Raw genomic sequence first — 72,089 nt, 5'->3', positions numbered from 1 at the left:
CGAGACACTGTCATATTTGTACCACTAAATAATGAGATAAAGCACCTAATGAGGGCGACACAATTATTTCTTCATTTAAACAGGGAACTACGAAACTTGTGATTACACCAAACATACTGAGCCCACCAGCGCCATACTGCAACAATCTAAGTGGTAGAGGTACTCTCAGTGGCATTAATTCAGCAAACTCGATTTCACCATTGATTTTAATGGGGGACTCTATCGGTGAGGGAAATGGCAGAGCAGTACAAAAGTCTCAGGAAATTATGGAGGGAGTGGCATAAGTAACTTAAGCCATTACTAACGCATTATTTCCTAGGACTTTTACGCCAATAATCGGGCCGTGCCATATAGATATGCCATTACAATAGCACAAAACTCTACGAAATTCTGGGGCAATAAAGCTGATGTACTTTATGCCTCTATTTATAAAACCCAGGATCCCGTATGCTTTTTTAACTGCTTTCTCCACCTGCCCTGCCACATTTAACGATTTGTGCACATATACCCCCAGATCTCTCTGTTCCTTCACCCCTTTTTGAATTGTGCCCTTTAGTTTATATTGCCTCTCCTCATTGTTCCTACTGAAATGCATCACCTCGCATTTTTCTGCATTAAATTTCATCTGCCACATACCTACCCAGGGCACCAGTGTGTCTATATTCTCTTGAAGTCTATCTCTATCCTCCTAACTGTTCACTACCCTTCCAAGTTTTGTGTCATCTGCAAATTTTGAAATTGTGCCCTGTACACCCAAGTCCAAGTCACTAATACATATTGAGAAAAACAGTGGTCCCAGCACCGACCTCTGGGGAACACCTCTGTACACCTCCCTCCAGTCTGAAAAACAACCGTTCACCACTGCTCTCTGCTTCCTGTTACTCAGCTAATTTGGTATCCATGCTGCTACTGCCCCCTTTATTCCACGGGCTTCAATCTTGATGACAAGCCTACCATGCGGCACTTTATCAAACGCCTGCTGAAAGTCCACATACACATCAACTGCATTGCCCTCATTGACCCTCTCTGTTACCTCATCAAAAAACTCAATCAGGTTAGTTAAACACGGTTTGCCTTTAACAAATCCATGATGGCTTTCCCTAATCAATCCTCACTTGTCCAAGTGACTGCTAATCCTGTCCCGGATTATTATTTCTAAAAGTTTCCCCACCACCGAGGTTAAACCGACTGGCCTATAGTTGCTGGGTTTATCCTTACACGCTTTTTTGAACAAGGGAGTAACATTTGCAATTCTCCAGTCCTCTGGCACCACCCCCATATCTAAGGATGTTTGGAAGATTACGGCCAGTATCTCCGCAATTTCCACCCTTACTTCCCTCAGCAACCTAGGGTGCATCCAATTCGGATCGGGTGACTTATCTACCTTAAGTACAGCCAGCCTTTCTAGTACCTCTTCTTTATCAATTTTTAGCCCATCCAGTATCTCAACTACACCTTCCTCTACTGAGACTGGCAGCATCTTCTTCCTTGGTAAAGACAGATGCAAAGTCCTCATTTAGTACCTTAGCCATGCCCTCTGCCTCCATGAGTAGATCTCCTTTTTGGTCCTTAATCAGCCCCACCCCTCCTCTTATTACCCGTTTATGTGCCTATAGAAGACTTTTGGATTCCCTTTTATGTTGGCCGCCAGTCCATTCTCATACTCTGTCTTTGCCCCTCTTATTTCCTTTTTCACTTCCCCTCTGAACTTACGAATGAACAAACTCACACTTTTTCAAACCTTATTAAATAGCTTCCCTGCATCCCTGCCCAATCATGTACTCCTCTCCCACTCCTTCTGCCATTTTTTTGGGCAATAAACCACAGTATAGAATCTGATGGGTCTGTTCTACAGCTGTGCTCCCAATAGAGTTCAGCAAATCTCATCAGTCCTTTATTCCTTTCCATAAACCCTCCTGACTCAGCTGGAACATTATGATCTCATTCTATTGCTCACCTGACAAAGTGGCCACAAGGATCGGAATAACAACTGCAACCTACAAATACTGAAATTATTAATTAATAAAAACACACAGAATTTAAATCTACTGAATTGATTTGGTCCACTCCTCTTGGAGGTAGCATTAACTCTATTATTAATTGCAATTGCAATGTTAAGTAGCAAAATGAAAAAGAATCAATTTTTCTAGTCAATTAGTATTAAATTCAAACATTGATAAGAAAAATACATTGCAAGCACCTAATTGGCACTACAGTGCTGGACTAATGGACTAATTATTGAGCAACACCGTAAAAATGCATTTTCCTTGTTTTCGTTTATGCAGAACAATGTGTTATAGGAGGTACAATAATCTGAATTTTATTGATGTTTTTAAATTTACCTCAAAACTAAAATGTTCTATTATCGCAAAATTGCAGGTTTTGGGATGTGAGCATCAGTTTTCCTGCTGGTTTAGGTAGTAATGGAGTGAGCAAATGGATTAGTGGTAGTATTTGCGCCTCTGTGTTAGAAGTGAAAGGTTCAAACCCCACTCCAGACAGTCCTGGCAAATGGAGACTAGAATATCATCTCTAAACACTGGTTCACATCCAGCGGGATACTCGCGTCTAGGTGGAGTGACCGCTGGCTCAGTGGTAGTACTCCTGTCCCTGAGTCAGAAGGGTTCGATTTGGGTCCCACTCCAGACAGCCCAGTGAGCGGAGACCGGAGCATCAGCTCTGAATACTGGGTTGAGAAGAGGCACTCAAGTTAAAAACTGTGGGGAAGGCAATCGGAAACCATCTCAGCTATTTTTCCCCAGTACGTGGCTCAAGAATCTCATATGTGAGACTTGAGTTAGAACGTGACCTAGGGCAGAACACAATGGATAGACTATACAAACACTGCAAATTGCATCAACAAACTTTAATTACAGCAATTACGCACAACTGTTTCCTGATACAGCATCATAAAATTATTTTGATAAATCACATAATTTTAATTCTACAGTTGCATAAAAGAGCCCACTCATCTTAAAATATCAAGATGTTATCCTACATACAAAGCTAGTCACAATATAAATTTATTAAATAAAAGCAAACCCCATTAACGTTAAGAGGCTGATTAATATGCTAAGCATAAACAGTGGTTCTGTTTGTTTTCAGAATGCACTGTGTTTCAATGTGTAAATTAACTGAATCATGGTTGTATTTTTTTCACAACAGAGATTCACTAATTCTGTTTTGGAGTAATTGTTCAAAAGAGGAAGGAAGTCATGATGAACCTTTATAAAACACTAGTTTGGCCACAACTGGAGTATTGTGTCCAATTATGGGCACCGCATTTCAGGAAAGATGTAAAGGCCTCAGAGAGGGTGCAGAAGAGAATTGACTAGAATGATTCCAGGGATGAGGGACTTTAGTTACTTGAATAGACTGGAGAAGTTGGGGTTGTTCTCCTTGAAACAGAGAAGGTTGAGAGGAGATTTGATAGAGGTATTCAAAATCATGAGTAGTCGAGACAGGGTAGATGGAGAGAAACTGTTCCCATTGGCGGAGGGGTCAAGAACCAGAGGATATAGATTTAAGGTGATTGGCAAAAGAACCAGAGGTGACATGAGAAAAAACTTTTTTACACAGCGAGTGTTAGGATCTGAAATGCACTGCCAGAGGGAGTGGTGGAGGTAGATTCAATCATGGCCTTCAAAAGGGAACTGGATACGTACTTGAAAGGAAAAAATTTGCAGGGCTACGGTGATAGGGCGGGGGAGTGGGACTAGCTGGATTGCTCTTGCATGGGTCGACGCAGACTCGATGGACCAAATGGCCTCCTTCCATGCTGTAACCTTTCTATGATACTGTTTCTTGGCTGAAAGGTGTGTTCAACGATAAGATTGTTTCTGGAATTGGTGTGACATAACCCCAGTGAATACATTTTGAGAAATAGGTGGGTCAAGGACTTGAGGCAACCAAGTCGGGGGTTATGTTATATTTCCAGGTGGTGCAGAATAGAAATGAGTTAACAAAATAATTCTATGGCTACTTTCTTATTTGGCGAATGGAGCATACCAGAGTCAAAAGAGCTTAAGATGGAATGTGATTGAGCACCTGAACCACTGAATCATTTTTTTAATATTCTTCTTTGAAATCAAGAATCCTACCAGAAACTGTTCTGTTTGTCACGTGACAAATCTGACCTGAGGTGCCTGATCTGTGACTAACAAATCAATATGACAGCAAACACTGGATTAAGTGGTTACTTACGTTTGGAGCCTGGACAATTGCTTTCTCATTCACGCCAGTGAATTACCACAACGTTTCAATCATTTAGTTGCACCTTCTCCAGCACAAGATACAGCGGTGAATGCAGCAGCCCCACAACTTGATCTCATTTTCATGACATTGCTGGAGAGGGTGTTTCTAATAACAACAGCTACTCCTGTTCTAGTTTATATTACTTTTTTATCTTTAATTGTTATTTTTCTTTTTTCAATTTCATTTAATTTTCTCTTTTTTTATGCTTTCCTTTTTATGGCCCTTTTGTACTGACTGTAAGCACTGGATTGACATCAGTACTTGCTTTAAAGTAGTGCAAGGGGACTGTATGGAGTTATACTGCTGGCTTCACACCACTCCGTGATTAGGCAAAGCACAGCTTTTTACATGGATATTTAACAGCAAAGCTCATTGCTAGCATTGAAACGTTTTAAAAGCTCCTAGGCAGCCTGTTGGTCTGTATCTAGTACCAAGCTGAAATGATGTGAGACTACCTTTACATGATTCTCTCACACTAGTTCTGTTCTGACAAATCGGGCAGAGATCATTGAGTTATGTCTAGCCCACTCTATTCTCTGAGTGTTCATTTGTTGTTAGTGTGTGAGTTTTTGTTATTGGTGTTTTTAAATAGTCTTGTACTCATCTCCTCCTCTCTTTTTCAGACTCATTGGGCTCAATTTTAGGGGACAATTGCGGGTGCGTTGGGGGTGGGGGTGCTCCGAAAATTGCGGAAATCCCGTTCGGGTTCGCAAGCCAGCTCCAACCCGCCGACTTCCGAGTTTCCCAGGGACCCACCTGTGTGCACGCGGACGACCCAAAAACAGAAGCTGGCGAGATGACAGTTAAAGAGCCAAATGTACCTCATTGAGGTACTTAAGGCACTTTGCCTGTGACAGATGAAGTAATTGTAACGGTTTTTAACTTACCTGGGCGGCCTCTTCACCTCCCCCGATGTCCCCCCCGATGTCCCCCTCTTCACCCCCCCCCCCCCCCGATCCCCCCCTCTCCACTCCTCCCGATGTCCGCCCGATCCCCCCCTCTTCATCCCCCCCCTCTTCATCCCCCCCTCTTCATCCCCCCCTCTTCATCCCCCCCTCTTCACCTCTCCCGATGTCCCCCTCTTCACCCCCCTCCCGATCCCCCCCTCTTCACCCCTCCCGATGTCCCCCCGATCTTCCCCTCCTCCCCCCCCCCACCCACAATCTTCCATTCTCCCCCCGGATCATCCATTCTCCCCCTCCCCCCCCCGATCTTCCATTCCAGCACTGGATGATGTCTCGTTCTCTCTTTCTCTTCTCCCCCACCCCCCCGCCACGTTACAGCTCCTGACGGCAGCCAGCCTGTCAATCAGGAAACGGTAAGTTTTGTTCATGCGGATTTGCCACGAGCACCTTCACCCCCCTGCTGCCAACTCGCCACCATTGCAAATCGAGCCCATTAACTCTGCTTTAGAAATTCTCTTAGGGTTGATTCCCTGATCAGGTGCTCCCAGCATTGAGTAGTCAAGACAGGAAATCGCAGGCCTTTGACTTTTCATTATTTAATTTAAATGAATGGAAAATCAAAGTCTGTCTGCCTGCAACTCCTGCAGAAAGTGCTCTTTTGTGAATCTGCATTCTCTATAAAATAAAAGCCAATCTGATTATATATGTATCGGTGCCCCCCTCAAAGTTTTTTTAAACATAAAACAATAACAACAACTTGCATTTATATAGCACTATTAACGTAGTAAAACATCCCAAGTCTTTTCACAGGAGCGATTATCAAACAAAATTTGACACTGAGCCACATAAGCCGATATTTGGACAGGCAACCAAAAGCTTGGTCAAAGTGATAGGTTTTAAAGGGCATCTTAAAGGAGGAGAGAGAGGTGGAGAGGTTTTGGGAGGGAATTCCAGAGCTTTAGGGCCTAGGCAGCTGAAGGCACGGCCCCGAATGGTGGGGCGAAGAAAATCGGGGATGCGCAAGTGGCCAGAATTGAAGGAACGTTGAGGTCTCGGAGGGTTGTAGGGCTGGAGGAGGTTACAGAGATAGGGAGCCAATGTAGGTCAGCGAGCATAGGAGTGATGGGTGAACAATACTTGGTGCAAATTAGGATACGGGCAGCAGAGTTTTGCATGTGGTATCTTTGAAACCTTTCTACACTTAAAGCAAGTGGTTTGTTTGCACTTAAACCTGCTCAGAAACGAGTGTTTTTACTGCCATTGAGGCTTCTTGAGCAAAATATCAGTATTGGAGCTGCAAGTGCTGCTCAGTGTGCAAATTCGTAGCATTTGTTGCCTGATGTTGTGTTGTGACAAACGATTTGTCCTATCCTTGAGACAACTTTCAAAAGGAATGTTCTGCTCATAGCCTGGTTCCATTTGTCATGGGTGAATGTGGAGTTGGAATATGAAATGCATGTTCATGTGTGGGGAGAGGGAGTGGGGGATGAGAAGAGAAAGAGAGGTGGAGAGGTGACCAGTAATTGGAGCTCATAGTGTTTACTGGGGAATACTTTACAACGCGACTGACCCAGGATAAGTCATATGTTCCATATTAAAAATTGATCATTTTGGATCGTTAGCAATTTGTTCGGCAACACAGACAAAATGCTGTGAAATGTTTTGTTTGGAACTTGACTTCCCTGCAGGTATTATGACATGAGTAAGGTGGCAGCGTAAACATCGTATCTTATAGCTTGGGGATATTTGTATAATTAGGAAATGATTATGAAGTTGTGTGAAAATATCGTGTCTGAAATTCAGAACCAATGACAGCAACTTGAATAATTGCCACCCCAGCTGGTCACTTACACAACGGTCATTAATCTTTACCACTCTGTCATCTTGTCTTTGTGCACCAATACATGAAGGTATCCACTGCATAAACACATCCTGAGGGCATTTCTCCTGGTGTCCTTGTTCTCCCCATTTTAATAGCACAGTTTCAGTGCAAGGTGACTTGCATACTGCTGACCCAGTCAGAATGTTGCACTGTTTGACCCACTGGTACATCATTATATTTGAATTGGTGGCAAGGTAGCATCAAATCTGTAACTGCTATTTCAGAATTCTAAAAGCAGAATGTTTTATCTTTGCTGAATGGGGAAGCAGGTTTTTGTGGAGCACTTTACTAATGCCCTGCTAATAATGCACATTTATTAAGATGTCCCATGTTCTTTTCCATCACACCGATGCCAAGTAAACATTACAATACTGAAAATTTGACAGAAGTTGAAAGTTTGGCGTTAGTAACATGATCCTTTAGAGACGCTGATCTTACACCACCAGTGCTGCACCACCCACAGTTAGCTTGTAGCCTGCTCTTTCAACTTTACCATCAGACCATAAACTTTACTTTTTAAAGTTTAAAAAACCCAGGGCAACTGCTCCAACACAAATCTTTTCAATCGTTAGAAATTTCACTGGCAACAACATCAATAACATGCATGATTAGAGTGCTTTTAACTTAATAAAGCTCCCCACAGCAGTCAGAGTAGGGTTGCTGCCAATCCAGTTTTAGACTGGACAGTCTGGTTTACGGATGGACTGCCTGGCAATTAATGTATTTTCAGCTTGGTTGCACCTTATAAATTGTTGCAATCAGTATATAAATGACCAGAAGTATGGGCAGAGACCAGTTTTACTCAAGTTTTATTTGAAAATCTTAATTAGATGGACTTGGATAGAATTTCCCAACCAAGATGCCAAAAGTGCATTCAGTGTTAATTTCATTCATATAGATTAGGTGCTCATGGTTGCCAGGTTGTACCATTGAAAACAAACTAAAGAGAGAGCCTGCCAAATTATTCTATGATTTCCAGCTGATCTTTTCAAGCGTTTTAGGTTTTTTTTCCTTCTGGAACAGGTTCTGAGGGCAATTTTCGTCTGCCTATCTTTTTCAGTCTGAATGGGGCGGTAGGCAGATGAAGATTTTTTTAAAAACTCACTGCTGACCAGCCGCTCAAGGTGCACCCAACTCGATTTTGAACAGGCCTCAATATAGGTGGCCAACAGGCAGGAGTCTCGTTGAAATATTTAAATTGGGTCCTGATGCCGTATTTAGGACCCTGATGCAATTTTGGTCTTGGAACTGAGTGTTGAGTGGCCAAATCATTGGTGCCAAATATATATAATATATGAGAGAGAGAGATAGTGGGATTTTTGTTGCATCCAATGTATCCATCTCTTTCCCATACTTTCTTGACAAACACTTTGAATAAGTCTTATTCACACTGCGCAGCAGCAGTGTCTGTGTGATTGCGTGTTGGTATTTCTTTGTGGTTCAGCGTGCATCAGTATTGTTTCATTGTCTCCTGCAACCAGGTGGTCTCGTAAGAACGAAAGGATAAGACCGTTATCATTCCATGCATGGAAAGAAGTCTGCTGTATTTTTTGTGAGACAGATCATAAATTTTCCTGTCATACTCGCATTATCTCGATGAAAATCAGAATTTCTATTTCTATTTTAAAAGCATAGTTGCATCCAGAATTGCATTGATAAGACAAACTTATATTCTCAATAAAATTCAATCAGAGGAGAGTACCTCTCATGGAACTTATTTGAAATCCCATTATTAAATTCTTGCAAATGGTAGCACAATGCTGTTATAGTCTCCTGAAAGTCAGATATTGATTTTCTTTAAATGTTATTTTCATTTATAAAGAAGAATGCACACATATATTTTGTGAAGCCACTGTACAATTTACAATATTACAATATATGGCACATTGGGGTTGTCAGTACAGTTGTGAACACAGTGGGCCTGATAATAACCTGCAGCCGGGAAGAGAGCGGGGGGAGGATTTGCGAACGGGAAACCTGGAAGTAACGGTTTCCCGCCGGTCCTGCCGAATTTAACCGTAGGACCCGTTTAAAATTATCTCAACAGGTTTCCCGCCTGACAGCCGTCCAGATTCACAGGCTCTCTGTCTGTCTGTCGGGCTGGAAAGCAGCAGGGAGTGGATGGCAGGTAATCCTACATTTTGGGGGAGGCACAATGTGGGGGAGGGGGGGGGGGATCGGGAATTGATTGGGGGAGGTTTGAACATTGTGGGGGGAGGGGGTTGGCCGATTGCGGGGTGTTTAAAAGGTAAGCTTGGTGGGCTGGGGGAAGCACTCCTCTTCCTCCTGGCCCACAAGCAGTGCAGTAAAGGCACTTACCTCATGGATCCAGCCCTTCTCACCTCCTTTCATCTGCCAGGTTTCCAAAGCCCAGAAACTCTGGCCTGCAGAAATTAAAAAATAAAACATTAGTTAAAATGGAGGCATGCAGCCTCCTTAATATATTTTACCTACCGACCCGCCTCCTGAGAACGGGTTGGTCGCCCGCCTCCATTAAAACCAGAAGTGGGCAGCTTGGGGTCGGGTTTCCTGTTATTTTTATTTTTAACCTCCCACCTGCCCTGATCTTAAATGTCCCCTTTACATAGATAGTGGTTTTACAGAGTTGGCTGGTTGTCCTTTGTGTGGCTGATTGTAGGAGCCTTTTATTAACTTGTGCCCTTATTCGGAGTTGGTCCATTCTTAAGAATCTGGGAGTGTGTGTGGGGTAATGTGGTCTCTGGAAGAGGCCTGCTGACAAACTTGGCATCTCCAGAGATTTGTTCAGAAACGCAGCCACCTAAGCCCCGAAAATGGTGTCCAAGATGCGTGCACACGCTTACGCGTGACGTGCGCAAGACACCGTCTTGGTAAAGATGGTTGCGCGCAGGCACCTAACGAACGCCGGCAGCATGCAGAGTAGGGAGATTATGATGTAAATCAGTGTGCAACGCTGATTTGAAGGGACCGCTGCTATTTTGGAACTCCATGCACAGCTGAACAGGTCTTAAACGGCATGGAGGTCCTCCCACCAGCGCTATTTAAAGGGATCATGCAGCAGTTACAGGTTAGTTGCTGGATTATTGCTTTTGGCTGTTGATGCATTTGTACCTGTTTTTGGAGGTCTCCTATACTTGAATACTAGGACTGGGGACATAGCCTAAATATTAGAGCCAGGACTTTCAGGAGTGAAGTTAGGAGACACTTCTACACGCAAAGGGTGGTAGAAGGTTCGAACTCTTTTCCGCAAATGGCAGTTGATGTAGCTCAATTGTTAATTTTAAATCTGAGATTGATAAATTTTTGTTTACCAAAGATATTAAGGGATATGGGGCTACAGCGGGTATATGGTTTTAGGTCACAGATCAGCCATGATCTCACTGAATGGCAGAACAGGCTCGAGGGGCAAATGGCCTACTCCTGATCCTATGTTCCTATAATAAAGTTTCAGTACTCTACAGGGAATGGGCTGGTTAGCTGACAGGCAACAGCAAGGGCACTGGTGGAGTGGCAGGGATGGGACAGGAATGCTGTCATCCTGCGAGTGGACAGCAGGTTCATATACCATGGAGCCACTGCCACTTGCTGCCTCCTGTTATGCGCCACCTCCTCCTGCAAGAAGGCAGGAAGTGTGTCGGTGAGTGTCCTGCAAGACGTTTGGGTGATGTGGCTGTCATGGTTGAATAGCTGCCAGTGTGTGTGACCTGTGAGTTGTGGATGTGCAGCTTACAACAGTGGTAATTTGTGAAGATGAGATGAAGCATCTGGTTGGAAGAGTTGAGTACTGATTGAAAGCATTTGTTGGTAGGTGGGTGGGGGGGTGTAGTGCATGGAGCAATGGATGAGGATAGTGAGCAGTTGCTAGGATATGCCACTTGGCAGTTGAAGACACGCACCTTGACCATTCGTGTCAAATCATTGCACTTCTTCATGCACTGCATCCATATTTGTGGTGCTATGCTCCTGGCATTGACCTCGTCCCCTACTGCCTCAGATCGGCAGATTGGTGAGATTTGATGTGCAGATTGGAGGATGTGGGATGTAGTTTTGAGCAACCTTTATTCAATGTTTTAAAATAAAACAACAGTTTTTAAACATGAAGACGAGACCTGCATCTGTGTTTTACATGTGGGATTTCTGATCTCCGTTCAGACTCCATTCAGACCCATATCCTATATTTTGAAACAATAAGAGTCCCACAAACTTTGAGCAGCCAAGTTGTTGCTCATTAAAAATTCCAGAGTTCCTATCATCAGCATGCTTCATTATATTGCAGCACAGATTCACTTCACAATTGACTTCCACCACTACCTGCAGCCACAGTGCACCTCCCCTTTAAGAGGTGCAGGCTGCCTTTAAGTGGTGCTAGCCACTTCCGATATCTGGGCCTCCTGCTGGTGCATGCAGGCAATCAAAAGCGCAGGTTGCACTGGCTGCATGCAACAGTCATTGAAATCACCGGGCAGCATGAATGGTACGTGCTGTCTGCATCGCAATGACTGGGCACATGTTAATCGTGCATCACGATCCTAGCGCCCTTTTTTGGGGGTTAACCAATTTAGCCCGCGTAGAGTCTACAGCACCAAAACAGGCCATTCGGTCGAACTGGTCTAAGCCGGCGTTTATGCTCCACATGAGCCTACTCCTGTCCCTCTTCAACTAACCCTATCAACATATCTTTCTATTCCTTTATCCCTCATGTGCTTCCCCTTAAATGCATCAATGCTATTTGCCTCAAGTACTCCTTGTGGTAACACATTCCACATTCTTTGGGTGAAGAAGTTTCTCCTGAATTCCTGATTGGATTTATTAGTGACTATCTTATATTACCTAACGCGCTAGTGAGTATAGAAATAGGAGGATAGAGCAGATGAATGCGTGGCTGGATAGTGCAGGAGGGAGGGCTTTGGATTCCTGGGGCATTGGGACCGGTTCTGGGGGAGGTGGGACCAGTACAGGCAGGATGCACCTCAACAGAGCTGGGACCAATGTCCTCGTGGGGAGGTTCACTAGTGCTGCAGGGGAGGGTTTAAACAAATTTGGCAGGGGGATGAGCACCAGGATGTAGCATTGGAAAGGAGAAACAAGGTGCACAAAGGATTGGGAGAGAAAAATAGCACTCGAGTAAGAAATAATAAGGTATTAGATGGGATCAGACTAAGAGTGAACACAAGAAGGTCTAGGATAGGTTTAGATTGCATGCATGTAAATGCATGAAGCATGGTAAATAAGATTGGTGAGCCGTAGGCGCAAATAGCCAGATGGGAATATGATGTGGTGGCGATAATGGAGACCTGGCTCAAAAGGGCAGGATTGGGTACTAAATATTCCGGATACAAGGTGTTCAGGAAAGATAGGGAAGGATAAAAAGGAGATGGAGGGTGGGGGGTGGCAGTATTGATTAAGGAGAATATTGCAGTGCTGGAGAGAGAGGATGTCCTTGAGGGACCAAAGACAGAATCTATTTGGTTAGAGTTAAGAAACAATAGAGGTGCCATTACACTATTGGGTGTATTTTATCAGCCACCAACTAGTGAGAAGGATACAGATGAACAAATTTGCAGGGAAATTTCAGACGTGCAAGAACCATAGAGTAGTGATAAGGGGGGACTTCAATTATCCTAATAGAGACTGGGATAGTAATAGTAAAAAGGGCAAAGAGGGGGGAAGAATTTCTGATGTGTTCAGGAGAACTTTCTTGATCAGTGTGTTTCCAGCTCAACGAGGAAGGAGGCATTGCTGGATCTGGTTCTGGGGAATGAGATGGGTCAAGTGGAGCAAGTGTCAGTAGGGGATCATTTAGGGAAAGGTGATCATAATATCATAAAGTTTAGATTAGCTATGGAAAAGGACAAGGAGCAATCTAGAGTAAAAATACTTAATTGGAGGAGGGCCAATTTCAGTGGGTTGAGTACGGATCTGGCCCGGTAAGTTGGAATCAAAGACTTTCAGACAAAACTGTAATTGAACAATGGGCAGCCTTTAAAAAGGAGATGGTTCAGGTATAGTCCAAGTACATTCTCACGAGGGAGAAAGGTAGGGCAACCAAAGCCAGAGCTGCCTGGATGATGAAAGAGATAGAGAGCAAGATGAAGCAGAAAAAGGGGGCGTATGACAGATGTCAGGTTGATATAGAAAGCTCAGAGGGGAAGTGAAAAAGGAAATAAGAGGGGCAAAGAGAGAGTGTGAGAATAGACTGGCAAATAACTTAAAAGGGAACCCAAAAGTCTTCTATAGGTGTATAAATAGTAAACGGGCAGTAAGAGGAGGGATGAGGCCGATTAGGGGCCAAAGTGGAGACCTACTCATGGAGGCAAAGGGCATGGCTAAGGTACTAAATGAGTACTTTGTATCTGTCTTTACCAAGGAAGAAGATGCTGCCAAAGTCACAGTAAATGAGGAGGTAGTTGAGATAGTGGATGGGCTAAAAATTGATAAAGAGGAGGTACTAGAAAGGCTGGCTGTACTTAAAGTAGATAAGTCACCAGGTCCGGATAGGATGTATTCTCGGTTGCTGAGGAAAGTAAGGGTGGAAATTGTGGAGGTACTGGCCATAATCTTCCAAACCTCCTTAGATACAGGGATGGTGCCAGAGGACTAGAGAATTGCAAATGTTACACCCTTGTTCAAAAAAAGGTGTAAGGATAAACCCAGCAACTACAGGCCAGTCAGTTTAACCTCGGTGGTGGGGAAGCTTTTAGAAACAATAATCTGGGACAAAATTAACAGTCACTTGGACAAGTGTGGATTAATTAGGGAAAACCAGCACAGATTTGTTAAGGGCAAATCGTGTTTAATTAACTTGATTGAGTTTTTTGATGAGGTAACAGAGAGGGTTGATGAGGGCAATGAGTTGATGTGGTGTATGTGGACTTCCTATAAGGCGTTTGATGAAGTGCCACGTAATAGACTTGTCAGCAAAGTTGAAACCTATTGAATAAAAGGGGCAGTGGCAGCATGGATACGAAATTGGCTAAGTGACAGGAAACAGAGAGTAGTGACGAATGGTTGTTTTTCGGACTGGAGGAAAGTATACAATGGTGTTCCCCAGGGGTCGGTACTAGGACCACTGCTTTTCTTGATATATATTAATGACTTGGACTTAGGTATACAGGGCACAATTTCCAAATTTGCAGATAACACAAAACTTGGGAGTGTAGTGAACAGTGAGGAGGATAGTCATAGACTTCAAGAGGACATAGACAGGCTGGTGGAATAGGCGGACACATGGCAGATGAAATTTAATGCAGAAAAGTGCGAAGTGATACATTTTGGTAGGAAGAACGAGGAACAGCAATATCAACTAAAGGGTGCAATTCTAAAGGGGGTGCAGGAACAGAGACCTGGGGGTATATGTGCACAGGTCGTTGAAGGTGGCAGGACAGGTTGAGAAAAAAGCACACAGGATCCTGGGCTTTATAAATAGAGGCATAGAGTATAAAAGCAAGGAGGTTATGGTGAACCTTTATAAAACACTGGTTCGACCACAACTGGAGTATTGTGTCCAATTCTGGGCATTGCACTTTAGGAAGGATGTGAAGGCCTTGGAGAGGGTGCAGAAAAGATTTACTGGAATGGTGCCAGGAATGAGAGACTTGAGTTACGTGGATAGACTGGAGAAGCTGGGGTTGTTCTCCTTAGAGCAGTTAAGGTTGAGAGGTGATTTGATAGAGGTGTTCAAAATCGTCAGGGTTCTGGACAGAGTAGATAGAGAGAAACTGTTCCCATTGGCAGAAGGGTCGAGAACCAGAGGACACAGATTTAAGGTGATCGACAAAAGAAACAAAGGCGACATAAGGAAACATATTTTCATGCAGCAAGTGGTTATGATCTGGAATGCACTGCTTGAAAGGGTGGTGGAGGCAAATTTAATCGTGGCTTTCAAAAGGGAATTGGATAAGTACTTGAAAGAAAAAGAATCGCAGGGCTATGGTGGAAGGGTGAGTGAGTGGGACTAGCTGGATTGCTTTTGCAGAGAGCTGGCACGGACTCGATGGGCCGAATGGCCTCATTCTGTGCTGTAACCATTCTATGATTTATGACCTCTAGTTTCGGACTCCCCCACAAGTGGAAACATTTTCTCTTTGTCTACTCTATCAAACCTCAGTTCTGGTATCATCCTTGTGAATCTTTTTTGCACCTTCTCCAGTGCCTCTATATTCTTTTTATAATATGGAGACCAGAACTGTTCACAGTATTCCAAGTGTCATCTAGCCACGGTTCTGTACAAGTTCAACATAACTTGTCTGCTTTTCAATTCTATTCTTTTAGCAATGAACTGAAGTGCTTGGTTTGCCTTTTTTATGGCCTTAATAAGCTGCGTCGCTACTTTTAGTAATTTCACGGAGACAAACTGTTTCCAGCAGGCACTAAATAATTTCAAGTGGTCACCAGTTGGCCAACTACAACATCCCACGAAGAAATGTTAAAACGTAAGGTCTGAAATTCCAATCCGGCCCCAGTCACATCTCTGGAGTAAGTGTCAGAGGAAAGTTGGAAAATGGAATGAACCTGCTTCTAACTGGATTCTGTCCTGTTTGGAGGATGCTGGGAAATTTTGGTAAGCAGATCTTTCTCCTGTGCCTCGCCCCCCACAAGAAAGGGACATGGTTGGGGGAATTCAGTCTTCCCCGGGAAATTTAACCCTGTCCACTTGCTCATAGGCCCAACAGAAGTTACATCTGCTGAGAGTAGGCATAGGTTCCATCATGGATCTTCCAAAGGCCTAGAAATGCAGGTGTGAGCAGATAATCAATCCAAGAGGGGATTAATTACCTTCCAGAGACAGCCCAACAGCTCTAGAGCTGCAGAGTTTGGCTGCTCTGTGTCAGGAGAGGCCCTGTTGGAGCAACCTGGTGATTCTCTGACCTTCAGGCACCAGCTGCCCACCCCGAGTATGTTAATGATCTCTTCCCGCAATTTGGGATAGGGCCTATGGTAGGATTTATAGGCAGCCAACAATTCCACTCTGCTGCACTTCGACCAGTGGAGCGAGTCTCCCAGAATTTCAGAGAAAAAATTATTGCCTGCTGTACAGTGCAAAAAGGATATTTAGTAGAAGTAAGAAAATTCAGTAAAATGTACTGTATTATATTGATATAAAGCCTTGTCTGTGTGACAGTTGGCCCTATTTATACAATGATCTCACCTCACTACGTGAAATTGCCCTTTGCAATGACTGAACTGTTTTTACTTTCCTGTGACTTCCTTTAATGAAATCCTATTCACTTCAATTTTCCCAATTACATTAAACAGACCACATAACATCAACATTTTTTAAAAAAAATGATCAAGTAAATATTTGGGCCCTGAAATTTCTGGGGTTCTGCTCCATTTTGCAAGTGCAGCAGAGTGGAACCCCCATCTGCCTATACAGTGAGCTGTCGACCCCATCCCAAATCACGGGGACAGGGTCATTTGCAAATTGGTCTTGAGAACCTCTGCAGCGCCTGTCCCTTTACGCCCTTGTGAATTGGAGCAGCTCATAGCCAACCTGCATGAAGTGCCCAGACGCCCTTACAGACCGAAGAAACAAGACAAATTAAAAGTGTTCAGCTGCCAATGGAGCCATTCTGCTGCAGACAAAAAGGAATCAATCCTATCCAGGATTGATTAATCTAGGTACGGTTTGGGACCCTTAAAAAGGCCTCAGCAGGACTCACGCTAGCGCTCTGCTGGTGAGACTTCCGCTGAGACCTTTTAAAGGTGCAAGGGACAGCATTCCTGGGGTAGCTCAGGAGCTCCTCCAGGTATGCCCCCTTATTGCAGGGTGGGCAGGTAGAAGATCTACTCACATGACCTCAATGGATAACGGCTGCACCATAAAACAAGGCATAAATCTGGCAGAATCGGGTTCTGGTCCATTTTGCAAGCTCCAATCTAGAGATCCAGCGGGTTTCCACCTTAGCCCGGACAAGGATTTGGGGTCCTGCTGACTAGAGATCAAAATAAGAACAGTCTATCAGTGCAAAGTGTCACAAGTACTGGCCTGTTGTACTGCTGTGTGGCATGACATGTCAGAGCCACTATTCCAGTGCTCCTTCTTCTGATGATGCATTTATCTGCAGAATAAGTGCTGATGCAGGATCTAATCATAAAACAAACCACATTACAACGATGAAAAGCTATGTTCCTAAAGAATTCGTGAAGCTGAATTTTAAATCTTTCAGAAGTGGAGAAATGCTGTAGGTTGCAGTCATTCGAGTCAGTTCATCTTCTGTCCTTTTCCTTTTCTTTGGCCCCTTCATCTCTCCTTTAGATACTTTGGCTGCTATTCTACCTCATCAGTCCAGTAATCACGAATTAGAAAAATATCAGTCATCTTTTCTATCTGCAAAATTTGCACCAAACATTTCACCAGGCTGTTTAATTGTACATACCCATCATCCTTCATATTGAAAATAAAGAACCTTTGTAATTTTGTGAAAGTTTGTAAAACTGATGTATAAAGTTACATTGTATATGTTTGAGAGAAGAGTTTTAATATTTTTCATGGTAAATAAATTGAGACCTCCCAAGCTAAATTCATTCAGACTCAGGTGAGGTGTTTTATTTTTGCTTACTTTCGTCCCTCCTCTCCCGCAGATGCTAGGTCATTGCTAGCGTATGCTTCCATGAATGCCAGATGACATCCGATACCTCAACTAAGTGTCAATTCTTGATGTGTGAGCCCAGACATTGAATGTTGATAGCCTCTTCAAACTGGTTTCAGTTCCCTTTCATAAATGTAGTTCTCTTTTAACCATGCATGGTAGCTACGAAGGTGGTTGTTGTACTATTAGAAACACGTGTAGACCTGTTTGTTGGTGTCACTAAAGCAGACTAAGTTATTCAATAAATGAGCAAAAAAACAATAAATTCAACAGTGCTTTGTTCCCATACTTGTATTGGAAGTTCATGATTGCTGTTTGAGTTTACAATATAGGCTAATCTACAAATTATTTGAAGATCATTTAGAAAAATATAAAATTATAACTTATGAAATAGAAAAATTAATCACAATGCAAATGCTTCTAAATTGGAATTCTACTGTTATGAATAGAATTTAATGAGTTCTTCCATATAAGGGAAAATGCATCGTCCTGTGGGTAGATGTTAAAGGAAACGTGGATCGTTATGCACATCCAATGGAATAAACAAAAGTTGTCCCACTTGCCCATTTGTTAACTTGCCCATTTCAGCATCAGGAAGGCTCGACGGTTTCCTGCAGAATAAAAAAGGTTGAAGAACATTAGTTAAGTATGTTCAGTTTAAGAGTAAGTAGAAAATGAAATAAATGGTGCAACAGTGACTCAAAAGAGCGGCATATTGAAAATAAGAATAAGTATTGAAATATAAACAGTCTTGTCTGCAGCTATCAAATCTAAGTATAGAAACCAAACAACTGGACTGTAGAAAGTTGAGACTGGCTGAGTCCTTGGATTGGACCATTGCCCAATTTCTTCTTCATGATATACAAATGTAAATACTAGATTTAAAAAGGCCATTTTACTATTGAAGAGTTAAAACGGGACATTAAATAGTTTATAAATAGGTAGAGAAATATCTGCACACTGCATCTGCTCAGTTACAAATGTTGCTGTACCACTTGAAGATTTAGTCCTGTTAAACAAAAACATGAACCAAGCAGAGCTCTGTCATTGCTTTCTGATCTTGTTTCATTGAACAAATTGAAATGGAATGAAAACAAAATTGTTCTGATTCCTGGTGTTTGTACAGATTGAAAAAATCTTTCACTAACTTTAGCCAAGTGGTCCACTGTTTGGTAAATGTATCTCATAAATGTCTCCATGGATTGCTAGTCTCCTGTACAGTCAGTGTAAATGAAGCACACTGAACAGCATTTCTGCTTAATAGAAACAGCGAACTGAAGAAAAATAGAGAACCAAAGCAGAATATGACATGCACTCCAAGATGCTGCTGTTGTGTTGTATGATGCAGACACATGATTTCAATCCGTGAGTGGATTGCTGATTTGGCTTATTCTTGCTATACTACATAAACAGTTTTTTCTATGGAATATGATTGAAGTATTGAAGATGACTTTATTCATCATCCAGAAATATCAATGGTTGATGGTCCAGATACAGAAATAACTGGATCTTCAGCAGTGATGGGCAAAAATAACCAAAAACCTGGTACTAAGTGCAGGGAGACAAATAACTAAAAACCTGAGATGGCGTGACAGGAAAAGACGTTATAACGTAAAGTATGATTCATTGTCAGGAATTGGAATGGTAATGGGTGACAAACCAATAGATTTGTTGGATGTAAAGTTTGGAACAAAAACTTGGATGGAAAAGGAAAATAAGACAGTCCCTATCACACAACTAGATAAAGACTAGACATGATGTAAAGATACCGTGTAACTAGATATGCTTGGAAATCTTGTGACAAAACTTTGCAATTAAAAAGCACGATAATGGGAGGAATGGTGGTATTACATGATGTCACAGTTTTTGGGGTGTTTATGCTGAATATTCTCTTGGGTCCAGTCACTAGTCACTACCATAAGTGGACCTAGTAAAGAAAGAACTTGCATTTATATAGCGCCTTTCACAACCTCAGAATATCATGAAGTGATTTACAGCTAATGAAGTACTTTTGAAGTGCTCTGCCCAATATAGAGTTAAACTATAGCATGCCCCAGGGATCATTATGGAGAACCTTTATTCTGTACACTCCTTGCAGAAATGTTTCATGTGCTGCTACATGAATTCTCCTCTCTCTATAGAAGGTGAATTGAAAAGCACTCTGCTGAGACAAGATCCTGGATATATGAGTTTGTTGGGGAAAATAATGATGGACAAAAGGTTTTTGAAAAACCATTTTGACCAGCTTGATTGGTTCAGTTTCTGTTTTTTTTCTTTAACTTGCAGAGTTCTATCACTTTTGGTAGCTACTGAATTCTGATTTGTTACAGCCAAAATGATTTTGCCAAATAAAAACTATTGGATTGGTCACTGTTTTATTGGTAGATTTTGCTCACTGGTCAATAGTGCTGATTTTAGCCTTGCCCACCTGACAAAAACTCCCCCAATCACAATGCCCTTCCAATCTCCTTCCTAACCACTTACCTGACTGCCAGGGACCGTTCCTTCAAGTTCCCGGTGGCAGCCTCCTACTGCTGGAAATCCCACTCCTGCCTGCCAGCCACTAGGGTTTCCAGCCCGATTCAGGCGGGAGACTGACTGTGCCAATGCTTGAATTAAAGAAAGAACAAACTTGCGGTTATCTAGTACCTTTCACAACCTCAGGTTGCGCTTTACAACTGACAAAGTAAAATTATAGGATATATATACCATATTTTTCAGGCCAAAATTCATTATGAAATATAGTCACTGTTGTAATGTAGGGAAACGCGACAACCAATTTGTGCACAGCAAGGCCCCACAAACAGCAATGAAATAAATGACCAGATCATCTGTTTTAGATGTTGGTTGAGGGATAAATGTTGTCGAGAACACTTGGAGAACTCCCCTGCTCTTATTCGAGTAGTGCTGTTGGATCTTTCACATGCACCTGGGAGGGCAGATGGGGCCTTGGTTTAACGTCTCATCTGAAAGGCGTCAAAATCTCCTGGGCCTCACTTTGCGGACGGCCGGACGGTTTCTCACCCACATGACTCCGCCGGGAGTTAAAATCCAGGCACTGTTAGAGTTCTTTGGTTTAAATTTTAGATTCTTAGAATAGCAGTCAGGTGAAAGTATGACATAGAAATTTGCATATATGTACATGTGATACAGAAAGTGTCATGGCTGAAGTGTGGCAGATAGCAAGTGGATAGAGTCTTACCATTTTTATAATACACAAACGCATTGTGGCATTATTCTTGGGTAGTCAGAGGATATGTAGTTTAATAAGGATAGGGCTTTATAATGTAACAAATAATTTATGATAGTGGTGGTATACTTTATGTATTGGGAGTAAGTGGAATTTTAGTTAAAGTAAATGTTATGAATGTAAAATAGATTAAATATTCTAGAGAAAAATGCAGAAATTGAAATTAAGAATCAATTTCATGGTTGTAATAATTTTTAATTGTGATTTTAATCATTGTGAATAGTTGTAATGCTTTTTTAACTTAATAAAGGTTGTTGCTCAATGATTTTGTTTGTGCTACGGCTTTTTATTGTGGTACATGTTGGTTTATTAGGTTTGATTAGTTTATTCTCATTGGGGCGATTACTTGTCTTCAGAATTGCGATTTATCGTGTCTGGTTTTTTTTGATGCATGATTGTTTTATTTAATTATGTTTTTATGGGTTTTCAGTGATCCAGCATGATTATATTTGTCTCACATGAGTTTATCTTTTGCACATTAAAAGTGATTCCATGATCCACCAATCCCAATGGGGAAAGACCATCGCAAAAAGCGCATCTTAGGAATCGAGGGCACACAACCTGTGATATTTATTTTTCCATCTTTTCATTTTAATTAACTGAAAATGACTGGCTGAACGACCACAATTTCCCGAGAGGTACTTCCTGCAAATTCTGGAAACACAGAATAGCGGAATTGCCCCTTTTGTTCCCATCTTAGATTGCATTCTGTTGTGTCTGGTAGTGCAGTGATTGTATTGCCTCGCTGCCAATTACCGGATTCTATTCTTTTCAATCATGTAGCATTAACAACAACAACTACTACTTGCATTTAGAAAGCGCCTTTAACCTAGTAAAACATCACAGGAGCGATTATCAAACATCAAACCACATATGGAGATATTAGGGCAGATGGCCAAAAGCTTGTTCAAAGAGGTAGGCTTTAAGGAGCGTCTTAAAGGAGGAAAGAAAGTTAGAGAGGCGGAGAGGTCTAGGAACTGAATTCCAGAGTTGTTTTTGGTTTTCATTAGTGAGATGCTGCTGTAACATCGGTAAGGCAATCTGGAGATGTTTTGGTCTGGATCGGTGAGGTAAAATCATGTGGGGTGTAAAACGGGGTCCCACTGGAAATCGCTGTGTTTCCGCTGGGTGGGTTAGGTTAAAATGACCCCCTTACCCCCTTGATGTCTGTGATGGAAAGAATCTGACACTTATTTGCATGTAATTTACATTGTTGCACCCAGTTGAGGTGCAGCAACCAGAAAGAGGTTTACAGGAAATTCAGGCGTGGAATGGGGATGGAGTTGAAAGATTAATGCCCATTGGTCCTGTGCACAGCACTCATTGTTCAGGTGCTATTTGGGCAGTAAACCCAGGAAAATTCACCCGTATATATTTATATGCAAGGAATCAATACAAGGAAACCTACACCTATTAGGAAATAGCAGCGGTAAGCAATAGATGGCACTATTTGCATTGCTATTCCTCATCCTTGGAAACCAGTAACATGAGCTGTATAGAATGTACAGCCTGTTTTACTATTGCTGAACTTGTACAGCAAAACTAATGTTTGACATCTAAATGTGGCTTTGAATCAATCTGTTGCAAATGATGATTCAATAAAAAGTTGCTTTTACCATCTGTATTTGTGCAATTCAATCTAGATTACTTGTCTGAACATTTCATGCAGTAACGTAATATATTATGTTTCAGTTTGCTCTTTAGTCACAGTAAATTTTTTATCATCCTGTCAAATGTATACAAAAAAAGCCAACAGCTAGTATAACTACAGAAGGTGGTTTGTATGATGGCCTCCAATTTGTGAGAGGGAAGATATGAATTTGGTATATTTATCTGGAAAATCTGAATTATTTTCTTTGTCCTCAAACATCAATTGTAGGTACAGTTAAATTATCGCCTGTTTGCTTCTGATCCACAGGCAGGACAGTGATCATTCTGGTCATAGTTCTATCCTAGAGTCCCTATTGTAAACTGGCAATATAATTTGAGCACCATGTTAATAATCCTAGCAAAAAAAAAGTTAATAATCCTCCCCCATCCTTTTTATCTCCCTTATTATGTTTTATCTCCAGAGCTAGCCCCCATTGTTCTGTGTACCAGCTATTTACAGCTGACCTGAATGGGTCTATCACTCATTATCTGTTAATTAGAGATGCATTTCCGTTGGTCTTTCAGATAATCCTCTTAACTCCTTTTTATGTTTGCTTTGCATTTTGATATTGTGTGCTTTATATATGTGAACCTATTAGCTGTGTCATTGTTTCTTGCCCTGATAATAACATAAAGGGCTGATGCATACAATTCAGTTCGGCAAGAGAGTGGTCACAGTGTCACCTGTTCACGATGATGATGAGTAAACCCTCTTCCTTTATATGCATCTATCTGTATGTTTCCTAATCCTGTCAACCCATAAAATCTGCACATTCTTGGGGTTGTATTCAGTGGGGAGGATCGACAAAGGTTCCAGAAGTTGGCGCAGAACCTCGCTTTGCCGCGTTTCCACCCCATTGGTGCTGCATGGGCAAATTTTAAACAAGGGGATCAGACATTTCTTCTCCTTCCCTCTTTCCCTCCCCCCCCACCCCGCCCTCTAAATCCTGTCTGCAGTTTGGGAATGTATCTGGGGGTGTTCCTAAGTTATCACCGGAATCCCACCAGATACACAGCCAATAGGCCTAGCGGTACCTACGTGTTGGGCTGCATGTGGGCCCCACTAAATAGTGATCGAGCTTGGGATCAGTAGAGGAACAACAATGATTCACAGTTTCAGATTGATCGACCTGTGACAGGGTGCTGCTCTGAGATTCCAATTAATTTATTGGGTGAGTGCCCTGTTGCCACGCAACAGACATCAGTGCCCGCCCCAATATTTAAATGACCCTGTCCCCAGGATCTGAGGTGAGGCCACGGGGAAGCCAAAGTGGTGGCAGAACTTCTGTACAGCCGCACTTCCTGTGCCGAAACAGTGCCACCAGAATTTCTACCCTGTAGTCTGTACTGATGTACATTTCATTAATCCACAGAGGATTGCATTTTTCAAATTTATTTATGACTGAAATAAAAATCGGAAATGCTGGAAATACAAAGTCAGCACCTGTAGAAAAAAAGATAATTTAATATTTCGGCTTTAGACAATTCATCAGAACCCATCTGACGAAGAGCTTCACAATATCAGAGCTGTAAGGTAAGTTGCAACAAAATACAAACCATATGTAAAAAATGTTACTTGGTCCCAAGCTGTGCCTGACTTGGGACTAATACAGCAGCCATTCCTGTCAGCCTGATTATAATAATTATTTTTCTGCCCAGATTTCTTCTGTCTAAGAATATTCCACCAGATTCAATCTTTTGAAAGCATCTTGAAATAAATATTAATTTATTTCCAGGACAGTACAGATTCCGTTATAAACAATGTAGCACATAATTTGTGGCTGAATAATATTTATTTTAGTCTACTGTCTGCGCAAATGTAACTATGCTGAATAGAAAATAGGAGAATGAATAGCACAAGGCCTGCAGGTTATTGATTTACAAGGGTTAAAAATTGCTACGTACAAAATATCATAAGAGTGTAAACTAGGAATAAGCGGACATGGCAGTATTTATCTGCATGAAGAGTCACAATGCCCTGTGGTTCTGTAAACCGGCTAGCTTCAGAGAGATAAGTCTGTGAAGGCTGTCGAATGCCTGCATTCAGCAGTGTAAATTCAAAGCACACTGAATCTGACAAGTTTTTGATATCTTGTCAGATATTTGTTTGTTTATGAACTAGTTAATCTTTACAAAAATGATTATCCTCACTCGGTGTACCTCTTATAATGAACCTGCTGGAAAATGCTGCTTAGACTAGATTAAAAATTCATTAGTATTGCATTAGAGGAGGCCCTTGGCATCACTTGAACAATCCAGATTTATAGCCGGGGCTTGTGCTCCATCACTCCTTTTGATCCATGGGTGGCAGTTTCTGTGAACAAATCAGGTGAAAATTTTGAACAAGAATAACAGGCTTCAAAGCCATTGCTGCAGCTTCTGTTAGGTATTCTGGTTTCCTGTATGAAAATGAAATCGAGGGGCCTCATGGGACTACTGCCCGCTGTCTGACTGGTAACGGGTGTGTTGCTGCTTTTCTCCTAGCATGAGACCTTTATAGTCATGTTTACACCACGACAGAGCAGTTCTATTGCTCAGAATGCTACAGATCCTCGCACTATAACGTAGACTCAGTTGATGCAGGAGAATTACGTGCAGTATTGTTGAACTGCAATGATATTTTGTGTGCAGAGCTTCAATCAGCACCATGGATAGCTCAGGACAGCAGCCAACCGTGTGGGAGAACACCTGTGAAAAGCATTCTAATGCAGTAAGTTTTGACAAGTGATTCCTTACTAATGTGGAGCTAAATAGTACACAAGTAGCTTTTAATTTACTCTGTCTTAATAAATGCTTTATAAGCTATATTTTGTTTCACCTGCAAATGTAATTTTTCAAACCAGTAACATAATTAGGGCATCTGACAGTTCTTTCAGAATCTACCTAGTGGACAAATGCAAACCCCTCAGTCACTGTCTCCGCTGTTGACAGTTGCCTATATAGATAATAGCATATGGTTCTCATTTTATGTCTGCAGACTGCTGTATTCATGAAATAAGGTGTTTATAATTCATGTAATGAAACACATAATTGCTCACGAACAATTTTTATCAAATGTTATGAAGAGTGTATAATTTCATGAGTCCTGTGGCAGTTATCACAATGTCTTGAAGATGTTTTTGAAGAAATCTTTTACTAACAACACTTTTCATTATACTTGTCTTTCATTTTGTCTTTCATTTTGTTCAATCAGTACACTAATAGGATTGTCACTAAAGTACGGTGAATCTGGTATTGGAAAGTCCTTATAGCATATGGCTGTTGAATCCAGATGACATGTTATTTACATTTTGTTTCTGAATCTAACAATGTCGGCAGTTTTAAATCATGATTATTAATTTTATTCGTAAGCAGTTTTACTAATCCTTACAATTCAGAATCTGGATGGTACTTGCAGCCAATAGTTCCTATGTCTAAAAGCAATTTATTAATATGGGTGCATTTTTCTGCTTATTTATGTTCAGGGACAAATAACCCCGCTATTCAAGAAAGGAGGGAGAGAGAAAACAGGGAACTACAGGCCAGTTAGCCTGACATCAGTCGTAGGAAAAAGGCTGGAATTGATTATTAAGGAAGTGGTAACAGGGCACTTAGAAAATCATAATATGACTAGACAGAGTCAACATGGTTTTATGAATGGGAAATGGTGTTTGACAAATTTATTAGAGTTTTTTGAGGATGTAACTAGCAGGGTAGATAAAGGGGAACCAGTGAATGTCATATATTTGGATTTTCAAAAGGCATTTGATAAGTTGCCACATAAAAGGTTGTTTTGCAAGATAAGGGCTCATGGGGTTGGGGGTAACATATTAGCATGGATAGAGGATTGGTTAATGGACAGAAAACAGAGTAGGGATAAACGGGTCATTTTCAGGTTGGCAGTCTGTAACTAGTGGGGTGCCGCAAGGATCGGTGCTTGGGCCTCAACTATTTACAATCTATATTAATGACTTAGATGAAGGGACTGAGTGTAATGTATCCAAGTTTGCTGATGATACAAAGCTAGGTGGGAAAGTAAAAAGTAAGCAATGAGGAGGACACAAAGAGACTGCAAAGGGATATAGACAGGTTAAGTGATTGGGTAAGAAGGTGGCAGATGGAATATAATGTGGGGGAATGTGAGGTTATTCACTTTGGTAGGAAGAATAGAAAAACAGAATATTTTTTGAATGTTGGCGTTCAGAAAGACTTGAGTGTCCTTGTACAAGAAACACGAAAGGTTAGCATGCAGGTACAGCAAGCAATTAGGAAGGCAAATGGCATGTTGGCCTTTATTGCAAGGGGGTTGAAGTTCAAGAGTAAGGAAGTCTTACAACAATTGTGCAGGGGTTTGGTGAGGCCTCACCTGGAGTACTGTGTACAGTTTTGGTCTCCTTATCTAAGGAAGGATATACTTGCCTTAGAGGCGGTGTAAGGAAGGTTCACTAGATTAATTCCTGGGAAGAGAGGGTTGTTCTATGAGGAGAGGCTGAGTAGAATGGGACTATATTCTCTGGAGTTTAGAAGAATGAGAGGTGATCTCATTGAAACATATAAGATTCTGAGGAGGCTTGACAAGGTAGATGCTGAGGAATTGTTGCCCCTGGAGAATCTAGAACTAGGGGACATAATCTCAGGATAAGGAGTTGGCCATTTAAGACTGAGATGAGGAGGAATTTCTTCACTCAGAAGGTTGTGAATCTTTGGAATTCTCTACCCCAGAGGGCTGTGGATGCTGAGTCGTTGAGTATATTCAAGGCAGAGACAGATAGATTTTTGGACTCTAAGGGATCAAGGGATATAAGGATTGGGCAGGAAAGTGGAGTTGAGGTTGAAGATCAGCCATGATCTGATTGAATGGTGGAGCAGGCTCTAGCGGCCGTATGGCCTACTCCTGCTCCTATTTCTTATGTTCTTATGTTGTTGATGGGAAAGATCACTGAAATGCTAATTGTTGCATTGACATGATCAGCGGGCAAGTTTCAAAGTATTCTCAATAGGGTTGGGTGTGAGAGTAGACTTGGTCCATTTGAGTTCCCACCTTATTCTAGTTGAGTTGAGTTCAGCCCACTGTCTTGAGTCTTCAGCTGCTCACTTGAGTTTAAAAGAGTGTTTCTCGGTATTGTAAGGATTATGCAGAATGAATCTGGTTTCTATCTTGTATTCAGTACTAGAGATGAGAATACCACGGAAGTCCAAGTAATCTCACCTAAGGATTTTCTATTTCTGTATTAGTTGGTGCAACAGGGGTACGTCCAGAAATAGTTGAAGTTAAACAATTCAGTGGAATTGAAATTCTTAAAATTACCCCTGCTAAAAGCACAGTAAGACCTACAGAATTTGTGATTGGATTCCCCAGAGCCTCCTGAAGTTCAAATGCACGTCTCTACAGCTCTGACACAGGAGGTAATGGTTAACTCTGCATTAGAAGTTTGGTATTCCAAGTGAAAAACTTATCTGTGAGACAGTTCGACGGGCAGAAACAATTGTCTGTAAAGCTTCATCAGTGTGGACTCTTGAACTAATGCAGGATGTTGTGGGCTAGAAACTTGAGTAAAAACTATTTGTTTTGCACAATTACAAAATAATCTGATGAGTTATAGTCTTGAGTTCTGATAATCCTCGCAGAATTTCCAACAGTACTTCTTGCATGTAGCTGTTTGTGCCACAGGAAGAGCAGATAAGGACTTTAAATATAATGTGTTTATACTTCTGACTGAACACAGGAAACTTGTTTTTTTATATTTCAAAATAAACTTTATTCATAAAATTTGTAAAGGTACATACAATACAATTTCAAGTTATGCTTCAAACAATACAATAAATGTCATACAATTAGCAACGGTACATACAGTGTAGTTCAACGATCTCTGTACAATCAATGCAGTTATGCACCATACATTGTAAATACTGTTCCTGGCACCCTGAGGTGCTTCATTGTATTACCGTTGTTACCGGTTACAGATACAGTACATTTCGTTACGTTCATTTATCATTTTACATTCTGCCCGAGGGGGTTTTTCCCTGTTTCCAGCCCCTCGGTATACAATGGTGGGAGGGCTCTAAACAGTGGCCTTTCTCCATAAAACCTTTGTGTAGGTCGCACCTTGCCTCAGTGCATTCCGCAGCACGTACTCCTGCACCTTGGAGTGTGCCAGGTGGCAACACTCGGTCGTGGACAGCTCCTACAGCTGGAAGACCAGCAGGTTTCGGGCGGACCAAAGGGCCTCCTTCACTGAGTTGATGGTCTTCCAGCCGCAGGTGATATCTGTCTCAGTGTGTGAACTGGGGAACAGTCTGTAGAGCACAGCGTCCTGTGTTACCGAACCATTTGGGATGAACCGGGACGGATACCAACACATCGCTCTCCACACCCTCTGCGCAAAGGGGCAGCCCATCAAGAGGTGGGAGGTGGTCTCCTTCCCGCCACAGCCTCGAGGGCAGCTCGCAGTGGCGCTGAGGTTCCGTGCGTGTGGGAAGGACTGCACTGGGAGGGCCTTTGTCACCACCATCCAGGCTACATCCTGGTGCCTGTTGGTCAGTTCCTTCGACGAAATGTTCTGCCAAATGGCATCGACCATCTGGTCGGGGAAGAAACTGATCGAGTCCACCCTCTCAGTTCCTTGCAGGACTCTGAGAACGTTTTGAGTTGACCACTGTCGATGGTCTTGTGGTCCACCTCAGGAACATCTCCACCTGGGATAGGTCAGGAGCACGGTCCAGCTGGATGGGACGTCCTGCGCCTGCTCGGCCAGCATGGCCAAACCCAGCCTTCTCAGTGTGTTGGACAGGTAGAAACCCAGCACGTAGTGACACTTGGCGTTTGCATACTGGAGCTCTACACATATCCTGAGGCAGCCACACACAAAGGTGGCCATCAGGATTAGAGCGGCATTTGGGATGCTCTTCTCTCTTTTTTTCAGGGGTCTTGTACATGGTGGTCCTGCGGACGCATTCTACCTTGGACCTCCAGACAAAGTGGAAGATAACTCGGGTGACTGTGACAGAGGAGTTGTGGGGAATGGGCCAGACTCTGGCCACGTAGAGCAACACCATGAATACTTCACACCTTATCACCAAGTTCCTGCTGGTTATGGAGAGGGATCACCCCACCCACAAACCAAGCTTCTGTTTGGCTTTGGCGATCCGCTTCTTTGTGCAGGCCAGGTGCCCCCCTGAACCAGATCCCCAGCACCTTCAGGTAGTTGGACCTGACGATGAAGAGGACAAAGGATCAGGTCTCCCACCTGCCAAAGAACATGGCCTCACTTTTATTTTGTTTCACTCTGGCCCCCGAGGCCGGCTCAAAATGGTCACAGATGCCCATCAGTGTGTGGACTGACTGCTGGTCGGAGCAGAAGACGATGACATCATCCATGTACAGGGAGGCCTTAACCTGAGAGCATCTGCTGCCTGGGATCGTCAACCCCCCCCGATACCCATGTCCTTCCTGATGGATGCGGCAAACAGCTCAATACAATATACGAACAAGACCGCGGAGAGAGGACAGCCGTACCTGACTCCAGATCTGACCGGAAAGCTCTCTGACTCCCACAGGAAACTTGCTACCTCAGAGTATGTAAATCTTGAGGTAGTCTAGAAGTATATCCAGGCAAGAGGAGAGGTAGGACAAGGTGAAAGCAATCAATATAGTCGCTCTTTTTTAGTAGCTTTGCAGTATGAGCTTGCTTCTTTATTCAGATTGAACCCACAGCATTACAATATGTAACTATACTATGGTTTATTTACCTTGAAGAACACTTTGAAGAAGTATGTGATCATTTCAGAATCAAGCTATGTAAATTGGACAGACTACTGAATTGATTGAGGTTACAGGGTCCATTGTGTAATGAATCTGAGTAGTTTGAGAATGTTCTGGGGATTTAAAAGAAAATCCATCACTTGACACAGTAAAGCCAAATATCTCAGTTGAATAACTGACTCACCAGATTATTAATTTATTTTCTAATAGATTAAATACTTTTGTTTTACACAAAACATCAATAGCAAGCCAATTTTCTAATAGTAATTGTACATCATTTGTGGGATTTTTCATTCACCTGTAAGAGAACTTCAGTGTAAATTCACAATTTGTTTGGACTAAATGGTACATTGAATCAACCCATTAGCCTCTCACCTCTAAACCTGAGTTCAAATCCAGAATCACACGAATAGAATTTATATCTTCTCTGTTGGCTGTTAATTTTTCATGTGAATTGAGTTTAGACACTCTTAACTCAGTTCTTTCTGGATATTCATGGCACAAAGCTATGCCTAACTTGCTGCTAGATTGGAAATCTCACTCTCAGATGCTATAGATTGACTGGTGAGAGTAATTGAATATGTCACACTAGGACAGTATTCTTTCAAGCAAGCATTAAATTGAGGCATCTAGTTGGTGTTGAGTAGAGGGAGTTTTACTGTGCATCTAACTATTTGATACCTGACCTGGACTGCTTAATGATGAAACAGAGTGTCAAAAATGGAAAAGTGTTTAATTCTTCTGCACTAAGATCCCTCAAAGTGATTATTACAATTATTCACACAAATGTTTTTTTCCAAATCAATAAAATAAATTCACATTTTGTAGTGTACATTGGAATCCTTGTGTTGTGCCTAACTTCTTGGTCAAATCTATGAAATTAAAAGGCTTATAAAATACATATACCAGGTAGGGCAGTGAACTTAAAAGGAAAACAATAAAGATTAATGAAAATGCAAGGAAGCAAAATAAAGAAGCGAGGATCGTAAAAGTATTGCTGTAAACGTAAAAGATTAACTGAAAGGACAGTACATTCACAGAGATAATAAAAAGGAGCAAACAAGATATGAAAACATTTCTCCATATTTACATATTAATTTTAGATTTGGGGCTAACTAGCTGACAACATTTATTGCACTAAAAGGTGCTTCTGGGCCAGAAATGGATATATTTAATAGAAATGAACTGGAAATGGTTATGCAGTTTGGAACTCGATGAATAGATTTAAAACAATATGATTAAGTGATCACTATTTAAGAAAAGAATCCAAGGCAATGTAGTCATCAATTGAGTAAAGTAGACATGCAATTAGTAGAGACCTAGACCATGTATGCTGGGCCTAGTTGATTTGTTTCTGCCTCTGGCACAAAGATTAATTGCTATCCAAAGAATGTCACATCATAGACTAGCAATGACAATTGGAAAAGGGTCAGATAATTATTCATTCAGTCAATTTATTTGGTAATGTGCATTGGAAGAGCAGATACTAATCAAAGTCCCATTTTGTACTGGCACAATGTATAGGATTTGGGGAAAATCAGTCACCAATGCAAGGCATAGCTAAATCAGCAAGCTCCCTATGAAACCTAACAATTTATTTATGTTTCTTTATTAAGCTTTAGAGCTTGATATTTGTAATTATTCTGTGATTCACATACATATGCCATTTAAGGAGTTACGGACTTTATTCTAATAAGTGACATGAAGGCTAAAAAGTGGAGAATTTGAATTTTGTTTGTGGATAGTGTCAGAAATGAAAATTACTTTAAAAAGGTTAGTTTGGACTTGGGGGAGGAGGAGGAAGGGAGAGGCTGATGGTCATATGATTTATTTTTAATCTTCCAAGAGAAACAGCAAAATCTCAATAAATATGCTTTAAATGTATAAATAGACTATCGGTCATAATCTCACCAGAATCATATAGGACATGAAGTATGCAGGATTCATTCACAATTGGGAATGTTTGTTGTGAAAGCCTGGAATAAGAATACAGGAAAAGTTTGGTGTCTGTCTGGTAGGAGATGCTGCAAGTATTTATCAGAGATGCCTGAAATGGGAGGCCTGGGGAATGATTTTAACTAGGAGGTGGATTCTCAGCGAGGAGGTCAATAATCGGGTGGGAAACCTGGAGAAAAAAATCGTACTGTTCCCAAACGATCGCGACTCAACTGGAGCCACTTAACTCAGCCTCCGGGTTTTGCGTCCTCAAGCTGTGCAGCCATTCCAGCAATGCATTTTGAAGGAGAAAGGAGGAAAAAATGTGTGGGGAACCTCGTAGAGTGAAGGCAGCACCTAGTTTCTCTGCCGCCGCCCTGGAGACGTTGCTGGGCGTAGTAAGAGCAGGAGGGATGTGCTGTACCCTGCAGACCACAGCAAGAAACCTGGTCGTGTCACGAAGAAGGCGTGGCTGGAGGTGGCGGACGAGGTGAGCAGCAGAAGCACGGTGCCCTGGTCGTGGCTTCAATGCAGAAAGAGATTTAATGACCTAACCAGGTCAGGAAAAGTGAGTACAGTTACTGATTGACCTGCATTCCGTGGTAAACAGTAACCCTCCCCCCCACACTGCCCTGCAAAGCCTACTCCTTCACATCACTCCTCACACCCACTTAAGGCTCAGTCTCAACTCACCTTCGCTTTCTGTGTACTTCTTTGCCCCCCACCCCCGGCCATTTGTGTACCCACCTCTCCTACTCACCCCAATCCTGATGCAGTGTGATTAACCAGTACATTTCCGGCCCAACAAGGAAGGAGGCATTGCTGGACTTGGTTGTAGGGAATGAGGTGGGTCAAGTGGAGCAAGTGTCAATAGGAGAGCATTTAGGGAGCAGCGATCGTAGTATCATAAGGTTTAGAAAAGGACACAGACCACTCTAAAACAAAAATACTCAATTGGAGGAGAGCCAATTTCAATGGGATGAAAACAGATCTGGCCTAGGTAAATTGGAATCAAAAATTGGCAGGCAAAACTGTAATTGAACATTGGGTGGCCTTTAAAGAGGAGATGGTTCAGGTATAGTCTAGGCACATTCCCACGAGGGGGAAAGGTAGGGCAATTAAAGCCAGAGCTCCCTGGATGACAAAGGAGATTGTGGATAAGATGAAACGGAAAAAAGGGGCGTATGACAGATGTCAGGTTGATATCACAAGTGAGAACCAGGCAGAATATAGATAGTTCAGAAGGGGAGTGAAAGAGGAAATAAGAGGGGCAAAGAGAGAGTATGAGAATAGACTGGCGGCCAACATAAAAGGGAATCCAAAAGTCTTCTATAGGTATGTAAGCAGTAAACGGGTAGCAAGAGGAGGGGTGGGGTCAATTAGGGAGCATAAAGGAGATCGACTCATGGAGGCAGAGGGGAATACTGAGGTATTAAATGAGAACTTTGCATCTGTCTTTACCAAGGAAGAAGAAGCTGCCACTGTCTCAGTAAAGGAGGATATAGTTGAGATACTGGATGGGCTAAAAATTGATAAAGAAGAGGTAATGAAAGGCTAGCTGTACTTAAAGTAGACAAGTCACCTGGTCCGGATGGGATACACTCTAGGCCGCTGAGGTACAGGCCATAATCTTCCAAACATCCGTAGATACGGGGGTGGTGCCAGAGGACTGGAGAATTGCAAATGTTACACCCTTGTTCAAAAAAGTGTGCAAAGATAAACCCAGCAACTATAGGCCAGTCAGTTTAACCTCAGGGGTGGGGAAACTTTTAGAAACGATAATCTGGAACAGAATTAACAGTCACTTGGACGAGGGTGGATTGATTAGGGAAAGCCAGCACAGATTCATTAAAGGAAATCATGTTTAACTAACCTGATTGAGTTTTTTGATGAGGTAACAGAGGGTAGATGAGGGCAATGTAGTTGATGTGGTGTATATGGACTTTCAAAAGGCATTTGATAAAGTGCTGCATGGTCGGCTTATCAACAAGATTGCGGCCCATGGAATAAAGGGGGCAGTAGCAACATAGATATATGATGTGGAGATGCCGGTGATGGACTGGGGTGGACAAATGTAAGGAGTCTTACAACACCAGGTTGATTTGGGAAAGCCAGCTGTTGGACTATAACCTGGTGTTGTAAGACTCCTAACATAGATGTAGAATTGGCTAAGGGACAGGAAACAGAGAGTAGTGGTGAATGGTTGTTTTTTGGACTGGAGGGAGGTGTACAGTTCTGTTCTCCAGGGGTCAGTGCTTTTCTTGATATATATTAAAAACTTGGACTTGGGTATACAGGACACAATTTCAAAATTTGCAGATGACACAAAAGTTGGAAGGGTTGTAAACAGTGAGGGGGATAGTGATAGACTTCAAGAGGATATAGACAGGCTGGTGGTCTGGGCGGACACATGGCAGATGAAATTTAATGCAGAAAAATGCGAAGTGATACTTTTTGGTAGGAGGAGAGGCAATATAAACTAGGGGGTACAGGAATAGAGAGATCTGGGGGTATCTGTGCACAAATCGCAGGTTGAGAAAACGGTTTTAAAAAGCATACAGGATCCTGGGCTTTATAAATAGAGGCATAGAGTACAAAAGTATGGAAGTCATGATGAACCTTTATAAAACACTGGTTCAGCCACAACTGGAATTTGTGTCCAGTTCTGGGCACCACACTTTAGGAAAGATGTGAAGGCCTTAGAAAGGGTGCAGAAGAGATTGACTAGAATGATTCCAGGGATGAGGGACTTTAGTTACATGGATAGACTGGAGAAGCTGGGGTTGTTCTACTTGGAACAGAGACGGTTGCAAGGAGATTTGATAGAAGTATTCAAAATCATGAAGGGTCTGGACAAAATAGATAGAGAGAAACTGTTTCCATTGGCGGAAGGGTCAAGAACCAGAGGACATAGATTTAAGGTGATTGGCAAAAGAACCAAAGGTGATATGAGGAAAAACTTTTTTACACAGCGAGTGGTTAGGATCTGGAATGCACTGCCCGAGGGGGTGGTGGAGGCTGATTCTATCATGACCTTCAAAAGGGAACTGGATAGGGCAGGGGAGTGGGACTAGCTGGATTACTCTTGCGTAGAGCTGGCGTGGATTTGATGGGCCAAATGGCCTTCTTCTATGCTACAACCTTTCTATGATTCTATGATAACCTGTCTGATAGTCACCTCTGAAGCATCTGCTTCATTGTCATCCTGACCCAAAGCAATACATCCATCGAGTGACTACATCACCCTCACTCACTCACATGTCTGTACTTTCTCCCCTTTTAGAAGAGAGCGCAGAATGCAAGGGAGAGGGCAAGGACTGGAGGGGGGCATCTACAAATTGTGGCCCTCACAGAGGTGGAGGAGTAGGCCTTGGAGATAATTCGTACGGTGGAGTGCCTGGCCGTTGGGATGCTGAGACTGGCATCCCGTAATCATCTGATGACAGAACTTTAACATCCCTCACACACAACATAGATTGACGTTATCAATGATTGAGCTGTTGCACACCGCAGTATGCTCATCGCAACATTACTTCTGAGATGATTCTTAATATTGCTGTATGTTCTCTTCCAGGGGAGTCACAGACCGAAGACGTGGTCGAGGGCAATTCCTCAGAGGAGCTCCCTGTCTCTGAGGGTGCACCTTCACATCTTAGCAAGCCATCCACCAGCACAGATACTCTCACCTCGGGTGGGTCCTATTAGACAGTTAGTTGGGTTGTCACCCGGTGAATCAACACTCACATGTGAGCATGAGCAGACACTGGTGGAAGGGGCAGCAGTGGAGAGTCCATGTCAGTGGGTCCACTCCTTTCCAAGCTCTGCTCAGCTTGGCACATATTCTGAACCCCGGGGGCCATCCTTGAGAAGGAGAATGAAAGAGGTACAGGACCAACTTTGCGAGTGAGTGGAAAACGTGCCATGCACACTCGCCACAATAGTGGAGAGGATGGAGAAGTCCAACTCCATCGCTAGTGGATTGGAAGCGCAGGTAAGTGTGGGAATGTCTGCGATGGAGAGAATGGCAGCATCCATTGAGCTTCAAGCATGGCTCATAAATGAGTCCATTCAGGCCTGGCAACGGCCGTGCGGACTCAGAGTGAGCTACATTCTGCTATCTTAGACAGGCAGGCAGCTACATTAGCACTGGCCTAACAAGGCATCGCACATGTCCTCTAAACTGTTCTCCAGCAGGGTGGTAGGAGGATGTAGCCCTGGCCCAGGAGAGGGATGATGGCAAAAGGGGACATAAAAGTGGGGACGCCACTCAAAACGCTCCCATGTCTCACCCATTGGCCCTTCCTCAACCGGTACCCGCAATGCTGCCTCCTTTCCAGGTGGCCGAATCTGCCCCTGCACAGGTGCAGGTGGAGCAGTCTTTGGAGGGACCCTCATGGGCTCCAAAACCCAGAGGTCACAGGCCGAAAGCACCTAAGCAGCCTGGGCATGAATTTGAGCAACCTGCCACTACCTTTGCTACAGCCACAGGAGATAGAATCATAGAATCATAGAAGTTACAACATGGAAACAGGCCCTTCGGCCCAACATGTCCATGTCGCCCAGTTTATACCACTAAGCTAGTCCCAATTGCCTGCACTTGGCCCATATCCCTCTATACCCATCTTACCCATGTAACTGTCCAAATGCTTTTTAAAAGACAAAATTGTACCCGCCTCTACTACTGCCTCTGGCAGCTCGTTCCAGACACACACCACCCTTTGAGTGAAAAAATTGCCCCTCTGGACCCTTTTGTATCTCTCCCCTCTCACCTTAAATCTATGTCCCCTCGTTATAGACTCCCCTAGCTTTGGGAAAAGATTTTGACTATCTACCTTATCTATACCCCTCATTATTTTATAGACTTCTATAAGATCACCCCTAAACCTCCTACTCTCCAGGGAAAAAAGTCCCAGTCTATCTAACCTCTCCCTATAAGTCAAACCATCAAGTCCCGGTAGCATCCTAGTAAATCTTTTCTGCACTCTTTCTAGTTTAATAATATCCTTTCTATAATAGGGTGACCAGAACTGTACACAGTATTCCAAGTGTGGCCTTACTAATGTCTTGTACAACTTCAACAAGACATCCCAACTCCTGTATTCAATGTTCTGACCAATGGAACCAAGCATGCCGAATGCCTTCTTCACCACCCTATCCACCTGTGACTCCGCTTTCAAGGAGCTATGAACCTGTACTCCCAGATCTCTTTGTTCTATAACTCTCCCCAACGCCCTACCATTAACGGAGTAGGTCCTGGCCCGATTCGATCTACCAAAATGCATCACCTCACATTTATCTAAATTAAACTCCATCTGCCATTCATCGGCCCACTGGCCCAATTTATCAAGATCCCGTTGCAATCGTAGATAACCTTCTTCACTGTCCACAATGCCACCAATCTTGGTGTCATCTGCAAACTTACTAACCATGCCTCCTAAATTCTCATCCAAATCATTAATATAAATAACAAATAACAGCGGACGCAGCACCGATCCCTGAGGCACACCGCTGGTCACAGGCCTCCAGTTTGAAAAACAACCCTCTACAACCACCCTCTGTCTTCTGTCGTCAAGCCAATTTTGTATCCAATTGACTACCTCACCTTGGATCCCGTGAGATTTAACCTTATGTAACAACCTACCATGCGGTACCTTGTCAAAGGCTTTGCTGAAGTCCATGTAGACCACGTCTACTGCACAGCCCTCATCTATCTTCTTGGTTACCCCTTCAAAAAACTCAATCAAATTCGTGAGACATGATTTTCTTCTCACAAAACCATGCTGACTGTTCCTAATCAGTCCCTGCCTCTCCAAATGCCTGTAGATCCTATCCCTCAGAACCATGTGAAAGCTGTAGGAAGAGGAAGTCAACGGTTTTGTAATCACTAAGGGTATGCACAAGGATGTCTGACAGAATGTTTTTCACTTCTATTTGGTTTATTTAACATCACATTAAATATTATGATTCTCACCACCACTGCCACGTCTTGCCCATCCTTGAGTCCCTTTTGTGAAAGAACCCTTACATGTGGCTGCTCATGAAAGGCGAGTTGATGCCACCCATTGGTGCATTTGCGGTGGGTGTATGTGTTGTTGTATGACTATTTTGTGCAACTTGAGTTTGGGGAGGCGTTGGTGTTGGTGGTCCTTACAGGTGGTCTGAGTACTTGGCTGTAGTCACTTTGCAGATCTTCCGATGAGAATCTATCAAGTATGAGTGACTCCCTGGCATGATGATGGGGAAGTTGACCTAGTCGGATGCCCTGGCAAACAAGCCATTCGTGACCTGTCATATACACTTATGGACAGACGACTCAGAGACCCTGGTGATGTCACCCGTGGTGCCTTGGTCAGATCCAGAGGCGAAGAAATTGAGGGCAGTGGTGACTTTAACAGCGACGGACAATGTGTGGCCACCAGGCCCAGTCGGGAGCAGCTCTGCATGAAGGAGCCTGCAGATGTCTGTGACCACTTGGCGACTCACTGTGAGCCTTTGTAGGCACTGCTCCTCAGAGAGGTCCAGGAAGCTCAGCCTCTGCCTCTCATGAGTGTACTGCTCCTCTGCAGGTCCCTGTGGCGCACCTCTGAATTGTGGAGCTGCACCTCCCAGAACTGCATGCCGTGCCTGGTGATGTGCCTCCTCCTCAGATACACATCCATTGCGCTCCCCCCATCCTGATGGTGCCAGTTTGAGGGGGTCCAAATTGCAGGCAACTATGTCTGAACAGAAGAATTCTGACTGTGAACAAAGAAACCTGAGTCTAAACACTCAGAACTCACAGCCAAATGTTTGTCTGAGAGAACTGCTTGCCCTGCTGCAAAAACTCACCTTTTATCCCCATTTGTCAATCACTGGTTTAAATGTCTAAATGCTGCAAGTTGCCTCTGTTTCCATGGCGTGTTTCAGAGGCCAAGGGAGACACATTCAGACAGAGTTAAAACCGTTTGTCTGCCTTAATCCCCGTAAATTTAATTGATTTAAGTACTTCAACTATCTTAATTCCCCCTTTAAATGTCATCCCGCCGGTTTAAATTGCTGGCGGGACTTCCGGGTTTCCGAAACGCACGCACGCACCCGGCTGCGTCTGGGTGAAACTCATTTTTCGGCGCGTTGGAGCCGGGACTTGTTTCTGCTCCCAACTTTTAACATTTTTACTGCCCCCCGCCCCCCCCCACTCCCGTCCACAAACCACCTGTTCTTCAGGGTTAAAATCATGCCCCTGGTGTCATTATGAGGATTCTGTAGCAATGGTGTAGAAAGCCTAGATATTTATGGGATGAGACAATGAATAAGGGATAATCCTGAACCCAACAAAGGTATCCTCGAGTCTTTCTATGAAAAACCTTGATTATTGGTTACTGTGTAAATCTGGCTTTTGTCTGCAAATGCTGAACATTGGGGTGAGAAGTCTGCAGCATTGATACAACTGAAGCCTGAAACATCTGTAAGAAGATTTGCCTTCAGAGCAATAGATAAGTTGGGAGATCTGTCTACGGTGTGAAGAAAAAGGAACAGTGATGTGCTGTACAGTTCAGGTTGTATGCCATGTTAGGCTAAGGATTAGAAGGGACTTCTTAATAAATGCAAGCTGGTACTGGTGCAAATGGAGAGTTTTAAAATGCCTGGTGCTGATTTTAAATTTAATGAGTACAGTTTATTTGAACTGGAGTGAATGGAGTATCCAGAACTTTAGCAGTTTACTCATCCCTGCCGTGTGACGCATGCTGCAGTTTAATTAATTGCATCTGCCACTGCAGTGAAACTCACTGGCATTTGCAGTCGCTGCTTAATATTTACACAACAATCCAGCCTTACTTCAGAATACTAATCTTATTTAAATTGTGAATACTTCCTTTTACAGATAATGGAAATTAATCTAATTATTATCTGTAAATTATTTACTCATAGTACTTTCTATAGGAAGTTTATTTGCACCGTTAAATATGTTGAGGGTAAAATTGATCTTGGGCAGTAGCGAATTGGCGACTCAGTTTACACCCCACTTAATTTTCCTTTCCATTGAAGTCAATTACAGTGACGTGCTTAAACTGATGGGTGAGAGGACCACATAATCTTGGTCTACAACGCTGGTTAGGCCGCTGTAGAAACAAAAAAAAACTTGTCGGAGCTTGCGCAGCAGAAGCTCTGACCGATTCTTGCCCATTATGGCAAAAGGATCTTGCAACAGGTGCAGGGCCCTTTCTTTGCATATTTAAATTGGGCCAGTGCTGCTTTCAGGTGGAGGCCGTGCCCCAACCGCATATCGGGTGCAGGACTTTGCGCCCAAATATTGGTATGTGTTGTCCCCATCTTACATCTGGGAAACAGGCAAAATGCATATCTATTTCTACCCCTCTGTCTCGCACTCTCTTTCTTTCTGTGAAAATAAGCCACTGAAAATAGTTTTCCTCAGACAAGGTTCTAATGTCATGTTCTACCTGAAGTCTTTGGGGAAAACAAACTCGTAATTACTGTTATGGCCTGAGGAATGAGAGGCTTCCGATTGGGATGACGCAAGGTGCCATCCCGCATGAAATATTAACGTACTATTCTTTTTCTTATGAAATTTTTAGCTTGGTCAATTTATTTTTAAATGTAACTCTTTGAGCTACATGCTGAAAGGATGTCCTTTGTCTCTGAGCCTGAGGGCAAAGCAATTCACTATGCTGTCTTGAAAATAGTTGCTAGCTTGGGTGGGGAGGGAAGGGGAAGGGGGCAGCTTCCTTATGTTCATGCTATTAACTATAAACAAGAGTGTGATTGTCTAGCTAGTACCTCAAATTTGTGAAATGATAATGTGGGCAAGTTGGCCATTGTGAGGACAAATAAAACTTGCCTGTGATTGCCACAACCATTAAGGGATGTTATACTGAATGGAAATGTTAAAAGACTTTGTTTCAGGCTTGACCCAGTAAACATTGTACCTGAGTAACCAAGCAAGTACTGCTGGAAACTAAAGTGAATATTCTAGCATTTGGTCTGACTAAATACTGCTGATACATCCTGGGAGATTGTGCATACTGCACATGTTTCTGCTTACCATGAACCAAAGCTCTGGGAAAAAATATTGGTCTCAGTATTTCTCCCCCTACCCCTCCCTCAGCCCAGGTGCTAGTTAGATGGATCACATCTGAAGCGTGCTTCACCTAACATGACGTGAGTCCGCCTGCATTTCTGGTGCCCCTTCAAATGGGTGCCTGCCCAGCGATAAGTGAGGAAAATGAGGTTGAGTGTGCCGTAATGGAAAGCACCAGAAATCCTTGGGCAACACCAAGGGTTGCAGAGACTCAATTTTACTGGCCTCTGCTCATTCTCCCTCTGTTTTGCACCCAGGAACTGATCGTTCCTGAGACATAAAGGAGAGTGAAAATAGGGACCATCAAGGTCCAAGCCCAGGCTTTTGTTGGGGGGTGGGGGGAGATGTTAAGCTCTTCAAGTAAATACTTCAGTGAAGATGGTAAAAGTCAAGCTAATTCAATTGTAGAGACACAAGACTTTTGGGCTTGAGATTTCTGGGCCAGGGAGCGTGTGTCTGAGGCAGAGGACAGATGTGAATTTGGGGCAGCACCTGGTTCTGTGGGGTCTTTACCCCATTTGTTAGTGATGAGAAATTCCTAAAAGATGGAGTCAGACACTTTGTATATTTGCCCCGCCCCTCCCCTCCCTGATAGGCTTATATCTGAAGAAGAGGCAGCTCTGGCAAGATAACATTACTCAGCAGAAATTCTCCCAGTTCTGCATCACTTGGACCCCATGCTAAGTATGCCTGCATAAAGCAAACTTCTTGCATGTCAAGATGACAACCTGGAGGATGTGGGGCCCTCAATGCCGGTTCGGAAAGTGGCAACAGGAAAATGAAACCTCTTCGAAAAAAACATTTTTCTTCTTCAGCCAGAACTGCCTCCAACCAACAAGGAACCACTGAAATTCTTGGCCCCAAACATGGTAGACATCCAAGGAATGTCAAAAATGGCATGAACATCTTCTTCAATGATGTAAATGGGATTTACAGTGGGGTGAGGAAGCTCCACCCCGCCATACTTCCAGCAGAGCAGTGGGGCTCCAAGAATTTCAGATCCATAACATATTATAGATTAGTGGACCTCTGTCGTATTAAGTCAGACAATGTGCTGTTGAGAATCCTGGGGTGTGGGGCCTCTGGGGATTATGAAATCACAAAATCAGCCCTATAATTGTTTTTTTTAGACGTCAAAAAAAGAAAAAAATAGCTTACCTTTGTGACTATATTTCCTGCTTTGGATGTTAATCTGTTACCTGTTAATATGGTGAGAGCTGTAAATTGGTGATGTACATCTGAAAAGGGATATTTTGCTTCCCTGGATATGGGTGGCCCCATTAGTTCCAAAGCCTGACCTGAAGTCAATTCAGAGGAAAATCGGGAATGGTGTATAATGGGTGGCTGATCTAAAATTGCACGTTTTACATGATTGCCTAAACTTAAAATGACCCCATAAGCAGGAAATTACCTCGAATGAGGCCACTGTGGTTAGAGTTAGTTGCTAACACTGGTTGTGTGTGTGTATATATGGTGTGTGTGTATATATGGTGTGTGTGTGTATATGGTGTGTGTGTTTTAAGTTTTTTATATATATACATATATTTATTATATATATATATGTATATGAATTGGCACTGCTTGTATTTTTTGACACACTTTCTGCTTATTAAGGTGATGGATGTCAGTGCTGTGGAATCAATCTCTGAGTTTCACATCCAGTGTTAGCATCAAATATTCCCAGGTCATGTATAGTACAAATTAGATGTACAGTAATGTTCCCTGCACTCCACCAATTTGTTTTAACCTTAAACTCCAATAAGCAACTCCCATTGCTTCATTGTGAGATTCCCATTTTCCCCCATCAGTCATCCTTGCAGCCACTCCAAATGCTAAGTTGGTAATAATTACTGACTGATTATTGTGGTTTTGTTCTGTGGACGTGTGCTTATTAGGAATTGGGTTAAAATCACCCACAGTCACTTCAGTTAGAGCCCTTACAGTCTGTTTTATATTCAAACCCAGTGCCGCAGACCATATACTAATTGACTGCACCATTGTTCCACCTTTTCTTGATACTGATAAGTTACGTCACCTATATGTGACCTAAATGTGAGGTCATCCACTTTGGATCAAAAAAGGATAGAACAGGGTACTTTCTAAATGGTAAAAAGTTAGAAACAGTGGATGTCCAAAGGGACTTAAGGGTTCAGGTACATAGATCATTGAAGTCTCATGAACAGGTGCAGAAAATAATCAATAAGGCTAATGGAATGCTGGCCTTTATATCTAGAGTACAAGGGGGCAGAAGTTATGCTGCAGCTATACAAAACCCTGGTTAGACCGCACCTGGAGTACTGTGAGCAGTTCTGGGCACCGCACCTTCGGAAGGACATATTGGCCTTGGAGGGAGTGCAGCGTAGGTTTACTAGAATGATACCCGGACTTCAAGGGTTAAGTTACGAGGAGAGATTACACAAATTGGGGTTGTATTCTCCAGAGTTTCGAAGGTTAAGGGGTGATCTGATCGAAGTTTATAAGATATTAAGGGGAACATATAGGGTGGATAGAGAGAAACTATTTCCGCTGGTTGGGGATTTTAGGAGTAGGGGGCACAGTCTAAAAATTAGAGCCAGACCTTTCAGGAGCGAGATTAGAAAACATTTCTACACACAAAGGGTTGTAGAAGTTTGGAACTCTCTTCCACAAACGGCAATTGATACTAGCTCAATTGCTAAATTTAAATGTGAGATGGATAGCTTTTTGGCAACCAAAGGTATTAAGGGATATGGGCCAAAGACAGGTATATGGGGCTCTATTTTACCGGCAGGTTTCCTGTGCGTTTCCAGCGGGGGGGCCCTGAAAATCCCGATATCCAGGCACGTGACCGGATTGCGCCACAATCCCGCCCACTTCCGGGTTCCCCGATGGCGTGCGGGGGTGCGTGCGTAGCCCCCGCTGGTGGGAATCCCGCAGGCAATTAAAGCCAGCGGGATGCCAATTGAGTGTATTTATTTTGCTTGTTCAGGTCATTAACTGACCTGATTAAGGGACTGTGTGTGATTTTGGAGAAACATGGGACTGTTTCACACACTGGGGGAAACAGTCCTAGTTGAACTGGACGTGTTGCAGCCGTCAGCCTGTGGCAGCTGCAAAGGTCCATTTGACAGGTGGGGGGGGCGGGGAGACCCTCACCCATTGCAGGAGGCCGCTCTGTCACTTGGGACAAAGTGTTGCCTCCACCACCCCCCTCCTCACAGTCAAAGTCACCAACCTGCACACTTACCCCGGGGTCCGGAGACATGTGCCTACCTTGCGGACCCCCTCAGATGTACATATTGCGGATGGGGGCCGCCGTAGCTGCAGTCATGACCTCCTCGGAGGACGAACAGCATCACCAGCCTCGCCATCCACGCCGTCCACCTCTGACACGTGGAGCTCCACAACAGAGTGCTGTGACACATCCACCTGTACAGCAGGAGGGAGGGCTACCGCAGAGAGAGACGCATCGCAGAGGGCACTACCCTCGCCACAGGGTCCACAGACCGAGGCGCAGCTCCCCGGACCTCTCCGAGCAGCAGTGCACACGGAGGCGCAGATTCACTCGACATGTAGTCGTGGACATCTGCAGCCTCTTTCATGCCGAGCTGCTCCTGGCTGGCCCCAGCACCATCTGCTTACCTGTCGCTGCCAAAGTCACCACTGCCCTCCACAACTTCTCCACCGCATCCTTCCAGGGTGCAGCCGGGTACACCGCTGATGTCTCTCAGTCGTCTGCGCGGAAGAGCCCTGCAAATACACCTGCACCTACTCTGCAGTAACGCAATGGGTGGCATCAGTGGTGGGTCCTCATAGTGATACCCAGGAGCGGGCATTATTGCACAAAACAGACAGGATTCGCGGAGACATGGCAGTGGTGGTGCCAATATAATGTGTGATGTGAGTTGTTCTGAAATTCAATGTAGGTAACACCCATGACAAACCCTCAAACACCCTTGTGCATCCCCTTCATGCTCACGACACGTTTGCCTTACGCTGCCTACTGCACATATGTGATGCATGCCCTGTGGCTGCAGCACAGGTGGTGGCAGGTTGAGTGAGGCTGGCCGTGAGGGAGATGCACGAGAGGGTGAGTATGGGATGGAGCCATGGGATTAGATGAGGATTGGGTTGCGTGTTAGTGGCGGGGTGAGTACTGGTGAGGTGAGTAGGTGCAGGTAAGATGAGGATGGGGTTTGAGTGGGTATGAAGGGTGATGTGACAGAGTAGTGTTGGCGGTGCCGAAGGAGCTGTGGGGTGGGGGCAGTGTTGTGGCAGACGGAGTGTAGGGGAAAGACTACGTGTTCTCACTGTGGCTGACCTACTGCGGTCATTGGAGCGCCTCTTGCACTGTATGCAGGTGGGCGATATGTTGGTGGTGCAGGTGACCTCCTCTGCCACCTCGAGCCAGACCTTCTTGGTGGCAGAGGCAGGCCGCTTCCTCCCGCCCGCCGGGTGGAAGAGCTCTGTCCTCCCCCTCCTCCTCACCCCATCTGATGATACCTGGGATGAGGCATCATTAAACTGGGAGCAGCCTTCCCCCTGGGCTGCTCCATGCTGTAATGTGTTCTATTGGTTGCAGCATCTGTCAGTGGAGGACTGCCCCTATAACTAGAGAGCCTCCAGCTGACAGATTGTACTGCGCATGCGCAGCCTGCCCGATGCGCAGACCAGCAGCGCGGAGCCCGGAAGAGCAGGTAAGTGGCTCCAATTAGTGGTTTGCCTGCTACGATCGCGCGGGCAACCCACTAATTTCACTGAGTGTGTTGACCACGCTCCCGAAACCCAACCCGCCGGAAACCCGCAGGCCTGGTAACATCGAGCCCATGGAGTTAGATCACAGATCAGCCATGATCTTATCAAATGGCGGAGCAGGCACGAGGGGCTGAATGGCCTACTCCTGTTCCTATGTTCCTATAAAAGTTCATAGTAATTTTGAAAGGGAAAACTTTATATTTTTTGAGAACTGATGAGGACAATCAAATATGCATTAAATTCTGTAACCCATTTTAAGAAACAGTTGCATACATTTTTTCACAACTGAAATTAATTGAATATTCTAAGGCTGCTCACAGTATGAACTGTTATGAGTGGAGACTTATATTTTTACCTCAGTATTTTTCCTCGATGCAGTGATGTATAGCAAATTGTGTTGCCAGTAGTGCAACTTCATTTTCGCACTATTATTTTTGATACATAGTTCTTACTACAATATGCTCAGCATTATTTAAGACAATATAAGGCATATATCGTTAGTATCACTTCAGAACTTTTTGCTTTTGGTTACTCTCTTCAGTATCAAAAACTGACATTAATTAAATCATCTGATCTTAATAAAGCAAGAGCTGTAAAAAGACACCAGCATGCTTGAGCAATTAGATACTTCCTAATGATGGAGGGACAGTATGATGTCTGGCAGCCAGTGGCTGAAGGAAGTCTTGTCCTCTGCAGCAGATTTGTCCATTGGAGTTTCCTGGCTTATCATGTACATATGATTGACATGCTCAAACAGAGATCCCGCATGCACAGATTGAGAAATTGGGTGGGGGATCCTGCTCTATAGAACTGCGATAATCTCTAATATGCAGCATTATTTACTATGACACATGATTTGATTAGATGCAGGTGAGATAACCTTAAGAAAATGTGGAATAAATATATACAGAAGCTGAAGTACTTCTCTTGAATTCAAACATCAACTTCTTCCTTGTTTCCAAGATCTTTTTTTTTAGGTTGCCTGTACTTCTGAATAATAACATACAAGTTCACTGGTACTACTGCTGTTATCTCTATGGACTGTGGAACTACAATATACGTAATTAACACGTCCTTTCATTAAAATCTATTCGACAGATTTACCCAGATGGAAAAATTAAATTTGTAATTTTGGGAGAATGGATTTCAGTCAATGAGTCATGAAGAGTCCTGACTTAGTTTTACTTGATTTTAGGACTGAGCCATATAAGCATTGTAGAGGGAGCTGTGAACTACAAGTCACAGATGCTATATCTGACTTAGCAGTGCATGTTCCAAAGAGAAAAAAATCACATTCCTTATCACTTTATTGAGCGCTGAGGATTGTTTTCTGTTTTATTGCAGTCACCAATATTTTTCTCCCAAGACTTTTAACAAATGAAATTTCATGGTTTATCCCTAGCTTCTGCATGGTACAAGTAATGTCCAAATGCAGCAACCCATTACAGGCTGAAACAATGCAGCAGTTTGAATGTCCACTTCAATAATCATGGACATTTTATTCTCTAAAATTTTTGAAAGTGCTACAATCATTCTTACCTTCTCCTGTGCACCTCAGTGTACTAACTGTACCAGTGCTACAACTACGGTTAGCCGAGAAGAACAAAATAATTCAGAGTTAATTCCATTATTGAAAATTCCCTTCCACTTACACAAAACGTGCCAGTGCCATCAGATTTTCTTTGGATACGATCAGTATTGAAGAGCTTAGTCTGTTAAATGTGTCCTTTGAAATTAATGGTCATTGGCTGCAGTAATCATCAATTCGAAATAGAGGCACTCACCTTACAAATTTAAATCAAAATGGATCCGAATGTCTTTTCTATTCATTATTCTTTGTCACAGCCGCACAGTGTATTCACAGGGTAAGCGCAAGAACAAGATTGGGAAACACAACATTCATTAAAAAAATTGTATATGTAAGAGATTAGGCACTGTCATGATCTTTTAAAGTGCTGCAGCTCTAAAACAGTGCCTAGAGTGGTTACAGCTGAATTAGTTGATGTTGATACTATGCAGGATCCCCTCTGACAGATCAACATTACACGGTTTAAACTGTTGAGATTTAAGTCTGTTGGCAGCACTAGGGCACTTTTTCATTTCATTTTTTTATGTTTTGAGTTTTTAAAAAAATTCAACTAAAATCCATTGCCCTATTGAATACCAGACTCCTGTAAGCAGTTGTAATTACACATTGAGAGTTCAAAGATCCTGGATTAATAACTGTTAAATGTGCCCATGTCATTGTTTCTAAAGCAGCCTCATCAGCATTAAAGAATTTAGTCTATTTATTGCCATCCTTTAAATCCTCAAGAATCAGAAATCAATGATCATTAGCTGCAATATTATTAATAACTTTGCACCAATCCAACATTGTCTATGCAGGAAAACAGAGAGAAAGCAAGCTTGGATAGTGTAAGTTAAACATTGATAGAATTGTGTTTCCTGCCAAGTCTATTTCTTGTTTGGTTCATTTATTGCAACTTACAACTTGCATTTGCCTAGTGTCTTTAATCTAATAAAATATCCTAAGGAGTTTCAGATATGCAAATAGTTCTTAGACAAGGACTATTTTCTTCCCCTGCCCCCAAAAAATCCTTGACCATGGAAGGATTTGCCTTGGTGTCAGCAGCTATAAAGACCAGAATATCCCACAAAACATTTCTCATTCATTTTATTTCAGCCTTGTCTTTAACCTTAGTTTCAGAGGGTTTTTGATACCATTGACCAGTTGGTGCAATTACCTGCATTTGTATGGCTTTTCTTATTCTTGGAATGTAATTTATCTTCCACACACCTTGTTCTAAGTCTGCTTTGCACTGTTTCTAACTCTTACTTGTAATATATAAACATTATTTTCTTTTAATTTTGACAATTTTTCTTTCTTGTGTAACTATTACTTCTATTGTAATTTTAAAAAACTGAGGATTGGCCTGAGCAAATATTTTATGCAGTAAGAGATTAGTGATGATCAAATGATTTTCAAATGACTTCAAGAGGGATACAGTCATGATTTACCCCCTCTGCCTGAATAGCTGATGGGTCTATAAGGAGAAAGACTGTATTGAATGCAGGTTATTTTACTGGGTAGAAATGCAATCATGCTGTGGAATACTGAGAATGGTTTTGAAGAAGCATTTGGACATCACCCATGGAATTGGCAGTAATCTGTTGGAACACAATTTGCCCTTTTTAATGAAATATCCCAAAGCAGCCAATTAAATTCACCAGCAAAATTTCCTGCTCTAGCCGTTACCCACAAGTCTGACTCTTATTACTATGGCTTGCTGCAACTAGTATTGTAATTAAAGGGAAGATGAAGGTCCTGGATGACCAGAATAATTGCTGATGAGAGTGAAAATGGTGAGAGATGAATCGGAACTGCAGGCAGTGCATATGGCTCAGACCCTGTGACAGCAAATCGAAGGGTCACGCTAGCGGAGAGGAATATTGTTGTTATATATTGTACCTGACATTTACAGTTGTATGTAATGATGTTTGCTAACAAATTGCACAAATTAGGAAACGTACTATTGATGTACGAGTCAAGCTTACTTCATTACATTATCTTTTTTAAAAGAACTGTCTGCATAAATCAAGAAAATTCATGAAAAATGGAACATCGTGGCATATTATTACATTACTCATTTTAATAAATTTATTTTCTGTCAGTATACCCAGAACAACAAGGGAATTATTCAGCCAGCAAAACCTATTAAAATAATTTGATTGGTCAAGTCCATTATTTCAAAGTTATGTAAAATTCTATCTTTGTTTCCATTAGCTCCAGATGGCAGGTTTGGTGTGTTTTCTAAAAAAATCGACAATCATTGCATTTATCTCTCTAGGGTTTTAATGGCAGACTGTACGGAAGGATAACACGCTGATTTGGACATCTATTTTACTCTATATGATATCAGCAATATATATATCAGCGATTCTGTGCTGAACCTCACTGTGACTAGTGAGTAATGTTTGTGCACAATACAATGCAGTCAGTTGAGTATTAGCATGATTTTGGTCTCTGCTGTTTTGATTTCTTGCTATCACCTAGGAACTTCATGGGGCCGATTTTCGGATGGCCAAGCGGGTGAATTGGGGGCGGGGGGGCTCTTAAAAAGGGGGAATCCCGGAGCGGTCCGGAGCCCGGCTCCAACCCGCTCACTTCCGGGTTCCCCAGTGATGCGTTCGGGTGTGCGCGCAGCTCCCGCATGCGGGACTCCCACCGGCAATTAAAGCCGGCGGGATGACAATTCACATACTTATTTAGATAGTTGAGGTCCTTGACAGTCCTCATTGACAGGAGATTTTGGCAGGGGTGCAATTTTGAAGCATCCTCAGCGTGTTTCCCGTGCTGTGGGAAACACCCCCTGTTGAAGCAGACGTGTTTCAGCCAGCAGCCAGTGGGAGATGCAAAGGATTCCTTGACAGGTTGGGGGAAAACCTCATTTATTGCAGCAGGGCACTCCGTCACTTCAGACAAAGTTTTGGCTGCAAGACCTTTGTCTTTCCACTCCACTGAACTCTGCTGAGCAAACACATTTACCTACTTTGCGGACCCCCTCAAACTCACATCGTCATGATGGGGGGCGCCATGGCTGCATTCATCACTTCATCTGAGGACGAGCAACATCACCAGCCTCGCCAGGCACGCCGTCCACCTCCGCCACGTGGAGCTCCACAACACAGTGCTGCATCACGCACCAACAGCACGGAGGGCAACAACAGAGAGCGGCGTCGCAGGAGGCACTACCCTCGCCACATGGTCTACAGACCGAGGCTCAGCTTCCTGGACCTCTCTGGGGAGCAGTGCATACGGAGGCTAAGACTCAGTCGCCAGGTAGTCCGGAACATCTGCAGCCTCCTTCATGCCGAGCTGCTCCCAGCCGGCCCGAGCAGCATCTTCTTACTGTCAAAGTCACCACTGCCCTCAACTTCTTCGCCTCCGGATCCTTCCAGGGTGCCACCGGGGACATCGTCGGGGTCTCTCAGTCGTCTGCACACAAGTGCATAAGGCAGGTCACCGATGGGTTGTTCCACAGGGCCTCGCACGATATCAACTTCCCCATGGATGACCTCAGCCAGACGGAGAGGGCAGTGAGATTCCACGCTGTGGCTGACTTCCCACGGGTGCAGGGTGTAATCGATTGCACCCCTACAGCAATACGAGCACCTCCACATGAGCCAGGACTGTTCATCAACAGGAAGGGCAATCACTCCATCAACACTCAGCTCATCTGTGACCATCGCAAGAGATTCCTTCACGTGTGCACCAGATACCCTGGCGGCTGCCACGATTCCATCATCCTCCGGGAGTCCAACATCCCGCCCCTCTTCCACGCACCGAACACCCGCAAGGGCTGGCTCCTCAGGGACAAGGGATACCCCCTGCACTTGTGGCTCATGACATCTCTGAGGAACCCAGCGAGCCACAGCATTGATATAACGACAGCCACATCGCTACCAGGTCTACAATTGAGCAGGCTATAGGGCTGCTCAAGATGCGCTTCAGGTGCCTTGATCATTCTGGGGGAGCGCTTCAATAAGTGCCAGACAGAGTGGGACACAGTATAATTGTCTGTTGTGCCCTTTCGCCATCATCCCTTCCCTGGGCCAGGCCCACACCACTCTACTGAACGACACTTTGGAGGACATGTGTGAAGCCTTGTAAGGCCAGTGCTGGTGTATCTGCCTGTCTGTTTAAGGCGGCAGAAAGTTGCTCACCCTGAGTCCGAACAGCTGTTGTCAGGGCCTCAGTGGCCTCATTGTTGAGCCGTGCTTGAAGCTCGATGGAGGCTAGCCTTCCCTCCATCGCAGACATTCCCGCACTTACCCGCAACACTATCTCAGAGATGCCCTCACGTCCCTGTGACAGTATTCCACTCATGTAGGAGTTGGACGACTCCATCCTCTGCGCAATTGTGGAGAGTGCGTGTGGCACCTGTTCCAGCACCTCGCAAATGTACTGCTGCCTCTCGATCATTCTCCTTTTTATGGATGGCCTCCAGGGTTAAGCACCTCTGTTCAGCTGAGCAGAGCCTGGAGAAGAGTGCTCCCACCGACGCGGACTCTCCACTGCTGCCCCTGCCACCAGTGTCTGCTCGGGCTCACGTGTGTGGTGACTCACCATGTGCAACCCCAACTAAGTGAGGATGGGGACCCACCGAGGTGTGTGTATCTGCGCTGGTGAATGGCTCGCTCAGATGTGACGGTGCCCCCTCAGAGGCCGGCATGTCCTCTGTGGAATTGTCCTCCACCATCACAGCAGTCGCTGAAGTCCCTGTAAGAGAACAGAAGGCAATATTAAGCATGATGACAGATGTTGAGGTGCTGAAGGTGGCAAGGCATGTTAACATCATTTGCTATTGTGAGTGCTGAATGTTAAAGTTCTGTCACCAGCCGTTTGTCGAGTGGCAGTCTTGGCGTCCCCTACGGACAAGCACTCGAGGGTGTGGCTCACTTCAAGAGCCTCCTGCTCCGCGTCCGTGAGGACGACCTAATGTTGCAGCCCCCCTCCGGTCTTCGCCCTCTCCCATGCATTCTAGGGTCTCTTCTCCTATAAGGGGAGAAAGTAGAAAGGCGTGAGTGAGGGATGGTGACCTGGCTAACCGCTGAATGCATTGGTTTGGGTGAGGGTGACCATGAAAGAGATGCATCAGAGAGTGAGTATGAGACAGTGCCATGACATTGCATAAGGATTGGGTTGAGTGGTAATGGTGGGATGAGTACTGGGGAGGTGAGTAAGTGCAGGTAAATTGAGGATGTTGTTTGAGTGGGTGTGAGGAGTGATGTGACAGAGTAGTGTTGGCAGTGCAGAAGGAGTTGTGGGGTGGGGGCGGTGATGTGAAAGATGGAGTGTAGGAGAATGAGTAAGTGTACTCACTTTGGCTGACCTACTTAGGACGTTGAAGCGCTTCCTGCATTGGATCCAGCTGCGGGATACGTTGCTGCTGCTGCTGACCTCCTCTGCCACCCCGAGCCAGGCCTTCTTGGTGGCAGAGGCAGGCCGCTTCCTCCCGTCCGCCGGGTAGAATATATCCCTCCTCCTCCTCACCCCATCCAGTAACACCTGGAGCGAGGCATCATTAAACCTGGGAGCAGCCTTTCCCCTGGGCTGCTCCATGCTGTAATTTTGGCTGTTTGCTGCAGGAGCAGCATTGGAGGACTGCCCCTTTAAATAGGGCTCCTCCAGCTGACAGCCTGTGATGCGGGTGCGCAGTCCGCCCGCTGCGCAGGTTGATGACGGGAAACCCAGAAGCCACGGTAAGTGGCTTCAATTTACCCACGATCGCGTGGGGAATGCACCGATTTTACTGGGCGGGTTAGCCAGGTGCTCAGTCGCCCCGCCCCCGCTGTCAACCTGCATCCCTGGTAATATCGGGGCCCTTGTGTCTGTCTGTGAATTAATATTCCTGAAAATACTTTTAAGCCACTGCAATGTATTGTTGTAATTGCTAGAATATATCTAAATTCTTAAATAATTTGGAGGTAAGAATTCCTCTGGGAATTTCTGGGAAAAGAAAGCTGAAATTTCTCTCCCTGCGCATAGGCTGCACAAATGCATTTGCATCAGTGCATTTTGCTTATCTATTACTCCTTGGGTTTTCTGTTGTCCTCTTATTTGAATACTGCAGGTGCACTCCTCGCACAATTTATATCAAGCACTGGGGGTGCAGAAGCCATTAAGAGGTGGGACTTCCTGGACCGCTGCATGAATGTGCAGCATCTGCACTTCCTATTGGCTGCAAAGGTAGAAAATCAACTTCTTTTGCATAACCATGAGATGAATCAAGAGTCTGCCAATTCCCAAGAAGCATGAGTGACAGCTCATTTTTTGGAGGGAACCTTGGAGGTCATACCGATGGGAGGTCATGGTAAGGACCGTTGCACTTGATTTTGGTGTTGTTGCTTCATTAGGGACCTTATACCTTTATTCTTGAGCATATGCCTGGATGTACATTCATGGTGGCTGAGGTGGCGTGTGGGGACCTTACATTTGGGGCTGGTATGTCATTCTGGGGTAACCTGATCTTTGAATGCTTGTACTGGGAAGCTAGGATCTTATAATTGAAGTAGTTCAGAATTATTCTTTGGTGGATTTCACAAGCATGTCATTGCTCAGGTGGAGCTGTCAAATCTGTTGTATCTGCCTTATGGTCGCTGATCCTTCTCCTGCCCCTGTTGCATAGCGATGCCTCTCTGTAAAGATGGAAAGAAAAGAAAGAACTTGCATTTATATAATGCCTTTCATGACCTCAGAATGTGCCAAAGCACTTTACAGCCAATGAAGTGCTTTTGAAGTGTAGTCACTGTTGTAATGTAGGGAAAAGTGGCAACCAATTTGCACATTGAAATCTCCCACAAACAGCAATGAGATAATGACCAGGTCATTTTTTTTTAGTGATGTTGGTTGAGGAATAAATTTTGGCCAGGACACTGGGGAGAACTCTCTTCTTCGAATCGTGGCATGGGACCTTTTAGGTCCACTTGAGGGGGAAGATGAGGCCTCGGTTCTACTACAAATTATGAAGAATACAGCGCACCCATATAATTTTGGACACCTTTTATGGTCTGTTCAGAAGCATTCCCTCCCCTCCCCACCCTCCACCTTCCTGCCAGACTCCTGATAGAGTAATGGGCTTCATTATAGTTTCTGCTGCTGTTCTAGGGATGTGAACTGGTATCATTAGCTAGGGCATGAACCATGGTCTCCCAATAACCATCCATCTAGGGCTGTCCAGCTTTGACATAAGGGTGGACTGTTGACAGGCAGAGGATAAAAGACTCATGACTCTTATCTGGGTACCTGGCAATTACCTGATTGATGGAGTGATGATGACTGCAGACAACTGGGACGTTAATTGCGTGGAGTCCCTTCCTGTTCATGAAATTGGTTGCATTCCTGGTAGAAGCCTGTATGGCCACCTGGATAGCATAGACGTGGCCTTGAACTTTCAAGAATTCCGCCACTCTATAAAAGTGCATGGGCCCTCCCCTGCTGCTATTGCACATCCTTTGGACATGTAGTTGTTGATCCTGGCAAATAATGTCTCATTTACCTGCTGGATGCAAAAATGCTCTGCAAATTGACTGATTTGTCAGATGTCACCGTAACACACTTTAAGCAGCCAGTGGCATAAAAGCTCAACGCAGTTGTCACTTTCACTGCCACGAGCAGAACAGAGGTCAGGTTGCAGGATCTGGCAAATTTCTGATATGGCCTCCCTGATGAAGCATAACAGCCTAAGAAACAGTAATCTGACATGTCCAAGAAGCTGCTTTGGTCCATACATGTAGGCCCTCGATATGCCTGTGTCCACTGCGCCCTCCAATGGTGCAGGTGCTTCTGCCTCTCCTCCTGCTTGAAGAATTCCTCCTCATCTTCCATCTCTTTAAGAGCAAGGGAAGTACTTTGTGAATGCTCAGAGTATGCTCAGAGTTTTTCTTATTCATTCATGGGATGTGGGCATGCATGCCCATCAGAAAACCCAGGGCAAGTGCAAATCCATCACACTAATTCTGAACCCAGTTTTCTGAGCCTGGAGCAGGAGAGCAGAACTTTAGCCCCTTGGTCACAATTTGTACCAACATCAGACATGTATTTGAGAATCAAAAGCAAAATACTGCGGATGCTGGAAATCTGAAATAAAAATAGAAAATGCTGGAAAAGCTCAGATCGGTCCAATAAATAGAAAGATTTAAAAAAATTTTAAAATAAATTTTAAAAAATGGGAGCAGTGGTTATGGTCTGAAGTTATTGAAATCAGTGTTGAGTCCAGACTCAGTGTTGATTTCAATAACTTCAGACCATAACCACTGCTCCCATTTTTTAAAATGTTTTATTTATTGGACTGCAGCTGCTGGTTATGGTTCTGCTGTTGCAGTTTACTGCTATTCTAGACCGATCTTTTGTTTCTTAACTTGTCCCATCACCACCCTCCTTGTCTTGCACCATCATCCCTTATGTCATTCAATCACTGTTGCCCTCTACCCTATCACAGACCTTGGCTTTTGTTCTTTCCTTCCCTCTCCTCCCTTCCCCCTTTCCCTGCATCTGTACTTGCTTAAAAACTTTAACTCTTTAACATCTTCCAGTTCTGACGAAAGGTCATCGACCTGAAACGTTAACTCTGTTTCTTTCTCCACTGATGCTGCCTTACTTGCTGAGCTTTTCCAGCATTTTCTGTTTTTATTATGTGTTTGAGAATATTTACTATTTCATGTTTCCAGCAAAACCATAAACATTATTTTTAGAATATTTTTACGACTTTGCCAGAAATACTGAACAGTGAATTTTTTTTCAAATACATTTACAGTGTTGCTGCAAATAGCCACCACAAGAATTCTTACCTTGACGACATACTCATACATGAGGCAGAAATCAGACAAACAATTATTTTTAACAGTCATTGTTTAATGTAAGAAGTTAGATTGGATTCAGTCAGAACCCATATATAATGAAAAATTCCTTCCCCACACGTATCTTTGATTCTAATCTCTTTGTTTCTCCTCTGAAGTTTTCTTTAATTCTGCTTCCTACTCTTATCAGTTCTGTTTCTCAGTGCCTCTCTGGCTGCTTCCCACTCTTTTAACTTGACTCCTTGCATCTCTGTGTCTACATCTTATGCAGCCTCACTCATTTTTCCAACATCCCTACAGCCTAGTATTTATTGGTCTCAACACAGATGAGGTTTGATTAAGAGTTTCTAGTTAACAACATTATTCATTTAGTTAAAGCCTGTTTTGTAGCTCTGAATGGAGACACTGAGCTGACTTTTGCTGTGGATAGCTTAATGAATGTGTTCACTGAACAGGGTACAGTTTCATTGCTAGAGGCTGATTGGGAGCCACGACAACTGTTGAAAGCAGTGTCAGATGAAATTTCCTTTGTTTACAGCTTAGTACCTCCCAACCTTAACTGGTATTAGCTGCTTTGCAAAATGAATCGTAATTCCATTTGGCTTCCAGAAAGAAAATCTTCTCAAAACAATGGAGCATCTTTCAGTGTTGAAATAGGAGGTAAAATTAGCGAACGTAACTTGTATATCAGATAAATGAGAGTAAGTACTTCTACACTAAAGGACATTCTCTACTGAGAGGTGAGGTAGATTTACAACTTACCCCTCAGGTGTAAAACTGGGGTGCCTGTTATAGAAACTGCCTGATTTTCATTTCCATTGAAATCAATTTCACTGAAAATTGGGCGTTTCTATAATGAGTGGCTGATCAACAGCAGCAATTTTACACCCTAGGGGTAAGTTGTAAATCTACCCTGTAAAGTTTTAATATTTCTTCTGAAATGTCTAATAAATAAAACAATACTTGGACCTTATTCCATGGAAAACGTTTCTTTTGAAGTGCAGCAATTTCTATTATGTAGGTAATGGTGCAGCTGTTTGAGGGAGTAGCGTTGCCCAGAACATGAACTCACTGCTCTTCTTTAGAAAGCAGCTCCCCAGCACCCAGCACTTGATAGTGACAGATTTAATGGCTTGTGTTACTTGAGAATAGAAAATGAGTGTTCTAATGCAGACCTGTAGAGCACAATGTAAAGCCAGCAGAGGTGAGTTATGCTATCGGTTCCCACGTTGCTATCTGCTCAGGGAAAGTGGAGATCTACATACACCAGTAGAGCTGTGCTCACCAGATTCAGATTGCTGGTTGAATTTTAATGCTAGGAGAGATGTCAGGTACATTAAAAGTGAATTAACAGTAAAAAGCGAATGGAGGGCTGGAAATTTCTCAAATTTGCTTGACACCTCCTCCAGGGGTGCTCATACCTCTCACTTAAGTGCACTTCAGGTAGCTTCTCACCCAAATTATTCTACACAGGCTGTGTTGGTGTAATGCGGAAACCACAGCAGTATGGTCTAATATGCAGCTACTATGCTGCATTGTGAAGATTATAGTTCTGAGGGGTGAGCTATCACTGAGATCATGGAGCTACTTTGATTGTAAAATACACAATGGTCTTCTTTCAGTAAGTAAGCCAGCAGTGAAATATTCAACAGCATGCACTACTCGGAAATATACGCCAGTTTCTCTGGGGTTTCCATCAATCTTCCACCAGTTATGGTGGGAGATTGTGGAACCCCTGTGGAAATTCTATCCCAAAGTATTCTGTAATTTTCTCATTTTGAGGTCTTATTGGTGGTGGAGTGAGTGTCAGGATGAAAAAAAATGTTTGGTAGATTTATGGATGGAATAAAAAGTATCCTATTGATAATATAATCTATTGATTTAATTTGGCCATTGAGTGTTGGTGTTAATCTTCCACTGCTCATTCTTTTCCAATTTTATAATTTAAAAAATATATTCTCGTCTCTCTTCCTCTTGCTCAGTACACTCTATGCTAGTTGATTTAGCTTTCAAAGCTGTTGTGACCTTTTTTTCTTGCAATGAATGTTTCGAGACACTGATATCATGATAGGCTGCCCTCCATGACTAACGTAATGAAAATAGACTTCACAATTGAGCTTTATTTCCTGTTCATGGAGAGTCTCTTATCACCAGCAATTTATAGATCAAGTGTGGTACAGTTCTACTGAAACATTATTCTTTTTCAATTTTCATGCTTGATTTGACAATTATGTATTATACAGCTATTTTATTACAGCTCCACTACAGATGATCTGTGTCAGGCCTGTGAAAAACAAAATTGCTTCTGATGTTTGTCCATAATGCTTTCTGGAAACAAGCTGTGTTGTTATTGGACTAATGAAAATCCTTATCCATAAACAAACACTGAGCCACTTCACATGAGGAATAAATGAAGTGGTCCTGTTTATCTTGCTATTAATTACTGTAATGAGATAGAAGGAGAAGATAAAGGATGGCAAATTAACAACACTTACATTAACCACTCAAAGTGGAAGGATTTGGATGAAAAGGCAGTAACATGAAAGAACATTGGTATTTCTAATGAGCAGACTACAAATGAGAATGCAGAACAGACACAACAATCGTTATATTTGTTATATAAGGATATTTTGGGGGGGAAATAACATTAATCTCTTTTATTATCTTTTGACACACCATGCAGTGCCATCTAGTGCATGCACAATGAAGAAGATTAGAATTTAGACAGTGGAGTAAATCTTCCTGACAAATCTTCAGTTTAATAATGTTTAGGTAAGGAGCTAGAAATGTCATGTATTATTGCTGGTGGAGCTCTCGATGTTTCTAAAATCATCATCGCATCCACAGCAGATGTTGAAGATCAGATTATAATTTTGTATGAGCATAGTGGCAAATATTGGTGGTATTGGAATGGATTACAGCAGCTATGTAGTGGGAAGTGCCATCAGTCACAGAAACGATGACAGAAAGTAACCTAAGAAGGGAGCTGTGACTTCCTCAGTAAGAGAAGCAACACAGCAGCAAAAGCGTTAAGAAAAGGAAGAGGAACAGCATGGGAGTTCTCAGAGTGGGACGCAAAGCAGCGAGAGGGCCCTTGAGAAAATGAGGTGGGGCAGTAAGGCTTCGGAGAAGTTGTTGGAGCAGGGAAGAATGCCTGACCAAAAGAATGTCAACATTTTCACTTGGAAAGAAACAGACCTGCTGTAAGTAGTTCTGAGTCTCATAGGTGCCCAGTCAGAATCTGACTCATTGATACATTAGAGAACAAAATGAAAGTGCTAATTATATTAATTAGACTAAAGTGTCTGGCATATCGCCAAAGATTTGCAACTACTCCACCAAAGTGAAGAAGTGGAAACTGAATGACTCAAGCCAGGGACTTTACTGGTTGGGGGTACTCTTGGAGCAAAGAAGCTTGTAATAGAAAAAAAAGCAATACATTGTAAATGAATTCTAATCGATTTGTAATATGAATTGAGATATTTAGAATTTAAACTAACCATAGTGCTTTTTGTATCCAGAACGTTGTGCCTATGACTTCTAAAGGAGGTATCATTGACTCCATGAAAACAAAACAATATGCCCTGTTTGGGAGGCATTATGGGTCAGTGGGGGCATTGCAGGCCAGGTGATTAAATGTGGACCAGTGACAGTAGACTCATGGAAGTTAGCAGCTGCCACCTTGGGGAGGTAACAAAGACCGGGAAATTCCTCGGGCGTGCTCTCGCTCCACCGCCGTAACTTCGCCAGAAGTGTGGTGGAAATTGGGTTTCTGCTACACTTCCGGCGAAGCTATGAAAACATTTTTAACAGTATTTTAACTGATTTGTATAAACTTAGCATTACTTCTTTGTTTTTGTACTTTATACTCCCAGTTATAAAACCTAAGATTCCATTTTTTTTACAGTTTAATGAACTTGTCCTCCCACTTTTAAAGATTTATTTATCTGACCCATGAGTTTGTTTACTCTTCTGTCCTGTTTAGAGTTTTACCAATTGTTGTGTACTTCCTCTCATTCTTCCTCCCAAAATGTATCACCTCACATTTCTCTACATGAAATTTTATCTGACATATATCTGTCCAACCTATCAATGTTCTGAAGATGCTTAGAATCCTTTTCACAGTTAACCAGGCTCCCCACATTTGTGTCATCTGCAAATTTTGATTATTAGCCAACTTCCTAACTATGCTCCCACATTCCCTTTAATACAGTGCAAGTTGATTTTATCAGCAAACCTCTCGTGCAGGACTGTGTGTGCTCTGTGATGACCCTGGTGGAGGAACTGACCTTGTTATTGCTTTAGAGTGTACCATTGGATTGTTGAAATGGTTTGGAAATGCAGCATGAAGTGAAGCCGATCTCAGGATTATTAACATGTGGAGATCTTTAGCCAGAATGAAGTGGGAGTGGAAGGAGAAGACAGAAATGCATATTTTAGATTGAGGAAAGTTCTCTGTACAGATGGGAGCTACACAGCATGACAGGCAAAGCGTAAAGATACAAGCCCAGATTTTCCAGTGGGGTGCAATTCCCCTCGGGAAGTGTGGTGATGCAAGATTCCCAGCCATGTGAGTGCTGACCCCACCAAAACTTCTGGAGTCAGTTTAATTATAATACTGAGGATGAGCTCGGGCACTAGAAAGGCCTCTTACTGAGAATTTGCTTGTTTGGGGGTGAGAAATAGTGTGTCACTGCAGGATTTAAACCCCCTTCAGCAGCTTAAAATATTGAATACCAGCTTGGGAGCAGAGGCTGAAGATTTGTTAATGAAAAGAAATGTCTCTTAGTTCTGCAGGAAGCCACAGAGCCCCGGGTTGTCCAAAGCAGCAAGGGAAATGCTGCTGGTTTAAGTGTTGCAGAGGAGAAAGGCTCTGTTTGGTTAAAGTCCTCTCAGACCCTGTGGAAGAGGGCCAGTAATAGTGAGTACCAACTCTATGACCTCTGACACAGCAACTCAGCTGCAAAAAGTTGAATGATCTTAGCATGCCAGGCAAGGTAAGAAGAGCCAGCTGCGCCTTCCAAGAATGCACAACACTAAGCATGTCTGCTGTGCACAACTGCACCCTCCACCCTACCCCCAAAAATGTGTTAATGTGTTTTAATGCCCAGGAGGTAGCATGGAGCCCTTTACACCCCCAGGCTTCCCCTGCACTTATGCCTTCACTTTACATACAGATACCTCACTGAAAGCCCCACATAGATTTTAATTGTTTGGTTCATGCATTTTGGGGTTTCACTATGGTCTCCATACTGACACTTGGTTTTGATTGCATCCCATGGCAATCAGTTATCATTCTAAATTCTGCATTCTTTTTAAAGATGACTACCCACAACACCAGAGTGTGATTGATGACAGGTGGTCGATCTCCCCCAACTTCCACCCTCTCACCCATATGAAGAGGAAGCTTTCAAGCTTCCAGGGAGGCAGCCAATAGAGGAGTTAAAGATGAGAAAGTATGATCGTGACAACGTTCTGCTTTTCTTCCTTCACATCCTATTTTACCCATATTAATATCAGTAAACTGAACCTCGAAACCCTCGTGACGACATCTGCTGAAAGTCACATATGAATTCTGCTCCATAGCAAAGCATTCTAACCCCTCTTATCCACTTCTAGATGCACCAAATAATGAAGCAGAGGAAGAAGAACAACAATAAGTTCCCTCTGCTTCATCACGCAAGCCATCAATCACACTCTTCCTATCAGGTACCAATCCAGAGACATGCACCCAAAAAGCATTAGAGAGTGAACGAAAGGAGGGTGCATAGAGTAGTGTATGGAGCTGAGCATGGAACAAGAGAAGAAAGACATTGCTGATCAGCTGATCAAGAGATATCATCCCACGGCTGAGCAACTTGTGGATTCAGATCTCATTGGTTGTACTTTTGAAAGAAGTATGCTTGCAGAACATGAAACATGCAAACACTGAGGATGGTCTCAGACAGTGTGCAGCAGATGGTGGGTCAATTTAAGGAGTCGATTTCCCACATCTGTTGCACTCTGATGGATGTCTGCTCTATTTAGAACTGTTATCTAACCTGTAGCCCTAGACCGATCTGGAGTGGAGCCTCTCCCCCACTTCAGAGGTCCTAAGTGTGCTTCTGCTGTGGATGCTCAGACTGCTTCCACAGAGGCCTCGGGCACCAGATTGGAAAAGGCTGTTCCTTGCAGCTTCCAAGTGATTGGGTTTGTAATAAAGACAAGATTCTCTCAGGGCTTCACTGACCTCATGGCTACCATTAGATCTGTTGTCCCATTATCACTGACGATGCAGAGTCAATGGTACTGGAGGCACGGAAGGAATGCGATCACATGACACTACTGTCTCTCAGCATTGTAGCACATGTTTTCTCTCCTGCCAACCCCCTCAGCTGCCTGCACATGTGGCTGAAAGGAGGTAGGGCCAGGCTGCCCATACAGCAACATAAGAGTCATAGAGCCTAACTGCCATGGAACAAGTGCCACTTCATTCCCAAAATGCTCATTTTGAGACACAGCAGCTAGTGACCTTTCACATTCCTGCCACTCAACTAACACCTAGGAGAAGCACTAAATTAGGTTTAAGAGTTCAAACATAACTGGCATCAAGGGGCAGCCCAGTGGTAAGAAGAAGTAAAGATGCACAAACAGTACAGGGTAAAAATAAAACTATGATAGCATTAAAGTAGTGTGCACGCAGATGTTATTTTTGCTGAGTTAAGGAAGTAGCTTTGATGAAGTAGCATGAGCGGGAGCTGTCTGAGTTGATGTACACAGAGAAAGGTTTGTAGTTGGTAGGGAAGGGAAGATGTAGACAGGACTGCTGCTGCAGTGGCCAGACGTGGTAGTCATGGTAAGACCTCATGTACCAGATTGGCATTGTCGTTTCTTGCAGCTGGCAATAAGTTGTCTTTTGCATCCTCTTGAGAATACTTCTGTTCCTGTGGCCCACTGCTGCCCTTGGGTGCCTTCTTTCTCCAGGGCCTCAGTGGTGAGGCAAAGCTGTGCAGCAGGCAGAACACAACCATGATAATTGAGACTGTGGCCAGACTAAATTGCAGAACATCCCTAAACCAATCTAGGCACCTGACGTGCACCTTCAACTTTCCAACTGTGTGCTGTGTGATGACTCTGATGGAAGAATGAACCTTGTTGTAGGTGATCAACTGGTGTCCTGGGAAAATGCAGAGGTGTCATAAGCCATAGCCTTGATGTCCCAAGAGCTACCCAGAGACTTGCCTTTCAGAATCAAAGAGTGCTGGCACACTGGACTATCTTATAATGAAGGCACTGTGATATCTCCCAGGAAGGGGAGCATTTACTTGCATGATACAGTACTGGTGGTCATTAATGAGCTGCACATTCAGAGAATGGAATCCTTTCTAATTGGCATACACAGTGGCATTGATCAAGAGAGCACGTATGGTCATATGGTTGCAATCAATGATTCCTCGGACCTTATACAATATTGCTACTCTGTACAATTGCAGTGCCATGTCATGCTGCAGTCTGTTGTCCATGGGGCAGATGATGAACTGGCTGACTCTAATAAACAATGCATCTATGACTTGCTTTATGCATCGGTGTACAGTTTATTGACTAATGTTACTGATGTTCTCAGGAAAATCCTGGAATGACCCTGTTGCATAAAAGTTCACAGCAGCTGTACCTTTTCCAATCAATGGCATTACAGTCATTGACAGTACAGTGCCTGTGATGGATCTGGGGTGTGGACCTGGTTGAAGCATATGACATAACCCATTAATGGCTTCCTTTGTGAAGTACAGCTTTCAGAAGCACAATTCCTGAGTCAACTGGAGATGGGGAACACCTTTGTCTATATTTTCTGGTATGGGGGTACATAGAAAATAGGAGCAAGAGGTGGCCAGTCGGCCCTGCTCCGCCATTCAAAACGATCATAGCTTATCATCTAACTCAGTATCCTGTTCCCGCTTTTTCCAAAGTGTAACCTCCCCGTTGGGGAATTGAACCCGGCTCTCCCACGTGACAGGCGGGGATACTCACCACTATACTAATGAGGAGCCAGCAAGTGGGTGCTCTGTATGCTTGTACTTCCTGACCAGTTTGTTCTCTCTCAGCTCTTCGTCCAAAAGAACAAAGATAAGGGATATTCCCAGTAGGAAACTCATTGGGCTCTCTTTAGAAATGGAGGAAAAGAGAATTGGGAGTCCCACAGCAGAAACCACAAAGGTACATCATAAAGCAGTTTGTCAACAGTGAAAAATTGGATGAATATCTGAGAAATAATCGATCTCTGAAGTCTTGTAGTACCTGCTGCACCCTTTATGACCACTTCCACCGTTTCTGTAGGCCAAGCAACATTGCACATCCATTACCATTGAATATAAATGAGGCTGTAATGATGGAAAATGGGATGAAAATCATGTAGTATTCATCAGAAAATCTGGGCTAGAGTATGATATTTAGCAGCTAATAGAATACAGTAGAAAGAAGAGACTTAAAAGTAGATCATAGCTCTCAGGCGACTGGCTGGCCGATCCTGCTGGCAGGAGGCTTGCTCCACTTCAAAGGCAGGGCCTCATTAGTGTACTGGCGGAGAGTTGCATGCCACCAAAGGGCTGGCACAATATCGGGTGGTCGATAGGCCGACCCGGCCAGCAAGAGGATAGATCTGGGGTGACGAATTACGAAGGAGGGAGGAGCCTGGGGTGGCAGCAGCCCACTAAATTCTTGTGGAGCCTGGAAAAGTTCTCCTGCTCTTTGTAGCCCCACAAAAATAATTTTTCACTTACCTTTTTGGGGCCTCTTCCTCTTCACCGCACATGCTCCACCCATTTGCCCCTCAAAGTTACATTGTGGTCCTATGTATGTCATGGGACCCCAATTCGTATTCAGTAATGAGGCTCCCACCTGTTTCAGGCAGGCGCCTGGGTCACCCAGGCAGAAGGCACCAGTAAATATAATGACGGAGTGGGAACAGGGCGGTAAGTTCACCACAGCGATTTAAAATCCACTACTGCCCTGTTTCTGCTGGGTGGGTCAAGTTCAAACCAGCCCTTTAGTCACTAAAGAAGTGAATATTTTGGAGGAAGAAACTTGAGTTAAAAAAAAATTGTTAACCTAAGCAGGCACTTGTTTAAAGAGAGGAACTTATGGTCACAGTTATAGACAAAAAGTCTGGAGCGATCACTATAGAATTAAGTCAGTTTATGTCATTTTGCTAACGTGAAGAAGTGAAAGTTCTCTTCTGCAGGGAAATTATCTCATTATTTCACTGAGTATTATTACCATTTGATGATATGAGCAAGATTGACATAAACTAACAGGGTAGGGGCTTTCTCCACTGGGAAATCATTATGTTCAAATGAGAATGTAATCTAAACAGAACACTAAAACTAGACAACTTAAATACAATTCCACACAAAATGATGCAGCATTCATGCTAAGGGCTAGTCAGCTGTGAACTGGCACTGTAACGAGGTATCAATAAAGAAGGGTGAGATATGTATGTGTTGGCAGATGATGAACAATGAGAATTCAATTCAGTGAATAATGGGCTGTGCCCATTCTAGGAAGTTTTGTGGTAATAGGTGAGGCTGACACTATAAAAGCTGAGTAAAGATGAAGCAGATGCAGCTGATGAATTACAGATATTCGGTCAGAACAGTAAGATCTCCGAGCCATTGTAGACTGATTCCAACATCACCTTAAGTTCTCTAAGATGTGCGTTAGTTTTACACCAACATTAAAACCATTGGTTTAAAATGAAAATATTCTCTGTTCTACTACCCCATAAGTGTAACAACATTACTCATCTAATGAAGGCTGGGCAGCTGAACTGTGAAGCAATTTTTCAGACAAGAACCATTGATGAGTTGGAATACTGTTTAAGACACAAATGACTGCATTTTAATATGGCTCACACTGTGTTGCAGAAAGGGATAAATGAGAAGCGTAATGACAAGACACCATTTTATGATTCATGTTTCCAGGTCAAGTATGCAAACTGCTTAATGACTGAGAACGTGGTATCAAATCTGTGATTAAAATGAATACAAATCAGGAGATAGTGACTTAAAAGAGAGATATATTTTATTTCGTACATAATGACATTACTAACATTAGCAAGTCAGATTTTTGCAGAGGTAAGTAGAAGAGAAAAAATAATTGAGAGTCAGAATTTTATATATATTATATTAGGATAGTTCTAATAAAATTAATAATGATTAATGCTGTAACAAAAGAGAAAGAGAAAATCTATTATGATCAGCTGCTGATAACCATTATATTTATAACTCGTAGGGTAAAGGCAGGGTCGATTGTAATTCTCATTGCAGCGATTATGCACTCATTACAAATACATCATTCATTGCGATGACATTAAGATAGATCATAGTATCTGCATTGTCATTTTAACTGTCTGGCAACAATCACTTCTATCAAGTACTGTAGAGCTGTTTCAAGGTGTACTTGTTATATTATAGTGAATGTTAAAGTGTTTATACCAGTGAGCTGCTTATATTCTGTAGCAGTGAATGATCTTGCAGCCTACATTACTAGTAATTGTCTGCATGAAATAAAAAGATAAGAGTACTCAGGCAGCAGTCTGGCAGTTTTCATCATTCAGGCAAGCAATGACTAACAATTCATTTGTTCTACAGGTAGGTTTGGGGCTTTGGAGTTCCAACTGCTAGAAGCTTGATGTACAATAGCAACAACTTGAAAGGATGATCTTATTAAAATACCTTAAATCCTTTAGATTATTATCTGGAAGTTACATTTGCAGCCATTAATAAGGAAGTATAGTCTTGGAAGAAAATCTGAAGATTTATTTCAAAATGCAGCCAGAAGAAAGAGCTAGCAGAATAATTAGAGAATTCAGGGAACTTAGTTGTAGTACAAATAGAATGCTTGGCTGTCAGCCAGATGATCAGTTATCTTGGGTTCAGATCCCCAAATCAGCAGAGCTCACCTGCCATTGCCAAGAGTTTATTTCATCGTTTCTCAGCTAGCAATAGGACAGAACTTCATTCTGTGGTAGGACATTTTATTTGAACAGTGAAAAAAAAACTGGCACAGCCACCTCTCCCTACTATAAGAATATTTCCTATTAGCTAATTTTGAGTGGTTCATGGCCCAGAGATGATTAATCTTCTAGCTGAAGGATGCTTAGTGAGAAATGAGAAGTTTGGGATAAAAATTAGGGAGGGGTCAGAGGACACACATTAAAGAAAAAAGAATGACTCCAGATTTCTCTGCATCACCTGGGCACAGCGAATATGGGAAAATTGGGCGGGTCAGATTCAAGCCTAAAGGAACCCGACCAACTATCCTCTATTTAAATTAATTGAGCACAATCAGGTGGGTTCCTTTATAGCAGTATGCTCTGAACCACCCAATGTTCCCATATTTGCTGTGCCCATGTGATCCAGTGCATCTGAGTGCAGACCCAGGAGAACCTCCTCTGTGAGTCTGTGGTGAGCTCAACATGTTCCTTCACTTGTGAAGAAAAGAACTTGGTAATTTGCATGCGTTTCTGGTGCTCGAGTTATGGGTCATTCATACTTATAAAATAATTTTTCTGGCTTGCTTCCAAGAATTATTCAGTCGCTCTTTTAATAACTCTGCACTCATTCCAACCTTGAATTTCTCCCTAGCGACTTATTGCAGTAGATCATGTAGAGCAGGGGCAACCATTTCCAGGTTAATCAATGGGGAGAACCAATGATCCTCCCAATTAGGCTACTGACTGGCTGCTGTGGTTTTCAAAAATCATGCCCCAGGTTATAAAGAGTAGCAGCAAAGTATGATCATATCAGGAAATTGTTCAAACACTGGCACAGGTTACACCATTAGATAAATTACTTTGACATGTTCATAGCTGAATGGAGTCAGACCTGTCTAAACTTGCTGACCATAATGTAAATATACACATTCCTGTTCCTTTGACTCAAACAACTCTAGGAGGAAATAAAACCTGTAATTATTTTTATCTTGCATAATTTCTAAATAATTATTATATTTAACGATATCTAATTCTCCTGTACGTGGATGGTTGTAATGCATGTCTCAATATTGAGGAAGTATTTCAGTATTTATTCACTAAATGTTCAAATTTACACTATTACCTCTGTTTTATGTTTCCCATTACTTACTATTTTAAAAGAAGTAGCAGTAACAGAAAAGAGTTTAAATTAAATTTATTTCATGGTGGTCCAGGATAATTGTGATGAAATCTGAACCTATTAAATGCTCAAGATGCTGGCTCCAGTGAGTAGCTGAGCTCTACAAACCGGAAAAAGACCCCAAGTTCCATTGCCAGTCTGTGCTGAGTTAGCTGTTCTCAGCAGGGGCAGTGTTAAGAGCGCTACAAATGGATAGAGAAGCCAGGTATCCTGTTCCTGATCATTATCCAATAGTCACTGCTGAAAATGAACACCTGTGGGAGAATACGATCAGGCCCAGCAATTGAATTTATAATTGTTTCCTTGATCTCTCATCAGAAAATAATTTGGGTTCCGTAGCCCACATCCAGCACTGCCTCTCGTGAATGGCCAGTTTCAGCAAACGTAGCAGTATGTCTCTAAAGTGGAGGAACCCTTCAGAGGACTCGTTGATATCCAAAATGTAGAAGTCATTGTTTACTACTGCTATTAAAGTGGTACCTCATTTAATATTTGTATTTTAGATGCGCACTTCAAACAAGGAAAAATTGATTACCTGATGCACATGTAGAGTTTGGCTCCCATTGTGACAGTCTCTACAGAAAACAACAAAGAACAATGGTACTGAAACTCTCAGCTAAGAAGAACCCATATTCAGAAAGGACACAACAAAACCATTATTTTGAACTTAAAAGATATGCCCCAACCCTTGCCTCTGTAGAAACTGACAGCCAAGTTTCTTAATAATTAGAAGTTTAAAATGAAACCTATTGGATGCCCACATCCCAGAGAGGGCCACAGGCAGAGTATATGAGAAATCAAAGAAGAAGGTGGATTTTAGTAGAGCTCATGATGGCTTGAAACACAAAAATCAATTAGGCATTTGATTTGAAAACAAATATTGGGAGACGCAAATAAAATCTGCTGTCAAAGAAGTGAAAAATTGGTGAAGGCTTCCCTGAAAAAAAGGAAGAACTTACATTTATATAGCGACTTGCACTTCCTCAGGATGTCCGAAAGCACTATACAAAGAATGGATTACTTTTAAAGTACTGCTGTTATGTAGACAAACATGGTAGCTAATTTGCATACAGGATCACAGCAAATTAATAAATGACCAGATAATCTGTTTTTGGGCTGTTGGTTGACTAGTGTTAGAGGATGCATTTGTTTATGATTAGATGGTCTATCCATTCCTCATAAGCAATAAGGATCTTGAAACATTAAGATGAAGCGTTTACGGATTTATTAAGTATATTGTACATGCAACAGTATTTAAGCATACACTTAAAATTGTACTTACAACCACATCGGGCAATGATGATTGGGAACTCTAATGCATGACATTTCTGAGCACAGTATTCAGGTTGAACGAACTATCAAATCTAAATTCTTACCATAATTTGCTACTTTTTAATACATTTCTCGTACTTCTGTTACGTGACCATCAGCATGTCCCAACATTGCCTGGTTATACCAAAAGTTAAAAACAATGCCATATAAGGAGAAAGTAATAAGAAACCTTATCAATAGCTTAGTCAAGAAACTGAACCCCTCACTAAGGAACTCCTTCTCCGCTATGCTAACGAGATTAGTATACCTTCTTATTTTTGTTATCTAATTGCATATTTCTTTCCTTTTACACTGAATTGCTGTTCAACCATGTGGATCAGTTAACCACAAGCTTGTCTTTGATTCTGTATCCATCAGCACTGACCACACTACCTGATACTCCCACCCACATAAACTTTAATTAAAAAGATATTGTTTACTCAGATGTTTTTCTGGCAACCTTGCATCACAAATCAGTAATTACAGCTCCTCAAACTTGGGAATAAAACACACTGGCACGTCATCAATTAACGTATCCCATTAAGACACATTCTCTATCAGGTGAATACTTCACACAAGCATATTGAAACTGCCGTTGCTGTATGGGTCAGTTCCAGTTCAAAAGTCCAGTGGTCACCATCTTAGAATTGCTGAGTAGCTGTATAATTGTAGCATCAATTAGTTATTTTACGACATTACAATTTAAGGATCCTACTTAACAAAAAAAGGTTAAAAATTAACATTATTACAATCTCAATTTACTTCAAGTCAGCTTGCATAATTTGGCTGCTGGTCTGATTAACCCTTCCCTTAAACTAGGACACCAGTAGATCTCTGTGCTCTTCTTCAAATAGTGTCCTGGGATCCTTTACATTCACATGAGCAGGCTGACAGGACCTGGGTTTAACATCTAATGCACAAACGACACCTCAGTACTGTAATGCACTGAACATTCCTGACTGCATGGATGAGGTTAACAGTCTGCTGTAAATATTGAATCCTGGATAGGAAGTCTCTAAAATAAGATATGCAAACATTGCTGAAATAGCGACTAATTGTATTGTATCCAACATGTATGTTGGGGGTGATTTCCGTGGCCACGTAGGTAATGCACTCAGTGAAATCGGGGTGCTCTGCACGCAATCGCAGCTTGATTGAAGGTACTCACCTTTGCTTCTGGATTTCGCACTGGAAAGCTGCGCAGCGGGCGGACTGCGCATGCGCAGCATAGGCTGTCAGCTGGAGGAGCCCTATTTAAAGGGGCAGTCCTCCACTGACTCACGCTGCAGAAAGGAGCCAAAATTACAGCATGGAGCAGCCCAGGGGGAAGGCTGCTCCCAGGTTTAATGATGCCTCACTCCAGGTCTTATTGGATAGGGTGAGGAGGAGGGGGAGGACAGAGATCTTCCTCCCCCGCCGGGCAGGAGGAAGTGGCCTGCCTCTGCCACCAAAAAGGCCTGGCTCGAGGTGGCAGAGGAGGTCACCTGTACCACCGACATATCACGCACCTGCATACAGTGCAGGAGGCGCTTCAATGACCTAAGTAGGTCAGCTGAAGTGAGTACACTTATTCATTCCCCTACACTCCGTCTGCCACATCACCACCCCCACCCCACATCTCCTTCTGCACTGCCAACACTACTCTATCATGTCACTCCTCACACCCACTCAAAGCTCATCCTCATCTTACCTGCACTTACTCACCTCGCCAATGCTCATCCCGCCACTACCACTCAACCCAATCCTCATACAATCTCGTGGCTCTATCTCATACTCACCCTCTCGTGCATCTCTTTCACAGTCAGCCTCACTCAACCTGCCACTACCTGTGCTGCAGCCACAGGGCATGCATCACATATGTGCAGTAGGAAGCGTAAGGCAAACGTATTGTGAGCATGAAGGGGATGCACAAGGGTGTTTGAGGGTTTGTCATGGTTTTTACTTATATTGAATTTCTGAGCAACTCACATTGCATATATTGTCACCACTACTGCCACGTCTTTGCTAATCCTGTCTGGTTTGTGCAATAACGCCCTTTCCTGAGGATCACCATGTGATGCCACCCATTGTGTCACTGCAGAGTGGGTGTAGGTGTATTTGCAGGGCTCTTTTGTACAGACGACTGAGAGACGTCGCGATGTCCCTGGTGGCACCCTGGAAGGATGTGGAGGAGAAGTTTTTGAGGGCAGTGGTGACTTTGACAGCGACAGGTAAGAAGATGGTGCTCGGGCCAGTCGGGAGCAGCTCGGCATGAAGGAGGCTGCAGATGTCC

The sequence above is a fragment of the Heptranchias perlo genome, chromosome 13, assembly GCF_035084215.1.
Source record: "Heptranchias perlo isolate sHepPer1 chromosome 13, sHepPer1.hap1, whole genome shotgun sequence".
Taxonomy (NCBI): domain Eukaryota; kingdom Metazoa; phylum Chordata; class Chondrichthyes; order Hexanchiformes; family Hexanchidae; genus Heptranchias; species Heptranchias perlo.
Note: the sequence above shows the minus strand (reverse complement) of the source record.